Here is a 71,654-nt window from a genome sequence, read left to right on the forward strand (position 1 = left end):
GCAGGTAAGTTTTATAGCTCACACTGCGTGGTCTACTAGGCACGGACGATGCATACGAGGGCGTCTACAGGGCACAGTCAGGAACAAGCCAACCTTCCTCGTAAACCTGGAAGCGGTAGACGTTGGAGCCTTCAAACTTTGAAGTTCAAAGTCAAATTTTGCAAGACTTCGGTTCAAAGTGTGGTCCACATTTGGCTGTACACTTGCGATCTTTGCGTCTTGAAGTTCATTCCTACAGTGTTCGCTATGATTTCCATGTTGTCTCTTCACCGCTTGATACTCTCCTACGTCATTGCAATCTCCATTGGCCTTTGCATCCGCAGTGCGAACGCCTCCATTGCGCCTCGATCGTATTTCTCCAGTGTTCGCACCCCTCAGTCACCAAACGACCGCGTTATCGCAGACGCCGCCCATGTATCAATTGTTTACGACGATTAGCAAAACTGATAGTGTATTCATGGACCTTAATAATTTCTGTATGACAGTTTGCGGTGGATCAGCTTCGCGCACTGTCGGACTCTGGTATCTACACGACGCTGTCGCTGTCCAAGATCCACGCAGCAGCGACGGAGGTGTGTTCTTGGTATCCTTACGGACATATGCAGCGCCCTTTAACTGTCTGTATGCAGCTAGGAGACTTCCATTACGTGATCCACCTACAGGTAGCGCTATCGTCGCCCTATTTCCGCAGTAAACGACAGGAAGAGGACTTTGAGATGATGGTACTTGAGAGCAAGCCTCGTATAGACGAACGTGCAAGCGGCAAGTTTAACGTCACTCGCAGTATTGCAATCGACGAATTTCCAGAAATGGACGAAGACGCTATTGAGAATTTCTGGGTTAAAATGGTGGAAGACAGACGTCAACGGCGTCGTGAGCTATTCGAGCAATGGGAGCGGGAAGACACACTAGAAAACGCAGAACAAGACGCTCCCCAAGTTAAATCAAATGAAGTGAACACGGAGCAACCAGAGAAAGTGACAAAGACGCTAACACTCGACGAGCTCCAGCAGATGCCTACCAAGCAGCTCCGTCAGCTCCTCACCACACCGGAGAGCACAGCTCCTCTCCGCGCCGCCATTTCTGCCATCCTGGACGAACGCCTAACACTCCTGGAACAGCGCGAAGAGCAGATGAATCTTCACCGCGACGAGCTGTAAGACTCCAGTACGGTAGCTGATGTAATCTGGTACCGTAACCGATGTATTCAGTGGATAGCAGTACCGTAGCTGACGTATTCAGTGCCTTATGAGAGTAGTCCATAGCTTAGATGAGGTCTGCCACGTTCATGGGCATCTCGTCGATCTGCGTGCTATAGTACTGCTCAATGTCTCGCAGGATACGGATGTCGTCGTCCTTGACAAAGTTGATGGCCACTCCCTTCCGCCCGAAGCGACCCGAGCGACCGATTCGGTGGATATACAGCTCTCGGTTGTTCGGCAGGTCGTAGCAGATCACCAGCGACACCTGCTGCACGTCCAGTCCGCGACCCCACACGTCTGTGGTGATGAGGACACGCGAGCCACCCGAGCGGAACTCCTGCATGATCGCGTCTCGCTCCTTCTGGGGCATGTCTCCGTGCATGGCCGAGACGGTAAAGTTGGCTTCGCGCATCTTGGACGTCAGCCAGTCCACTTTCCGCTTCGTGTTGCAGAAAATGACAGCCTGAGTGATGGTCAGCGTGTCGTACAGGTCGCACAGAGTGTCGAACTTCCACTCCTCCTTCTCCACGGCCACAAAGAACTGCTTGATGCCTTCCAGCGTCAGCTCGTCACGCTTGACCAGTACTTTAACCGGTTCGTTCATGAACTTACGTGTCAGGTCCAGTACTTCCTGGGGCATAGTAGCTGACACCAACAGTACTTGGGTAGACGGCGGTAAATACCGGTAAATATCGTAGATCTGCTCCTTGAAGCCTTTGTTCAGCATCTCGTCGGCCTCGTCAATCACCAGCATTTTGATGTTGCGAGTGCGCAAGTTGCGGCGGCGGATCATGTCGAATATCCGCCCTGGAGTACCGGACACAACCTGTACACCAAAGTCCAGACGACGGATGTCTTCGCCCACGCTCTTGCCGCCAATACAGGCGTGGCACTGCACGTTCATGAAGTCGCCCAAGGCCAGAACGACCTTCTGCGTCTGCTCCGCCAGCTCTCGGGTGGGGGAGACTACCAGAGCTTGCGTTTCGTTGCTAGAGGTGTCCAGAGATTGCAGGATGGAGATGGAAAACACGGCGGTTTTGCCTGTTCCCGACTGGGACTGGGCGATCAGATCGCGGCCCTGAATTGCTGGCTTGATGGCGCGTTGCTGGATGGCTGACGGCTTCTCAAAGCCTGTTTAAACGCGCAATAGTTAAGTGTTATTACCCAGGTACTTTGCACTCCAAAGGTGATGTATAGTGCACGGCAGTTAGAGAAGAGACGTACCGTATGAGTAGATGCCTCGAAGCAGGTCCTCTTTAAGCCCCATGGCCTCAAATGTGGGGAACACGGTGATGTCCTTGGACGTCGTGAACTCCACTGTCTCGCCGTCATCTTCGTCCACAAGACGCGTACCTGGAGGAGGAAATAGGGCACCAATCGATAGCGCGCAACGTCAGCTACATGATTATTCTAAGTGGAGTGACTGAGGGTGCGTGAGGAGGGAGAAAGCGGAACGTACGTCGCTTGGTATCCTCGCGTGGCATAGTTCCGGCCTAGTTTTCGAGATGTGTGACGCCAGCCACTGAAGCATTTCTAACGTTTCTAAGAAAGAAAAAGGGTGCTATCTTTATTAGGGGTTAAATACTGAATTTACTCTAACTTGTTTAATAGCTTCAAACTAAACCTGTGTCGCTCTAAATTAAAGATACTGAAGCTACGGAGCATTGGTCATTGCTCAGGTATTGAACGGACACAGGGCAAGAGAAACGCAAAATGGTCTTTCAGCTCATTTTAGAGGCCCGTCTGAGCTGCCTCTAACAATAATGCACTACATGTATTAATACCAATCTCCTTTCAAAAACCGTCCATTGAATTGCTTGTGCGGTGCGCTCACACTCTTCCAGTTAGTTTCTTGATCACAACTACACCCAACTTGCTGATTCACATGTTCAGGACAAAAGTAGTACCGACATCGCGTCAACAAGATGGCGAAACGCTGCTTGATAAAGAGCGCATCTCCAGCTTACCAGCTCGACGTAGACGTGTCCAGTACAACTCGTTGGCTCTGATGCTAGCTATAATGCTCATGACAGGTATCAGCGGTTTATGTTGGCTTCGAATTGACGGTCCCAGGTCAAGCATTGCCATCCTTGACCGGGACGCAACGACAACTCTAAATCTTAGTCAAGACAACAAGCCTACTGGTCTTCGGACCGGAAATCAAGACATTACACCTACTAGTCTTCCAATTGAACATCAAGAGAAGCCACCTACCAGTCTTCAAATCGGAGATCAAGACAATACTCCTACTGGACTTCGAAGTGAAGATCGGCTGAAGGCGCCAACCAGTCTTGAAGCCCCTACCAATCTTCAAATTCAAGACCAAGACATGGCATCTCAAATGACACAGCAAGTGGACCTGAAGCCATTCGCCTACTTTTTCTATGTAACCAGCAACACGTACGCATGTGCAGCGATGCAATTCATCCACCACCTCGTTGACGATCTCAAAATGAACTCGAGTCGCATCGATGTTGTTGTGTTGCATACCTCCCATGTCGATGCTCGGTTTCTGCATAAACTACAAGAGCGACAACACGTTCGCACTATGATCGTTGACTCTGTGCAGGCCGACGCTGCAGAACCGACCTGGAAAGAGTCGCTGACAAAGCTCCGTGCATTCCAAGACTGGGGGTATAATCGCGTCGTGTTCATTGACGCAGACGCGGTGCCCCTGGCTAACCTCGACCACCTCTTCGACTTGCCACCGGCCACTCTTTACGCTCCGACGGCGTATTGGATCGAGCAGCCATTTTTCGCGAGTACGCTGCTAGTAATTGAGCCAAGCGATGCAATCTTCAACGATATCATTCAGTGGGCACGCGCGCGTGGAGCTGCTGCCGGCTTTGACATGGATATTCTCAATACGTACTTTGCCGATTCAGTACGATACCTGCCAGGTGTGTATACCGTGCTCAATTCGGACTTTCGTCGGGCGCCAACGGAGAGATCGACTCTATTCGAAACAACAGCGGAGCTGAAGGAGAAAACTCAATTAGTGCATTTCTCGTGCAAGCCTGACGCTTCGTACGGTAAGCCGTGGAATTGGCCGTCGCACGATTTGAGTTCACTTGACGGTCAACGATTCGATCCATTATTTCGGCAATTGTTTGTGGAATACTGGCGAGGAGAACAGGAGCTATGCGCTAACTAAAAGCTGATACTATTTAATTAATAGAATCATAGTATTAATATCCATGATACGATGGTTGCCTTCTTTGTACAAAGTTGCGCCATGCTTTGAATTTGGGAAACAATGGTCTCAGTATTGTAGTGCTGTACTAAAACCATTCATCTACACATTTAAGCCAAGGTACATGTAACGACATTGATACTCTATCGCGTCAATATAGAGAGTCCTTAGAGTCCAACATTTTATCGGTAGACCTGCTTTATTGCGCTTGACCTTATAAATACTTCCTTTTAACTACCGGATGTACATGATTTATGCGCAATATCCACTACTTTGTACATCCTTAAAGGTGTCCTAAAGCCCCATTGATGGTCCGCAAATATGGCACAGCATGCGATCATGTTTAGTCACGCTTATTAATACATCAACCTTTCACAGGTAGTATATTCAGCGTGACGTGCGTTTCATAAATCGTGCTAACTACATTATGTGGCTATTAATAACTCGATTGTGGACTCCGCAGTAGATCAGGACATGCGCACATTGCCGAAACCGCTCCAGATACATGTACTGTTAATCAGCACATTGCTGAATTTTACATGCTAATACAGGAGGTGAAAACTTGTTCAACGCTAAGCTAATTTTGTAGCCGTTTAGTCTGAACACGCCCTTTCTGTTCGGCTCCATACATCTGCTTTGTATTTAAAAGCGTACAATAGCATGAGTTTTGTAAACATGTACCCTGCTATGTCTGATCAAATTGTGTAAAAAAGGCATGTAATCAATGCATGTGCTTCGCAATCAGTGGATTTATTTCATATAATAGTGGGTGCCTTATTACATGTAATACAAGTACATGTACCTGTTATCTGAATTCAGGACTAAGTGCTAGCCAGAACGCTTCTCCAATAAGTTCGCCGCTTCAAGTTCGAGAGCTACTTTTTGCTGACCCCTATCATATTTTCTAGTAATAGCTGAGTCAAACACAACAATATGGCCGGTCCTCGCCTACTGACACTTTTTCGTGAATGAACCGCTCCCTGTTTCGAGGTGTTTGATAGTGACTGTGGAGCCCAAAACAGCTGCTTGTAGGCATAATTTACAAATTCAGTGAACACCGATGCAACAGAGCCAATTTGGAAAGAGTCAGTGACCAAGCTCCGAACTCTCCAGATCGGAAATACGACGATTTGTCTATCTGGAGGCAGTCATCTGTCGCTCCGACTGCTTCATCCCGCCTTGTTTTGCATGTACACAGCTGGTTATCGAGGCAGGCTAAAACATCTTCTACCATGCCATTCAGTGTACGCGCAAACGCGTCTCAACACGTGTTTTCGCAGATTCAGTACAGGTGTTCAAACATGTACCGCCCTATTAATAACTCGGAGTTTCATTGGGCCCCTCGAAAAAAATTTGGGGACAACGGAGCTAATGAAGAAAGCTGAAGTGTTGCATTTTTCTACGATTTTTAGGGGTTTACCGTGAACAACTCAATATTTCTTGGGGGCTATTGGCGCCAGAGAGAATTGGTAAATGAAACAAAATCCAGTTCGGTCTGTTCATCTACAAAAAATGTAGCAATTTTACAGTGGTCTTTATTTCTTAGATTAAATGTTATTTTACTTATCTTTTCCTGAAATTAAGTATGTGAAATTCCCGCTTAGACACTTGCCAATAAAATAATGGTATCCGGTGCTGTCAGAATGAATGTACGTTTGTGTTGCTTATATGCGTCCCTTTGGTGGGACCGGCAGTTAAGTTCATCAACCTCTTTATTATAGAATAGCACAGTGTTTTGCCATGATTGATAGATCGAGCCTTAAAATCACCATGACGCAGATTGAATGAACTCCGAGCTATTAATACGGTAGTAGAAAGCTGATCATGTTAAAAAGGCTTTACAACGTAGTTCTATTATTAAAAACGACATAAGCTCCACTGATTACTGTGGTTAGGACACTTTCCATGGCCTTGCTTCATGCAAAAACAACCTGTTGTACGTCGTCAACGCGCATGCTCATCTCAGATAAGTTATCCGATTCATTGGCGCAAGAAAACTTGAGGTACAGGCTCACCTAAACATCAACCATCTGCAAAAACAAAGATATTATTGGTGATTAAAAAATAGCCCGTTCTCACTCCCCCACGTGATCGCCCAGGATCACATCACAAGTAACGATAGAAAAGTCATGACTTCGTCGGCAAGTGTGTCAGACACGGTGAATACTGAAACTTCAGCTCAGATTCAGGACTGGGCCGCCTCAACAACTGAGGCATGGGCGAGAGAGGTCAAGGCGGAAATGAGGTTGGAACGCCGTCGGGCCTGTATCGCGCGCTGTCGTGAGAACACGAAGAACAAGCTACAGCAAATGCGTAACGAACGGGATCGTCTGGAACAAGAAGTCAAGCAATACATCACAGCGTTAAACGCCAGCACCAGCAGAAACGACGACGCACAGGCCGACGCTCATAACGTGTCGAGGGGCTTGTGCCAGCTCGCACACGAAAGTGATTCCCTCCGAGAAGAAGCTACTTCTCTCCGTGAGAGACTGCAACAGCTCCATCGTTTCTTTTCCCTCGTCCAAGAAGCTTCGACCAGCCTTGGGCAATCGACTGAGGATCTTTCGAGCTCACTTTCGGTTCGAAACGCTAGCAAGGTCTCCAAGTGGGTCGTTAGCCCCAACCATGACGAGTCCGGCTGGCAGGTGAGTTTCCCGAGTGGAGAGCCATCATTCAAGTTCCATCCGTTCACCCGGGTAGAATACGAAGGCATCCTCAAGCTCTGCGACGATACTCTAGCAGCGGACCCACCCTGTATCGAAGTCGCCGGGTCACTTTTTGGCTGGACAGTTCATAGGGCACCGCTCACGCACAGAATTGAGGATGATACGGTAATCTCCCATGCGAGATTTACCATGCGTGTTACCTGTTCATTGGACGATCTGGATGCGATAACAGTCTCCTTAACGGGCGGACGTGTCGCCGACAAGGGCGTAGGATACCATTTTAAATGGAGCGGCAAGACAACAACAAAACACGAGAGGTGTTAATTATTGTTGGTTAAATAGACCCCATAAAGAAACGTTAATAAACGTGGACGTCCAATAATCCTGGAATCATCGTTGAATTATCAAACAGAAAACAATTCCGTCAACAGCAACAGCAGCAAGGCGTCTTGCGACACAATATGCAAATGCTTCAATCATAACTGGCACAGATTCGAGTGCTTATTCTGAATCAGCACAAAATGAACGCTATAAACATTAAAAATGGTACAATTTGAATATTTTTTAGCTTTCATTGAGTTTGATAAGTGAACAATCTTTTGTTACTTACAAGCAGTACAACGAGGTAAGTAGTGCAAGCTAGACAGGCCATTACTATCTTTTGCGCTGATGTGAGCTAAATTTCATAGCGGCTCAGAAATGGCCCGTGATATCGAGCACGACGCTAAACTAAACATATTGTGTAGCGTTTGTTTAAATAGTTTGTTAAGTGCTGGTGGTTTTGGATGGAAGATGAAAATACAGTTATAGCCAGCAATACAAAAGAGATTGCATCAAGAATCTTGATTCAAGATCATAAGAATAATTATTTCTTAAATCAGATAAGCATGATGCTGACCCAAATTAATGAAATAAAAAATAGATTTACGTTCACATGGGCTCAGCGGTTTTTTCAATAGTTATCCCGCCGAAGCGTAGCGAAGGCGGGAAGGCCAAAGCAAGTTGAACTAAATCTAAACTACCGCCGCGTAGCGGGCGCTCGGCTAGCTACTGTAAGTACTGTAGCAAGAACCTTTTCACACTTATCGTAGAGCTCAGCAATGGATACCATCTGTTTACCCTTGTAGAAACGGTATTTTGGTTCGGACTTGTAGTCGGAAGAAATGGGCTTCTTCAACTTATCTACGTATTGCTTAGCTACTAGCTGTTGGTTGCTTGAGCGGGATAGATTGCTAACATTTAACACCCTCCCAGTTTTCTAGCGCACCTTAACTCGGTAGCTGCAGCCCCATTTAACAGCTTGTATTTTTAATCGCTGTAGTCCTTCAAGCTCGTATGCGACCATGCCTGCAATATATGTGGCAATAATAATCAGGTGGATTCGACTTTATAGTGGCTCGATCTTGTGTCAAAATTGACTTTACATTTCCGAAATTAATTAATTTAGAGATGCACAAGCCTAATCGAGACGCTGGAGCCAACATAGGTCATTTCTGTCGTTAGTCTTGACCCACTCGAGCGTGTTATCACGGTACTTTCCAAAGCAAATAGACGTTCTTGGTAGCCAATAATGGGCTAAATCTATCTTTAAGGGATCAGATACAAAGGAGTACTCGAAAAGGAACTGAATTCATGAGTCATTAACACCGCAAAGAGTTTTAGGCTTTCTACTCTTGTATTTACCGAAACTTAGCTTAAACGATGTCAAGCCGAGCTCGCGACAGTCCTTGCAGTACTTTTAGCTACCTCGGTACCAGCTTTAACATTCGAGGCAGACTTTGTAGTGCCCACCAAAGAGTTTGGCACACTCAGAGCCAACGAAATGGTGATTCTGATCCTTATCGATCGATTAAGGAGTGTCTCTTGATGGGAGTGTTGCAATAGCAACGTCCTACAACGTTCGGATAGTTCGCGGGGCACGGATAGACCTGGGTCTAGCATACTTGGGCCCATCGCCTCCTAATCGCATCCCAGTACCACATCAAAGTGTGGTACAAGAGCGTCGATCAAAATCTTTAGCGTGGCGTTGTCGGCCATTGGGTGCCTTCCAAAACCTACATAAAATATCGCGCATTAAAGTTTAATAACGATGAATTGTTTGGTGATACCACTTTTTGGTCTCATCAAACAATTCTAATACTACCAAAATGGTTAAACACATGCTTAAACGTCACTATGCCCGAAGGTCGCATTCCAGCAAGTGCATTAAGACGATCTGTAATCTATTTTCTTAAATGGTGTGCATTAACCGATCTGTAATCTATTTTAGAAAATAGATTACAGATCGGTTTAATGCACGCCAAAAAAGAACCGAACCAGAACCACGGTTCTGACAATTTTTTAGAACCCCTAAGAATCAGGAACCGGGTTCTGACAATTTTTGGGGTTGAAGTTTCACATTTTGGGCTCAGTAAAAACTTCGACAGGACACGTGAGCCTAATATATCCGTAATACTGTACTGGCTCATACCGAATCCTTGAGCTGAATTAAAGGCGGTACCGGTAATTGGTCCTACCCGGTAAGTTCATTCAAGGCGTAAAATATTTTAGATTGCCGATTAAACTGATTAAGCCGTTTAATATGGGTTTTGGAAGGCACCCATTGGCTATATAAAGGCTTCCTTTTTATAAAGTACGCGAAAAAAAATTAAAATTTAAATTCGGTTTCTGTGTTATGTTCACTTTTGCTAACGTCGTCTTTTGGCTTTTGCTTACGCTTACGGGCACGAATGTGATCCCTGTCCTTCTCGTCGTACCCTTTCTGGTACGCTAAGCGTCTTAAGATAGCAGCGCTTCTGAGCAGTTTTGTTGTGCTCCTTATGTCGCTGATAATAAATCACCTTACCAATAAGATTACAGACTGCTTAAACGCCATACCCTTGTAAAAGCGTTTAGGCAGTGTAGCATGAAGCTAAACTGATTCCCGCGGTACCCCGTCTAACGCGATATGCTCCCCACAAAACTGTTGGCTGTTTGAATCTCCCGCTCATAATGGGCACCATTTGCACTTCGCAAGATCAGCCGGGACATTCTACAGCTAAGGGTGGAATGCATGAGGACAGGTAAATCAGCAAGGGCATCGCTTTCACTATTAATGATCCTAATCGTGTGTCGTGACAGACGTTGGTGTGCGCTGGACTGCCTGCTGAAGGAAGGCAACGTAAGCTGCTTAATTCCTTGCAACGGCCCCCGATTTTTGCATGCGATAGTGAAGGTATGGACACCTAACATGTCCAGTTGGATGATGCCGGTCAAGGCCTGTGTATCGAGCGGATGAATGCGACGAAGTCTTCACGCGTGTTAGACAGTTTAATAAAACAGTGGAATAAAAAGTTCGTTCATGAACAAGACCCGCAAGATCATACATAGCATGGCTCCACTTTTTTTCTTCAGTTCAACTATTTACCATGCTTACACATGCTGCGGTCGACAAATAGCACCTACTAACCTCGAATTGTGTCCTGAGCCCTTAGCTTGGACCTGGGGCTCCGCTGCTACCCCGTATTAAATAATGTGAGCCGTACGTAGCATCTTGCCATTGTTCCACTGCCACGTGCTCCACTGCATACGCGGTCCTCCAAACCAGGATTGTCATTGGCCGCGTTCCACGATTACGTCCAAAGAAGCTACAAACTGGTTGACCTTGGCAGCAGCTCCTGGTCGCTTCGAGTCTGAATCGGAACCCGTTCGGATCGATTGCTTCTTAAATTCGCTTTCTAAGTGGCTTGAAACCACGAACGTTAAATACAGGCGATCTGTCGCAATACCAACGCCCTTTAGCCACTTTATAAAAGCATTCAATGGTGCAGCCTTGATTCCATGATCCCGATTCAGTGTCATCTGCAAGCCGTAGCATGCGTTGCCGACAAATACGAATGCACCCAGAGCACCAAACGTGTTTGATGTCGGCCAATAGTAGACTCCGCTTTCAACAGCTTTGATGTCGGCCAAACGGAAGAAGCGTACCGTTTTCAGTTCCCTAGGTATGGAAACGTCAACGGAGGCGTGTCCATCACCTAGCGGACGCAGCACCAGCTTGTGTTGCTTAGGCAAGCTAAACCATTTATGACACAGCAACTCGTAAATCTTGCTCCGAAGCACGGAGGTACTTCCCGAGTCATCACCATCGTGCGCAACCGCGAATTCTGCCACTTTCTGGAAACTTTCTTGGTCCACTTGGTCAATGATCGTCTCGGCGATTTGGTTGGACAAAAAATCCAAATAGAAATCCACTCGTAGATCCTTTGCGCTGGGCACCATCTGAAGGATACGGTGGCTGCAGTTATTTTCTCGCACAACTGACTTGCTTCTGGCTAGTGCTATAACCTGCAGAGCACTGAATGAAGCGACTGCACGTTGCAACTCTGCAGTTTCCTCAGGCTCGTTTTGGGTGAAGACGAATCTGGGAATCCCACCAAACGTATGGAATCTCGAAATCAAAACATCGTCACTCAGTTTCAAGTCATCTTGGAGAAGTGAGTTATACTCACGAAGCTCTGCCAGGGTCCATACAGGCATGATGTACCTGAATGTGTCGACCTTTGAAAAATTCTGGATGCCTTTGACTCCTGGCGGAGCAAATAGAATCGAAATTCCATGCCAACCCGCGAGCTCCGACGAAGTCCCCTCGATGAGCCGAATCACACGTTTCTCTCTCTGAAGACCAGATATATCAGTGTCGTTCACTTTGATAAACTTATGGCTTTCAGCATCGAATTTGTGGTATATCTTGCCATAATTCAGCACCAAATCGAAAGAAGGAAGCTCCTTAACCTCCACCTTAGTGCGAAATATAAGGTGAAAGATGCAATACAGGTAGAAGCGACTCTTTCCTATGCCTGGATTACCCGTCACCACCATGCTGCAATCTCCACCCGTGTCTTTGTCTAAATACAACTTGGCCTTGTTCATTAACTCTGTGAAAATCACAACATACGCGTCCCTCTCCATAATCTTCGTGAATCTCGTTTTCGGATGCGCCAACGGCGGAAACCCAGCCATTTCGAAATACGTCGTGACGCGATATGGCTCGTCATCATCCACCCTCACTCGGTTTGTCTTCGTTCGAATCTGGTCGATAAACCATTCATCAGATCGAGTGCGTTTGCCCAAAATTTGCGTCCGTGCTACCACCACCACGTTCACAGGGCCTCTCCCTTCTGCTGCTTCTTTTTCATCCACTCCACCAACATCCCTATCCGACAACCCCACAAGCCGTAGCCTCGCTTGCGCCGCTCCCAGCAGCTTCAAATCACTCGTGTCGCTAACACCTTCCTTTACGTCTTTTTCCGTCAGCCACGCCCCGTTGCCTTTCTCCGTCTTCGCCAGGAAGAGCTGCAGCTTGTATGCATCGACATCTTTGAAGTCGTTCGGCTTCTTCGCCTTGATCGCCTCCTTCAAGTCATCCACCGAGTCGCTCTCGTCCACTCGCACTGAGAACACGCTACCCGCCACACCAACAATCGCACAGAAAAGCTTCATCTTTTCTCCGACCGGCGAATTCTGGAATGAGGAAGAAGAAGGGAGAGAATTTCTATTCGTATTTAAGCGGAAGTGAAGGCGTGTCACATAGACTTCCAGCCAATGGTGAAAGGCCACTTTGTCGCGGCACCTGGCGTTAAGAAAAAATGCCGGCGTAATGTGCTCAACGAGGTTATTAATAGCATGATTTTCGCTTCGAAACAATCCTCCTTTGCATGTAATCCCGATGTTGCTATGTGCGGTGCTTGAAGGTGCGAAGGAGACCACCTTCGCACCACCCCTGCCAGGGGCCCTGGTCCAGAGGGCGCGTCATTAAAAACCGCAGCTGCTGTTGAAGAAGCTTTAAACCTACCCTCGCTAATAATTTACGCGAAGAAAAACAATGACGTCGTAATGTTCTAAACATTACTGCTGACATGCGTACGGCTTCGTTCGACGTGAAATTTGCCGACAGCTCGATTGCCACGATGCGCACGGGCTTCTACAGCTTCGTGGATGTCTTCGGGCGGTGGGCCCGGAGGATTCAGGACCTACCGTGACGAGAAGTGGACGGTGCCGGAGATGGCCGAATACCTGTACGGTGTTGGTAACTTCAAGAAACTGCAGCAGATCAAGACGGAGGTCGACCCGAACGAAATGTTCAACACGGACCCTCAGGCCCCGCTTGGCTTAGACGATCGTGTACATCGATTAAATTGGTGCTTCTATTCAAAAGATTTGTCTTCGTGCGACAGAAGTAGAAGAACACTGTGAATGTAACCACCTTTGAGGCTTTTGAGGCTCCGAAGGGCATAAAAATGGACTTGTTTGTTAACTATAGCCTTTCGCGAGAAGCAACTCTAGGCTCGTCGGGACTCAAATCAAGGTAAAAGGGCACCCTTTTAGCTCTATTAACCCCCCAACGCCCAACGGTTGTACGTACAGCAGGAATCATGTTGTACGTACAACATGTTAAAAGTTGGGCTATTTTGTTGCAAAATATGGGCAAACTTGAGAATGCACAGGGCTGGGGTTGTTGAGATCAGTCTCTTTGGCAATAAACAATACAGATTCTCCCCTGGGTTGGTGGCTGAGAGCTCATTTCGAGAAAAGACCTGAAGGAGAGACACGTGTGCACGATGGCCCCGCCTCGAGAAACACGCCGCGAACGCCAGCAGTTCCTGCAACGTCTGGATGGCCGAACTGCGCACGACCGAGAGCGCATCAGGAAGGAGCATGCGGCGTACCTGGCTGGCGAACGAGAGGAGGATGCTGACTTCGGAGAAGATCCAGCACCTACACGCAGCGCGACAGCTCGTCCTCTGCTTCCGGTTCCGATCGGCAAAGATGCCTGTTACGTGCGTGCGCAGCGACGTTTGATCTCGCAACAGCAACGTGCTGTCGCCGCAAAGACGTTGGCAGGCTCCGGCAAGAAACGGTTGGCTGCTAGTAGGGACTTGAGCGACGATGATGAGGACTATGATCCCGCTCTGTTCGACGAGGAAGCGGATGCTGATGCAGACGATGAGCGACTGGATGCAGCAGACTCCCCATCCAAGACACGGCTGCCAAAGAAGAAGAAGAAGAAGACGGGCCGCGGCGACTCCGACCAAGAAGGCGACCCCGACCAAGAAGGCGACCCCGACCAAGAAGGCGACCCCGACGAGGAAGGCGACCCCGACGAAGAAGGCGACCCCGACCAAGAAGCCACGAAAACCCACCGCGTCGCAAGTTGCTGAGGCAGCGGCAAAAGTAGCGAGGACAGCAGCTGCCGAATCGCGCTGTGAAGATTCGGCGAATGCCGAGGAACAAGGGAGCATCGCTTTGGCCGAGGCCAGGAAGAGATTGGAGGCGATTGCTGAAGCGAACAAGAAGAGGAGCCGCCAACCAAGTGGGACACCTGAGAGGTACACCATGTTTTATGCTGTCAGATACTACATGTTCTTACGAAGTGTTGTTGTACGTTGCGCAGGTACATACAACATTTGGGACATACAACATGGATACAGCGTCGCTATGCTTTCCCTACAACGTTGTTATCGACAACATGTATACAACATGTACAGCAGCTAACATATATTGTCTATCGACAGGGGTTCCACCGATCCTCAAGATACGTCAGAAGCACCGTCGCCTCGAACGTTGTCTGCAGCGCCTGCGCCACCCCCGCATCCTGAAAGTCCAGCTCCTGAATGTCCAGTTGCAGCACCAGAAGACGATCGGTACGTGGCAAAGTCTTTGATGCTGATTATGTATACTAACGTTGTGCGTATCATAGTGAAAGCTCAGCATCCATTTCCCAGACTCCTGTCCCCGACGCGGCAACCTCTACCCCTGTTTCGCCGACTTCTGCTCCAGCCTCGCTGTGTTCCGCTCCAATTTCGCCTGAAAGAACGTCGGTCTCAGCCTCTCCTATCGCTGCCCCCGCTTTTGCTGACGAGTTTGATGCGTTGAACTCTGATTGCGAGGAAACAGAGACCGAAATTACGTTTTACGATGATGATGACGAGTGGAGTCGAGCGAGAAGTGAAGGTGAGGGCTTTGCGTCGGGTGAAGACTACAGTGATGAGGACGATAGTGAGGCTGGATCAGATACTATGAGTGCTGATGAAGAAGCAGCTGGTTCGACACAGCAGTAGAGCGTCTTGGAGAAGCCGGAAATGGTTGATTTTGTGATGGACGATGACAACATGGCTGCCATGCGAGCTAACGGGTGGAGCTTAGGTTCGTGACAATGAGGGGTGTAACCTACAACATATTCTAACATGATATATGATGTATATACAACATGTAGACCCAGACAATTTCCCGCCTGACCAACATTACCCAGGATTATATTCTGGGGAGTATGGGCCAACCGACGAGGTACTGGCCCTAACACACTCACCGCTCAAGCTATTCTTCTTTTTGATGCCGAAGAGTTTGTGGAGACAAGTTGCAAAGGAAACCAATCGCTACTTTGTGCAGAACCTCACTTCACGAGTGGAGCGTATGTTCAGCTCGCAGAAGACACCTGCCAAGAAGTCCAAAGAGTGGTTTTTGCATCGTGAGGCCAAGAAGCGGGACGTCAAGCCGCACAAGATACTGCAAGCGCTTGGATTACTGATGGCAAGAATGCTGAACCCTCACCGCCGCAGGTTACGTGATCATTGGGGCACTAATGCAGTGGGAGCTATCCCACGGGGGACGTTCAACGATTTTTTGCCGCGAAACCGCTTTGAACACATCATGGGAAATCTTCACTTCACCAACAACGCAGACACGAGAGCAGCAACTGACCGCGCCTGGAAAGTCAGGTCTATCGTTGAAACGCTGCAAGAAACGTTTCCGTTGGGTTACAAAACGCCGCCGATCATATCATTTGATGAGGGCGTTCTACCTCTGAAGAACCGGAACAATCCTACGCGTCAATATCTCAAGGCGAAGCCTCACAAGTGGGGCACAAAGCTTTTTCTGACGTGTTGTACAGATACTTCCTACTGTATGAGGTGAGATGACTGCGAGTCCTTGCGGACTCGCGTTTTTTTTTTTGACCAAGTCTATCATGTTGTATCTAATGTTGTATGCTTGTATGCTGTATCCTACAACAAGAAGACTTGAGGTGTATTGTGGCAAAGCGCAGCAGGTCCATGAAGTAGGCAACGTTCCAGACAGTCAGCGATCTGCAGATCCAAACACCGGGCCGTCAGCAGTTATCCGAAACTTGGAAGCTGTCCTGCCACCACCCGAAGATGACGTCTATCACATTGTAGTGACGGATCGATTTTATACGTCAGTTCAACTGGCGTTTCAACTACTACATAGGAATGTCTACAGTATCGGCACGATAATGGGTGACAAAGTGGGCTATCCTCAGCAAATTGTTGAAAAAAATCGAGACCGACCCAAAAGCATACCGCACGGTACAACAAGAATGGCAGTGGCAAAAGCTTGCCCCCTAATGACGGCTTTAGTGTGGTGGGATAGAAAACCCGTGCAATTCTTGGGGACTGGATCGAGCCGTGCGATGGAGGAGTGTCGTACGTATATGCAAGAGGAGTGCTGTTTCCTATTCATCTAATCAATGTTGTGCTTGTTATCAGAGAGGCGTACACGTGGAACACACGGCAGACGGACTGATGTCCCTTGTCCTGCTATGATTCGAGACTATCACAAATGGATGGGGGGCGTGGATGTCCATGACCAGCTGCGCCTCCAGCGTTACTAGTTGCAGTTGCAGACTTGGTGCAAGAAATACTACAAGTCCATATTCTTGGGGCTTGTGGATGTGGCGATTGTGAATGCGTATATCATCTTTCGTGAGGCACATAAGCGAAATGGTGGGTCTCCAATGTCGCACGCAGAATTCCTAGTGGAGCTTCATGCCCAGCTGCTTGCTCTGACCAAGTACGACTTCGATGAAAGTGTAAGTCCTGATGTTGTATCTGTATCATGTTGGATAATGCTGACATATTGTATGACCCACATGCTGTATGTTGACAGCCAAGACCACAAGAGACCGCAGCTGGCGACGAGCTTCCACCCTTGCCACCTGGCCACGAACCTCGGGAATGTCCTGAGTACCAGATCGTGAAAGGCGTGCGCAAGCGCCGGCAGCGCCAATGCAAAGTGTGCGCAATTCTGAAGCGCCGGGTGGGAGAGCGTCGAGCCACCAAATACTATTGCGATGCCTGCAGCACTTCTGATAAAGCTCGGTACATACGAATTCGATATGGCTGAAACGACTACTAACTGTTGCTCGTTATGTACAGCATGTATCTGTGTACTCGTATTTGGCCGCACCACTATCCTGGCAACGCTCTGAGCTGCCACCAGATCTGGCATCACAAGTGGGCAAATGGAGCCAAATGCCCCAGGGCGCGATGTGGACGAGGATTCCAGAATCGCGAGGCTGGAGGAAAGGGTAAGCGCCGCCGCCGAAGTAGTGATGGAGAGGAGGAGGAAGGTATTAGCGAGGGGAGCGACAGCGACAGCGTAGCGCACGACGACGACAGGGAAGGTAGCGAGACTGAGTGAGCCGATAACTGGTGGTGGATGAACGTAGTGCTGCAATATGTGCTTTTTCTTACTGTATTCAATTGATGTGTGTTTGGTTTCGCTTTTCGTCGTCTTCAAACCTCCCGGCTTTGCACCGGATTGATAGGCTTCGTACAGTCTCTTGATAAAAGATACATCGACACCTTTTTTTGAAACCTCCATCATGCTGGATGTACGCCATATTCAAGCAGTCTGCCGGTGTATATACAACTTTGATCTGGTGTACATACAACATGGTGACGGGATTTGCAGAAATTGTCTTGTTGTGCATGTACAAGAAAGGTGCTCGGAATTATACGAGACTATAGTAAAGTCAAGTGTTGCACGGTTTTACATGTTGGATGAGTACTATGTTGGATGATTTGAAATAACGTAAAAAAACGGCTTGGGCGTTGGGGGGTTAAGGCCGGTTCCTAACGGGATCACGACGGAGCATGATCCAGTTAGGGTTAAGTGTACGTGCAGATCATGATTAATTCACTCTTAACGGGATCGTGACCCTTCGGGTCACGAAGCACAGACGTTTTGCTTCAGCAACACAAACCGGTGTGCTCGAGGTCTCTCGTTTAGCATGGAGTCCGCCGTCTCGACGGTCGCAGATGCCTCCACTAGTAGTGGAGCTTGTGTGAGCACACACTGGACTGCTGTACAGAAGGCAGGCAGCAAGCGCACAGTTCCTCCGCCCTCGTCGGACGACTACAGCACTTGGACGGTAGATCAACTAAAGTTAGAGTGTACCGCGCGTAAGCTTTCTGTGGCGAAGAATACTAACAAGGCCGATCGAGTTACTATCCTTCAGGGGTACGATGAGTCCCAGAATGCCATGGCGCTGCTACTGGACCGTCAGCGGCAGGCCAAACGTGGTAGGGGGCCTTCTGCAGAGACCACTCAACGCAGAAGCAAGCACTGTTTGTATCGCCTGCTCAACGTACTCTTCTCTGAAGATTTCTTCGAGAAATTTATCACATCTGGTGACGCACTTACACGGCGTGAGCTAGATGAGGGTGGTCGGGAGTTCTGGGAGCAGGTGGCCGAAGCTTTCAGTACATTTAACGATGACTTCGACCGTCTTGTGTCTCCAGACTCGTTGTTTGAGGGTATTGAACCGCAGTTAATTACGGCTCATTCCGGTGCAAAACTTAAGTCTATGTGGAAGGAATGTAATTCGCGTTTCGCCGCAGCCGAAGGAAGATGCAAATTATCAGGTTCACATGACGAATTTTGGCAATTTTGCCAAGGAGATAAAGTAGCCATGTACGTTCACCTGTGGTGTGAAGAACGCGGTTCAGGTCGGGAATTTTGTGCTACTTGTATTTACGAGGATAACGAAGATGACGAATCAAAAGAGCGGGGGCCAAGTGAAAAGAAGCAGAAAGTGAATAGGAAGCGGCAAAAACAAGATGATCAACGAAAGAGTCTCGATTCCGTTTCCATTCTCACTGAAGCTGTTAACAAACTCGTCGAGATTGAAGTATCGAGTGCAAAAGGAGCATTAATTGAGGAGAAAACCGCTGTTGCACGTCTTCAACGCGAGAAGATGGAGAGAGATGTATTGGTGGAGAAAATAGCCGCTGTGGATGGAATTTTAGCTCGTCGCCGTCAAGCATTGCACGATCTCGACATACGCATCTATGAGAACGGACTTAAAGGGATGGACGTCGCTGATCTAGAGCGTGAACGTGAGTCTGTATTTAGGCGCGTTCAGACTGCGCAGGAGAAATCGGACGAGCTTCAAGATCACATAATGAGGGACTAACGGATCAATGAATATTTGTTTTTACCTTAATATCCCGATTGGTTTTTATTTACTTAAAGGCCTTGCTAAATTGTATCTCTGAATGTGCTCTAAAACCACTTTGCGAAAGATATGACCGTTTACAACCTGCATATTATCTTTACCCGTGTCGTCAGCTACTGTGGGCAAATAGCTGCAGTTTTCCATTGCGTTAAATTCTCTTGACGCGGCATTGCTTGGTCCTCCACTTTCCGGCTGAGAAATGCGCTCGTTAATGCAGTAATTATGTAATTTCATACAAGTTTTGATAACGAGCCCTGCATGTACATAGTCCACTGCCAGTGGCCTCTTAAATATTTGCCACTTATTAACCAGGAGACCGAAGGACATTTCAATTCGACTGCGTAGTTGGGATACATAAAAATTGTAGTCGGAATAATCTCTGGTTTTGATCTCCGGTTTCGTAAAGGGCACCAGCACGGATGATGACAATGGGTACGCGTTGTCACCGATGACATAATACCCAAAGGGTAAATTGGAGATAGCAGTGTGCAATGGCCACTTTTTAAAAGCAACACTATCCGAAACCTTTCCTGGTGAGTTAAAACAATAACCGGTAAATCTGCACGCTGCGTCACACATGGCCTGCACATTTATACCGTAGCACAAGTAGTGACCCGAAAAGAAAGCTGATACGTCGGGGACTTCATTTGCACTTGGAGCTTTTATAGTGCACAACCACCCATCCACACAACCAACACAACCCGTAAGAATGTTGTATGTACTGATATCTGCAAATTGTGATGCTGCTCGAGTAATAGATTCCATGTCGTAAACAGGAGCCGTAATTTGATATCTAGGGTCATCACATATTGCATTCATCACTTCAATAACAGCAGAATAAAATTCAGAGGTGCTAACACCGGCCAGAGCTCGAATTGCATGATAAGAACCTCCAGCGAGCCATGATATAGTCATTTGTACCTTGTTTACTGGCGTTACAGGTCCGATACCAGTTCTGTTCCGTGACTTCAATTGATCGCGTTCTAAGACAGGCTTTAGAGATTCAACGAGCCGCTCGAATGCTATAACATTCATTCTATAGTAACGATCGAATTGTCCTTCTTGCACTAGTCGATCTCGATGCGGCTCCCACTCCAAACGTTTGCGTGAAACAACGTTCGATCTACGTCGACGACGTAATTCGCTCACAGCAACTACAACGGCGAGACAGACCACAACGCGAGATACTTTCATTGTCTTTCTCTTGAATGGTGCCCGTGACCCTGATCCCAAAGCGAGTGATGATCCCAATTTGGGATCATCGATTGTAACTAAAAATAAACATATGTATTTTCTAGCCAATCAGGTATCGAGTTTGTAGATCATGATCCAATGATGATCCCGTTAGGAACCGGCCTAAGGCCGGTTCCTAACGGGTTAGGCCGGTTCCTAACGGGATCGAGTAGAGTAGAGACGGGGGGATGAGCATATGCAGTTGGAATTGTGATAAAAGGTTGAAAAAATCACCATTTAAGGTTTTAATTTGATTGGCTAATAAGCGAACATTAGGAGCGATTGAGGCTTAGCTATCGTGACTGGACAAAACAAAAGGGTACAGCGTACCTTCCTGGTAATATAACGCCGAAAAATACGAAGATGTTTACCCCAGCGACCAATTTCTAGATGATGACGCGTTGGCGTTGATCAGTAAATGATGCTCGCCGCCGCGTGTTGGCGCCAGCATCAAATAAGCGGTGGGAACAACAAGACTACGGAGCTAATACAGCCTTATTTAGCCTACAGACAGCCGCGATCAGACGGAGGCATATAAGGACTGCTACATGATGCTCAAGATGCATCTTTATCAATTACTTAGTTAGCTGGGATCGAAACAGAGCCTTGACGCTGTTTTTTGTAAGGCTCCGTGGGTTGCAGTCAACTGGTGCATATATCTTACGGTATTTATGAACAAGTGAAACTTTGAAATGAGCTTTGGCGCCTTATTCTTTCTGCCCAACTTTCGCGATCACATTACAAGTTGATACCTCGACCTTCTGAATGCATCATATTTGACGGGGCGGGACTATATCTGTTTTTTGGAAATCCTTTATGTTTTGACGAATATACGATGCATGTCAGCCGTCCAGCATTTTCCGTCCTCATTTTGAAATTTGGCTGGAATGGCGGACACGAAGGCCGGGCGAAAACGTAAGCACGAGCCATCCGGCGCCAGGAAGCGCCGCCGTGGAAGAGCTAGCGTCGACGGAGCACGTGAGAAGACGGCGACGAGTCTTGGAGGCGTTGCGGCGTTTAAGGACATGTGGGCGGCGCTGACGAAAGCTGGCTGGACATCAAAGAAACCGACAGCTAAGTCTCTCGATACGCACTTCAAGTATATCCTACCTGGACGGCGACACGATGGTGAAGATGGGGTAGATTACCTCCTCGGTGGGCTGGCTGCCCTAAGGCTCATAGAAGACGTCTGCGCTTCTGAAGTCGCTACAGACGAAGCTACTCACGACACAGGCTGTGATGGAGATGCCGCTGAGACCGTGACGAGGAATCCTCTCTCCTAATAGCTTAGCTAGCTATGTGCTTGTTTTGGTGCAGAAGCTATCCTCGATGGAAGTGGCACTGGTGGGACGGCCGGCCAGATAGGCAGTGGCAGACATGGCAGAGCTACAGCTCGTCAGTCCGCAAGCGCGGCGGGTGCGCCTCGTGTCTGGTGTCGGGCATGGTCCTATGCTGACTAACAGTGTGTTTGTTGTAATGTAGCGGATGACATCGACGGTATTAAGACTAGTGGCGATGTTGATGTGGGCGTCGATGAAGCTGCCAGCCTGGAAACAGTAGCTGGGCATGGCACGCGAGGAGGTCGACGGAAGGGGGAGGGGGTCGGCAGGTTCCAAGCACGTGTACTGGAAGAGATAAGACTTGATCTCGACTCGCTACTGGCTGTGGGGTATCTGACTATGGTGGTGGCCTAGGCAATCAAGTTGCAGGCCGCGAGGTTTGCGATGATGTCGACACCGGTGGCGCTGCCGGTCATACTGACGTCGCTGGTCGTGTACCACGAGGACGCGGGGCAGGAGGAAGACCTGGAGGCCGTACAGCTCGGCGAGTGGTAAGATCTTTAAGCCCGTCAAATTCAAAAAGTGCGCGCTCGAATTCAAAAGTCTGTCAGATGTATTCCTCATTAGATGTTATATACCTGCAGAATCCGTCCATGGCATTAAGTGCCAACTTGCATGTCCTCGAAACGAAGAGTCCGCTGATGGCGGGGAAGTGTATGGCAGAATACCCGATTGCACAGCTCCGGCGTCACAACTTCAGCGAACAGGGGACCTGCAGCGAGCTCCAAGAATCCTGTGCGATGTTCGGTGATGGTCGCTCCGTCGGGGACGCAAAGAATAGCTCGACGCTGTCGAGCGAGGAAGCGTTTGACGGCGCTCTTGTAGGCGGAAAACGCATTCTCTATAAAATTGATCATGGGATAATAGGGGCCAAGCTCCGCATTTCTGCCGCTGCGAGCTCATCCTTTTCAAACAGAGGTGTGGCAGGGAGCGTTGACCAGGACCAGGACAATATCGTCGAGCAAAGTCGACAAACGGATATGGCGCAAGAAACTCCTCCTCTCTGAACACGTCCTTGGTAGAGGTGTGGAAGGAACCGTTGTCCAGGACCAGGACAATCTCGTCGGGCGGCGTCGACAAACGGATATGGCGCAAGAAACACCGGATGAACTTGTTCGCTAGATCGGATGTAAACGAGCAAAACAAGGACTCCTGATAGGCTAGCCCCGTGCTCGCGGTAACTGCAATAGCATGGATATTCGTGCCTTTTCTTGCCACACTTGTTTGCACTGCTCACCGCCCTTTGGCGCTCCATCCTCTTCCGCTCGAGCACCACAAGTTGAAGTTGGTCTCGTCCAGATAGAAGACCTTTTTGTTGTTTGCGAGAGCGGCGTAAAACTTGACAGCGTAGTCGTACCGCGTCTGCCTGCTGACTGGACTGTTGCGGCTGACGACGTTACTGTGCAGCTTCTTGAGGGTGATGATGTGCACGTCGAGAGCGCGTCGTACGGCTTCACGGCTGACTCGTACATCAAATTTCTGTTCGACAAGCTCAGCCATATGAACGAGAGTTATCTCTGGTGTGCTGCCGAGCTCGTCGAGCAGATACTCGACATGGGCTTCGACAACTTTCTTGGTTGAGCCACCACGCTGCTGCTAGGTGCCGCTCCAATCGCCGCTGTCCATCGCGGTCTTGATCCAGCCCCATGCCGTCCGCTCATAGCCATCGTGGAGCTCAGCGACAACCTTCCAATTTTTTGGTCTCTCGGGCGGCGCGCAGGACACAGGCTCGCACTGCTTGCGATTGTTTCTTATAGGTTGGTAGTGGCATGATGCCAAATCAGAACTGAGGTCGTTGGCTGTCGACCGCAATGTTCGTGCCAAGCCTCCCGCCATTTTCAAAGGCAGTCGGGTCCAACCGTCGGTGTCCTACAATACAGAATATAGTGTCGCTTAATGATATTGCGCAGGGCATTTGAATTTGAGTGCGCACTTTTTAAATTTGACTGTGAATAACGCCGTGCAATGGTGTATAGCATTTCGTGGAAAATTGACATCCTGGCGAAAGATTGTCAAATTTCAAATTTTCACCACGAACTTTAACTTTGCGACCAGGTGGCTGATTTGGTCCAAACGTCGACCAAAACAATCACCGTAATCTAAACAGTGTTTTGGACCAATCAGTTGCTCGTTTAAATGTTTAAAAGTAATTTTGCCCCCCATCATGCTTATATTTTTGGACGGAGGAAGTACAAAAAAATCCCGACCGACCGGCCGAAGAGCATAGTAGCCATTCTAATACTAATCCATGTTCGTATGGATCATCTGGCTTGACGCAGTCTCATCTCACCATGGCAGCAATCATGGGTACCCCCATTTTCTATGATGTCAAATCTAATTTAATTGTAGTATTTCTAACTACTCTTATCATGTTTGGAGGTTTATGTGTCCGACTTTAAACTGAAAAAGAAGCAGGGGTCGCGGACCAAGCACTAAAAACCCTCAAGAGAAAATGCTGGAAACCGCATTCGGGTTGAAGCAGAATGAGTTCTTTAAATCGTCTTTTGGAACTAGCTAGCAGAGTGATGGTCAGAAAGGCAGCCCAGTGCGGAATCGCCGCACTGCTGCCAGTCCGAATATTTCCTTTAACCCAACAAGTTGTGTGTGAGTGCGTTAGATCTGCGCTCTGTTAGGGTTATGAGCCCAAATACAAGCATTCTACAGCGCTACGCGTTAGTAAACAGCACTCAAGCAACAAGATGTCATCCTCAAGCGACTCCGAAGACGACCGACAAAGCAGAAAGAAGGACAAGAAGTTCCACATCAACTCATCCGGAAACCCAGTGAACTGGGGGGGGGGAACTGGCCTTTCTACAAGAAGACCATGGTGGTGGCGTTCCAGAAGAGACTGCTGGAGCAGGTTGCTGTCGGCAACGTGACAGAAGACGCTTCGTGGAGTCAAGACCAGAAGGATGAGCACACGAAAAAGTAAGCGAAGATCCAGAGGCTGATCTTAGGCTCGCTGACAACGAGGCTCGCTGAACAGCTGATGGACCAGGAGACTGGGACCGATATGTGGGCGGAACTGTGCAAGATCTACGAAGGGAAGAACAATGACGCCACCAAGGCGCAGAAGGTGTATCGCCTGCAGGGCGAGCTGCACAGGACTCACCTGCGCGCGAATGGTGACGTGCGAGGGCATTTGTATGCGATGTTTCGCATTAGGAACGAACTCGCAGAGCTCGGATCACCATTGAGCGACCTTCAGATGGTCGACATGTTGCTGCGAAGCCTGCCAGCACAGGTTTGCTACAACGAGCTCCGTAGAAAAGTGCTATTTAGCTCGAAAATGAGCAAGTACACACCCGATCTTGTACGAGAATTGATTCTCACCGCTGAGACTCGCAGTAAGGACTGGGAGAAAAGTGCATTTGGCAATAACCAAGGCAAGAAGAAGCAAGGCAATGCTTCTAGTGGACAGAAGAGCAGTCAGAACAAGACTACTGGCGATGCAAACAAGAAGAGAACGGCAAAGGCAGACGTCGAGTGCTTCAACTGCGGTGGTAAGGGCCACTACAAGCATCAGTGTCCGGGCCTGGAGGACAAACCCAGGGAGAAGAAGAGTGCAAAGGCAAAGATGGCACGGTCTGATGTCAAGCCCGCGGCTCAAGTTACAGCGGATGCGACCGTTGAAGATACACGTATGCACAAGCGGGACGTGGTGTTGGAGAAGTAGTGAAGCGAGTGGCGAAGGACTACGATTTCAGTCGTTGGTATTTCGACAGTGGGACCAACGCCCATATTGTGGCGAGCAAGGAGTACTTTACGGTACTGAATAACATGGAAGACAGCGACTGGAACCCGACAATTTCGGGCTTCGCGGACGGTGTCGACGCCCAAGCAGAAGGCTTTGGGACGATTTTGCTCGCGACCATGATAGACGAAAAGATGGTATTTGCTTTTGCCGAAGACGTGTTATACGTGCCGAAAGCTGGTTGTAACCTGTTCTCACCTGGACAAGCACTGGAGCAAGGCTTCAAGATGTCGTGGGATCAGACGACACTGCTGTTTGGTATGTCGAAGGACAACACGGAGGTAATTCGAGCAAAGCATGAACATCGACTGTGGACATTTGACGCGCACAACATCGGTGGCGTTCAAGTCAACAAGAAGTCTACTGCTGTTTGGAAGCAGGTAGTGGCAAATTTTGCGGTGACGGATGGAGTCGAGGACATCGACGTCTGGCATGCGCGTCTGGGGCACACATGCCCGGAGTACATTCGCCTTATGGTCGACCGTGGAATGGCCAAGGGCATCATGCTGAAGAAGCGCTGGGAAGATGGATTGCGCTGACTGCCATTTCGGCAAGCAGAGATGCAAAACCTTCCGGAAGAAGTTGGAGCGGAGCATCGAGAAAGTGAACGACTTAGTGATTGCCGATTTACATATACCTGGACTTCACAATGGCACACAGTACAGTGCAGTGTTAGTCATAATGGATGGTCTCTCTCGTTTCATTACAACGTACCTGCTGAAGTCGAAGACTGAAGGCGAGGTGAATGGATACATGAAGCAATACATTGCTTGGGCTGAGCGGCAACACGGACGTCGTGTTGATACAGTGATCACTCGACGATGGGATGCTGCAGCTCGTGACGAGAACGATGCCAACATTGGGCCAGTGAAGCAAGTTCTCACGGACAAAGGCAAGGAATTCTGCAACAACTCAATGGAGAGCTGGTATACGGAGAGCAATTGTCCACACGAAGGTTGGTCCAAAATCTTCACAGTTGAATTTGGTGGAGAGGACACATCAGACACTGATTAACATGGTCAAGACAATGATGCACGATTCGGGGCTTCCGAGGTCGTTTTGGACGCATGCTCTACAGACTGCGGTCTATCTAAGGAATCGAGTCTTCTGTAAAGGAGCAGGGCGAACCCCGTACGAGATGATGTACGGCACAGAGCCAGATCTACATCACATCCGCGCGTTTGGATCTCTGGTGCACTGTCATACATCGGCCGCAATGCGCAAGAAACTAAGTGCGAACTGCAAAGTGGGGTTTTTGATCGGCTATCAGGAAGATGTTGTTGGCTGCCAAGTGTACTTCCCTACCGAGCATCAGAAAGGCTTCGTTGCAGATGTGAAGATAAATGAAAACATCAAGTACAAGGACCGCTATGGGAGTGCCTTCAAGTCGAAGGTGAACAAGTGGCTGCAGACTTTCGATGAGTTTGTGCAGGATGGTACTTTTGATGATGCAGAAAGTGATAGTGATGAAGCGTCTCAACAAGCTGAGTGTGACCCCGTGCGAGCTGATAGTAATGTAGACATGGAGAGTGTGGCCACATGCGACGGCCTTGATGTTGCTCAAGAGGCTTTGTGGGACAATAGCGTGGAGAGCAGTGTACTTCCCAAGTACGACCAGCCATCGAGCAACACGCCGATCAGCACACTAGATGAACGTGACGAGCGATTATGGGGGGACATCCTAAAGAACAACTCGCTTCCAGACTACGATGATGCGCTCGAAGATACGCAGGAGGGCGAAAATACAACCATATTGAGCATTGTGCTGATGGAGGTTATGACGAAGATGATTTTCAAGTTGGTGAGGATTCTCAAGTTGATGACGACAACGATAATCACACGGCTGATGTTTCTCAGATGGAAGATGGAGATTCTTTAAGTGACAATGACGCAGAGTCGGTGACTGAATTTGATGAACATGATGGGCATGAGTTTGATACAGATGATGGATTAGACGTTAGTCATGTGTCGGATTTATTCCAGTAAATGATAGCGAGGAGAGCGAATGCAACGGCTACGACTGCTTGTTCGACCCGAGTGACGAAATAGAAGCCGCCTATCAAGGCATGAGTGATGCAATGAATGATCCACCAGGACCCGGAGGTGGCGCTCTCGCGTTTCCTCAGCAGTTACTAGTGGGAAAGGTGCATCTGAGATAAGAAGAAGTTCGCCGTGCGCAAGACCGGAAGCGTACCAAGATCGGAGCGAAGCGTGCAACAGCAGCACGACGACCAGGACTGCGCGAAGTTCCAAATACTCGCAAACCTGAACGATACGAAGACTTTGCGGTGTACTCAGCTTTCAAGGCACTCCATGTAGATCGCCGTGACAAAGGTGGACTGCGCGCAAGTGACATCAAGATACCACGAAACTACAGAGAGGCAATGAGATCAAAGCTATCAAGTTTCTGGAAGGATGCTATGTACAAGGAGATGGCTTCACTGAAGTCCAAGGACGTGCTGTTGCAGATTCCAAGAACGGAGATGCCAGCAGGACAGCATGCTATCAAGACTATGTGGGTTTTTGACGTGAAGACCGATCATTTAGGATACATTGTGACCTTCAAAGCACATGTCGTGGCCCGAGGAGATAAGCAACGTTTCGGAATTGACTTCACGGAAACATTCTCACCGGTTGCACGCATGGCGACATTCAGAATGTTTGTTGCGGTATGCATCATTCTAAATCTAGTGATCTACCAGGGCGACGTAAACACATTGTACCTCAATGCTGCGCTTGGAATAAAGCAGTATTTGGAGGAAGTCCAGGGCTACCCGTGCGAGGATGGCGGGATGATTTACATCATCAACAAGGCACTGTACGGACTACGCCAGTCCGGAAGAGAGTGGAATTCAGAGGTGAATAGTTGGTTCGTGACCTATGGGTTCAAGCAGTGCGAGACTGAGCCATGCCTCTACTTTTACGACGAAGATGGCGAGTTTGCCATGGTTCTCCTCTATGTCGACGACATCTTGTGCGCGACCAAGAGTGAAGAATTTAAGAAAAAGATGTTGAGAAGCTGGACAAGGATTATGGTTTGAAGGACCAAGGTCTACTCAACACATATTTGGGCGTGCAGGTGGAACAGAGTGAAGACTCCATCAAAATACACCAGACCAAGTATTGTGACGATATTATTGAGCACTTCCACTTCAGTGGTGCGCATCCCAGTAGGATTCTGATGGAGACGACTTTGCGTCTTACCGTGAAGGACACTGACACAAACCAGCGCAAGCAGGTGGCTGCGAACGGCAATAACTTTCCGTATCGTGAACTGGTGGGGTCGCTAATGTACCTGACGACCTGCACTCGCCCAGACCTAGCGTTTGCTGTTGGACAACTCAGTCGCTACGTTCAAAATCCTACGCAGCAGCACATTGGCGCTGCCAAGAGAGTGCTGCGGTACCTAATCGGAACCAAAACCCAAGGAATTGTATACACCCGTGCCAAAGCAGCAGAGCAAGACAAGAAACTAATTGTCGACGGCTACTGTGACTCGGATTGGGGGAACGACCCCGATACACGCAAAAGCATAACAGGTTTTGTCCACTGTATGGCTGGTGGAGTGATATCCTGGGCGTCGAGGCGCCAGAGCATTGTTGTCAATCTACCGCAGAGGCGGAGTACGTAGCTGCGTGCGAGGCTTGTATGGAAGGCCAAGGATTACGCAACGTACGGATCCAAGTTTTCCCAAACTTGAAGACCAATTTTCGCATGGGAATTGACAACCTGGCCGCTTACGTCATGGCGACGAACCCGACCTACAGTCGCAGAACGCGACACATCGAGCTACGCTGGCACTACATCAGAGACCAAGTAGCTAAACGAACCGTGGATTTGTGGAAGGTCAAAACTGAGGTGAACCCTTCCGACATTATGACAAAGGCACTGGCTGGCGAGCGACTCGAGGCATTGTGCGCCATGATCGGTTTGTCGAAGCAGCATCTACCTCAGTGACCGATTCACTTCGGAGGAGGGCGTGTTGGAAACCGCATTGAGGTTGAAGCAGAATGAGTTCTTTAAATCGTCTTTTGGAACTAGCTAGCTGAGTGATGGTCAGAAAGGCAGCCCAGTGCGGAATCGCCGCACTGCCGCCAGTCCGAAAGTTTCCTTTAACCCAACAAGTTGTGTGTGAGTGCGTTAGATCTGCGTTCTGTTAGAAAATAACAGTGAGAGTTTCGTTCAGCACTTACGTCCTGTTAATCTGGCAGTCGTATAGGTTAATACACGTATAGGTACTAGTTACCTGGGCCACGAGCTTCTATCTCCCAAACATGTTCAACGAGATCTCCGCGGTATCCAACGAGATAGTCGTAAATGTTTGTAGTGGGATCACAATGGCCCGGAACAAGCAGCACTTTGCTGCCCAGAGCGGGAAGTTCGACTCTCTTCGCAGCTGCGACGTTCTGCGCTGGCTTTAGAATTCCATGCTCATCGTCTCCTCCGTGATACTCTAACGGAGTCGGCACTTTCTCCCCATCGACCATCGTGTGTACTGCTGGCGACCCCGAGTCTAGTGACACTGCCTTTGTGCCTGCATCCACCACTACACGCGGCACGGCAGCATTCCCATTCTTGCTCATTACCGTCGTCAATACATGCAAACTCTGTTCCCAGTCTCTGACAACCTCTCCGTCTTCTCCCAAGTTCCTGGCATAGTCGGCGTCATTGAACAAGTACGAGCCAGGCTGCAACTCTGTGAAAACCCCGCTCGAAGCTTCTAGTAAATACGTCCCAGTCCCTCCTCCAGTAACCACGTTACACTTCACTCCTTCCGTCACTAGCGCGTCTCTCACACTCTTGGCCTTCTCCACGACGCCTGCAATCACCGTCTTCTTCTCGTCGTAGCTTCGAATATGTTGGGCAGCGCCGTGATACGCCTGAATGCCCACCATCTGCAGCCTCGGAGCATAGCTCTCTATCTGTTTGGCCAATTCCACGGCCTCTTCTACCATATCAACGCCACATCGATCCTGGCCCACCTTCACTTCCACCAAAGCTCGGAAGTGAACGCCTTGGGCCTCTGCCACTTGTGCTGCTTTCTGTACAGTCTCAATGTTGTCGAAAATGAGACTGATCATGGCTCCTACTTTGGCTAATACCGCCATGCGTTCGTATCTCTCCAGCCCGTACACTTCGTTGCTTAATAGGATGTCGCGTACCCCTCCGTGGAACATGGCTTCAGCTTTGCCAACCTTCTGGCAGCACACGCGTGGGAAAGTGGCAGTTGCAACTGTCCGAGAGCAGAAGACTTGTGGGCTTTGGCATAAGGACGAATTGCGATTTTTGGAGACGCTTTGAGGGGCTCTGGAAGACGCTTGAGGTTAATTTCAAGGGCGTCCAAGTCCACGAGTAAACACGGCGTCTCCAAGGACGAAATCGAATCACCTGCATGCCCGGGGACGCGACGAGATATATGAGAGGCTAAGAGGGCTGGTAGGCGGCGGATTGATAGCGCACCAATAGCTGTAGCAGCCGCAGCCGCAGTCTAAGGAAGCGCCGACGAGCGCCACGTATTCGTTTGTAGTCGAGATGTTTTTGGAACTTTACATTTAAGTAGTACACATAATTCAAATACAATTTTGAACGCGTCAACAACACGGGCAAGGTGCTCCATGTGAATAGTTCTATTTACAGTCAGTATAAACTACGGAAAGGGTTACATGTCTTTTGCTTTAGATGACTCTTCCTGATGGTGGCACATGAAGCTGTAGCATCAAGAGTAAAATATTTGTATGATTATATCACCTCCAAATTGCAATTGGACTGGATATGACATGCTCTCCTCTTACACCATGGGAGCACAGCGAGTAATTTTCATATTTACTGCCGCTGTATCGAGATAAACGGCATGGAAAGACCACCCAAACAATCGTTGGGTTGAACACTGATAATTATTCTTAATACCAAGACTGATTTACAATCAACACAGGCAGTTTGTGGCACAGGCAGTTAGTGGTCGTGTAGCTAACAATTGTAAGCGAAACCTTTTGTACAGCCGCGCCTTTACTTTTTACCGCATGACTACACTACTATACCAATGATGTTGAATCTACATCGGGGCAGCCAAGGAGGGGGGGGGCGACAACACCTACACCTACAATTAGATAAAATTTAAGTAGACAAAAAAAGAATCTCAGCTTGACGGTGTTTCTGAAATCATGGGCAAAACATTGGACGATTCTGTATAGTGTTCCATGATTTGGAACATGGGTCCTAAAAACAATGCGTCTTCACGCAGTGAATTAAGATCCTTTTATCAGTGCCAACCCCACTTTCGTTGAAGTATTACTTTAGAGAACTCTCAATCATTTTCCGGACAAGACATGTACCGTATATGAGATCTCAAACTACATCGATATCTCTCACCACGCTGTGAATAACGCCGTGCAATTGTGTAGAAATCTGTAGCGATGTAGCGCGCGCGATTATCTATTGAACGGTGCCACGTAGAGTGCTTAATTATCTCTAGGGTCGACCGAAAACAACAACAGCATTTGTACGGGCGTACTTTGGCAAAATACGACAGTACTATCAAATGACTTGAATGTGTAAACATACTGCTTAAATTTTCGGACACAGATTAAGCAGATGTCCCGCTTATATTTTCGGACGGAGGAAGTATCTTTTTGAAACTACTCCTGGATCGACCAATAAGACCCTATTTTACATCGCTTAAAAAGCTAAAAGGTTAAAGCTTTCCGCCAATCAGGGATCGTGGATAATTATTTAGTTACAGCTGAGAAATGTTGCAATTTTTGCTAGGAGGGATGTCAAAACAAGGCTAGGGAAGGTGGGATCCGGGACTCTTGAATAAAATATTCGTCTAGACTTAGGGAAGGTGGGATCCGGGACTCTTGAATAAAATATTCGTCTAGACTTAACTAAATAAACCAAACTCTAAAACGGAATGATGTCCTATCTTTTAGGCGGAAGTATTGGTTATCATTAGATAGTTCTTTTGGACGCTTCTACTGCCACCCCAACTTCTTCACCTTGACCCAGAGCTTGGTCCACGTAAGTGGCTTGATGTGTCTTCGTTTTGGCATGGCGATCTTCCTCTCTCGTGTCCGTCCGATTCGCGAATGGCGCGAAATTTGCGCGCCCTAAATCTCGAGATTTTGTGGCCGCGAATAATCATACCCGAGGTTAGCAACGTGACTCTAATAAATATATATTTGCACGTGTCACTTGTAATTTGTATAGAAAGACTTAGCATTTGTGTGTAGCAAATTATCTTGATATCGTATCCTGTATTATACAGGGTACTAAACTTTTTATCCTGTATAATACAGGCTGCGGGGCTAAAGGGGTTAAAAAAATGATTGCAAACGCACTCTGCGTTGTCAAGAAGAAGCACTTTGTTACAAGTTAAAATATGATCTGATCGAGCATGTGTGGTTTCGATTTAGCGAACGCAACTAGAAATGAATGGCCTTGATCCCGCAGGCTTAGTCACAATAGCTAAACTACCGCTGAGATGTGACTTGGGCGTTGTTGTTGGTTTAATTTTCCCTGGTTGGCTTCAGAAACAACCGGCATATACGCTCGATCAGTGCTTCCAGGTTTGCTTTCGTGAGCATAGACTGTATATCAGCAGCCTCTGCTTGCTGCTTTGTAGTTGGTTGAGGATAGCCTTACACTACCTCGCGAAGCGTTTATTGATTCACTGCAATGTGAATCATGCATGAAGATAGCCAATCGCATTTACGCTGTGGTGTTGGGGGACCGGCACAATATGCGAAATTGCTGGATTTAAGTTACCAACAGCCCATACACCGACTAACGGACCCCCCCCCCGCGCCCCGATATTCCGTGATCGGCTGAACTTTTCGACTCGTCGGTAGGGCGGGATGTGGCTCTATCGGTATGTTGTATTGGTGAAGCTTATGCGTCTTGGCGAGACGTGGGGAATACCTGAAGTAGTATTGGTAAGATCTTTACTCTGCGCCCGTAGTTATTCCTGGATCTTAAACGAATATGGGAGCTTGGTGTATCCCGGGCCTAGATCTGGGATCTGGCCGTAGGGCTGATTTGCGGGTGTGTTCCCTTACGTTTTCGCTCCTTTGCGTCGTACTTGTCGCTGCCTATAGCGAGATCTAGATAATAGAGAGTCGATAAGTTTACCCGGCCAAGTAGTAAATCCGACTAGCTTTATGGCGCCTATACGGAAAGCTCACTAGGTGGTAGGATCTGGCCAAAATATAATACAATTATCACTATCCACGCTAGATCAGCAATTGCCAACCTTCACTGAGCTCCTACGGCCAACATGATTCCGATTCTTGAGGACATGGAGACACTTGTGTAACACAATGCAAATTTGAGTATGATTCATAGTTAAGCGAATGGCTGCCTGGATTTCTACCTTCTATGAGTTTTACCTGCTAATTCCCTTCCAGACTCGGCTGTCTGCCCCTTCTTTCCTTGTCCCAACCCCTAAACTGTTTCAGCATCATATATACCGGATTTGTGGCGTAATCATTGTGAGGTCACCATATTATGAATATTATGCCCCGGACCCAAGCCCCAATAGCCCACCATACTACAAGTGTGCACCTCCTTATGGATCTGAGCCCTTCAATCAGCAAGCACCACAGCACAAATGATCCACAAAAGTTTGAGAACCATCGGATCTAGCACTCCTATACCATAGATCCTTAGTAACGCTGTGTGGGATCCTCGATCCATTGGATCCCAACTGGGGGAAGTGGGATCTGAGACATCTAGTGGTGGACATTGGCTTCTCATCATCCATTCATGCCGGATCTATCTTCAGCTGGTATCTGCGGCCCTTCCTCCATTAGATCTCCACTAGATCCACCCTCTGATAGTGGATCCCATATCCCCGTCGACGTACTTGAAAGGAGTGGATCCAAGCATCAGCTTCATAAACCTCAGCTTTACGACCATCAATCATGTTATTATAACCGCTGTGCAGGCCCTTAGCCACCGTTATCCTCCGGATCCATTATTTGTAAGCTCTTATTCCAGTTCCACAGTCAATCCACATAGGATACGGATCCATGAACTTTATCCTTCGATTGCTAATCAATGGTACCGTTTCACGTCACCAACGTCATTCAGAGATTTATAGTGGTAGTCGCCACCTTTGCCTCACTTCATATAGGACGGATTCACATCGAGCAGTACGAATCTACATCGAGCGGTCCAGATTCACTCTATACACCGGGTACCGTCACTAATTGGTGATAATGACGCCTCGTCGGATCCCAATACTCATGTCTAAGAAAGCGCTTCACCACACTGCTTCATCATGTTTGATACCTTTACGTGGCTGCTACGAAGTGGAGATAAGCGTCCTCACTGTTGCTGGATCTGTCGTTTGAATTTTGATGCGCTGCTTTCGCCGCTTTGCGTCCGCCAGGTCGGGTCACGACTCCGTCCGCTCCAACTTTACGTTTATTTCCGGTCCCACTGCCGCTCGTGCGCTCGCTTATCGACTGGAGCATCAACTTCATTTCTTTTCATCAATAAATTTAAACTGCTGCTTGTGGTGATCTGAGTAGATTTTCAGTGCAGCGTCAAGTTACATCTGCTCGCTCCATCGAGACCTCTTGCTGTTTTTTTAACTTTGCCATACACACCGCCAAACGTGATCACTTCCGGCTGCACATCTTCCATCGGCCATTCACAGCAGTCTCCAAGCGATCTCTGAGCGACCATTGGCATCTTCGCTCTTGTTCTCGAGTCACTATTGGTACAACCTTCTCATGAAGGACCTCTTCCACCGACGACCGCATCTTCAGATGTCTCTAACAATGACCGACAAAGCTGGCCTGTTTCGCTCCGACTCCATCCACGCCTTTTTTCCATGGCGACGAGTGCGCTATTCAGAAATCTGAATCCCCATCACTTTGCTGAACGCCTTGGGCCTCTGCCACTTGTGCTGCTTGCTGTACAGTCTCCATATTGTCGAAAATGAGACTGATCGTGGCTCCTCCTTTGGCTAATACCGCCATGCGTTCGTATCTCTCCAGCCCGTACACTTCGTTGCTTAATAGAATATCGCGTACCCCTCCGTGGAAGATGGCTTCAGCTTCGCCAACCTTTTGGCAGCAGAGTCCTACGGCGTGGGAAAGTTGCAGTTGCAACTGTCCGAGAGCAGAAGACTTGTGGGCTTTGGCATGAGGACGAATTGCGATTTTTGGAGACGCTTTGAGAGGTTCTGGAAGACGCTTGAGATTGACTTCAAGGGCGTCCAAGTCCACGAGCAAACACGGCGTCTCCAAGGTCGAAATCGAATCACTTGCATGTCCGGGGACGCGACGAGATACGCGAGAGGCTGAAAGTGCTGATAGACGGCGGATTGATAGCGCACCAATAGCTGTAGCAGCCGCAGCAGCAGTCAAAGGAAGTGCCGACGAGCGCCACATATTCGTTTGTTGTCGAGATCTTTTTGGAAGTTTACATTTAAGTGGTATACATAATTCAAATACAATACTTGAGCTTGAAGAATGGCAAGATAGCGCTTTTTTTCAAGTGAATACTTCTATTTACAGCCAGTATAAACTGCGGAAAGGGTCACATGTCTTTTGCTATCGGGAGCTCATAAAATAACTCAGTCGATCAGTATCATGAAGGCAACTTTTAGGTCACGCAATACTTCTGAGGCAGTTTCCAGTTTCTTACGAGACAACACCATTCTAAACAACGCTGCGAAGGTGATGATAGACAGTAGACAGGAAAAATCCTTCAGCAAGTTCGTTGGTTAGAGTACACAACATCACCAATGCCTCAGTCGATCTCTCTTCCTGATGGTGGCACACGAAGCTGTAGCATCAAGAGTTCATATATTAATACATGTATTAATAATTTTTAACAATCGTAATATTTTTTCAATAAAACCATCCATTTCTAAAAACTTCACCTATTATCCCGGTTCTGCCAATATATTAACTAGGATTGGAGTACGTGGCAGGCCCACAATTGCAAAAAATTCTGCAAGAAATAGAGCCTTTTTTAAACAGCCGAAACGGAGGCAAAAGCTTTCAGATACGCAAAAATAGAGTAACCTTTTTTGGACCAAAGTTTGTCAAAGGTTTGGTGGCCGGCATAATACCTAGTGAATCAGTAAAATATTTGTGTGATTATATCACCTCCGAATTGCAATTGGACTGGAAATGACATGCTCTTCTCTAACACCATGGGGGCACAGCGAGTAATTTTCATATTTACTGTTGCTGTACCGAGATGAACGGCATGGAAAGACCACCCAAACGATCGTTGGGTTGAACACTGATAATATACTACTACCAAGACTGAGTTACAATCAACACAGGCAGTTAGTGGCCGCGAGGCTAACAATTGTAAGCGAAACCTATTGTACAGCCGTGTCTTTACTTTTTACTACATGACTACACTACTATACCAATGATGTTGAATCTACATCGGGGCAGCCAAAGGAGAAGGGGGGGGTAAGATTAAGATCCTTATGTCAATGCCAACCTCACTTTCGTTGAAGCATTACTTTAGAGAGCTCTTAATTCGTTTCCGGACAAGACATGTGTCGTATTTGAGATCTCAAACTACATCGATATATTTCACCACATACTCTAAAAGAACGCTCGAAAGAAATATAGACTAGAATTTCCAAAACAAAACAAAAATAAAATAGTTTGCTTGAGTACAAAATTCGTAAAAAGGTCACTCAACACTACAGCTTCAACAATTTGGGGTATGAAGTATAAAATCTCAAATAGTACCTTTCTCGTATTGTACGAGTCGCACATTGTTATTTGGCAATAATCTTTAAAACATTGCTAGAACTCACAGCTGGGGTGTTATTTGCCGGCGAAACAGCATTAAATACAAATTAACAGGGTTGGCATCAATTAATAGCATAGAGTTGATTTTCTGCTAGCTGCTTGAGGTTTGACGCAGCGATTCATAAGCACAAACGCACGTATTCAACAATACGCTATTTTGAACCACCTTGGTATCGAACGTCGTAACTTGCGACATAGTCTATAAAATATGTCGTAAGCTACGACATACTGTGTGACGGGGTCACACAGCACCTTGCGCTAGAGGAAGTTGGCTTCCGAGAGTTTACAATCTCTCCGTGAACGGCGGTTCACAGGCCCCCTAAGCCTAAAGGGGAGCGAAGTGACCAATTTTAAGTAGGTTGTAAACTGAGTATATTTATAGGTAGGCTATGCTTAAGTTAAATATACAAACAATAAGTCACCTAGTTAAAAGCAATGTCATCAGCAAATGATTGGCCTCGGACGACTCTGGTACGGTGTACCAAATATCCCGAAGTATGACGTGTCACACTTCATGTCACTAGGGGTACACTTAGGGCTACGTACGCCGTTACCCCCCCCCTACTTAGGTTCAGCTTACTGACCAATCAGAATAAAGAAGTGTACGTCACAAACTATCATTTTCATAGTCGAAATACATCGACTCTGCTCCGCGAGCGCGGCGGAGGTTCACTTAAAGTTAGAGCCTCAAGCAGCGGCTGAGCCAGTCTCCAGTTCAATCTTTAGCATGCCCCGCGGCACTGCGAAGAGCGGTGTGAAAACACGCTCCAATGCTGCTGCCGGGAATGGGCAAGCCAAGAGCACAAAGGCTAAGTCTCTGCACTCCAGGAGGCTACTAAGGTGCAACTGGTGACGCGGCTGTGAGCATGCGTGCGATCAAATGTCGCCGTCCGTCACCCGCGGCCTCCCCAGACAACCCTCCGAACCCTCGGTTCGCTGAACGTGAGTTCGACTCGGCCAGTGAAGACGAGGCCGCGTCTGGGAGCACGCACGATGCTCCTGTGGGCTCCGTGGGAGGGCACAGCCCAGTGCCCAGCAAGCACAAGGCCGACAGCGTGCAGTCGCTCGCTAGTGATCACCGTAAGACAGGACGCCTGTGCGCTCTGAGAGGCCGGTCGTCAAGGCTAAGGGCACTCTCAAAGCTGGCGATGACGGGGAGGAGAAACCTCGCAAACATCGCTCGCTTGCCGAGGGTCTTGCGCGTGCTAAGGTCGCGGAAGCTGAAGGCGTCAAGTTGTTTTAGAAGCGTACGGCTTTGAATTCTCCACTCTACGATGCGTAGGCGACTGGGTACTCCAATCGGAACCTCTTCGGCTCCTCGGATGGAGAGGACGAGGGGAGAAGGAAGTGTGTGTCATTTCAGAGCCCCGGGAGATCACTAACGACCTTGACCACCGGCAGGAGGACACCCAAGCTGTCCAGCGTGCGCGTGGGGGGGGGGTGGGGGGGGTGGTGGTGGCATCCGTCAGCCAGGGAGCTGCCATCAACTCAAGAGGGTATTGACCTCCTAAGGAGAGATCTGGGGCTGACCTTCTTCCTGGAGATTCTAGTCGCTTCTCGTGATCTTGTTGGTGGCCACACTTCTAAGGACGTTTACGAACGTACCCTGGTCCAGAAGGAGCAGGTGGTTGTCGACAGCTTGGAGGCGGCCCGGTGCGGGCTTCTCGAGCCACACCGAATCCCTCTAAAGGACTTCACGACGTGTCGTAAGAAGCTTGATAACCGGAGTGGTCTCTACCCTCTCTGGGGCTACCCCTGGCTGAACTGTCCCAACTGGAACTCATGTGAGGACATCTTCTGGGGTTGGGTGGGGTCTCTCAAGTACGCACCCTCGGGGTTACGGGAGCTCCATGAAGATCAGCTGCTGTCCCGCATCCTGGACCTATGTGATCTTTGTGTCCGGTTCGCCCACTTGCTCAGCCAGCGCATGCTGCCAAGGAGCATTCTGAAGCGCGCGGCTGCTAGCGCTCATGGAGCGCGGGTACGGAGTGTCGTCAACGCCCGTACCTCGTTCAGGCAAGAAGCCCCGGACTTCTTATGAAGCTGCCGCCATTTCTGTTCCCAAATTACGACTGCCTTCGAACAGTCAATCCAGAGCCGTTCAATCGGCTCTCACGAGTTCTCGGAGTAGGCATACCCCTCCACCTCACGAGGAGCTACCGCTTACCGCGACGCCGTTGCTCCTGTAGAATCCGCTCCACATGATAGCTGACTTTTCCGTTCCGGTCAAGCAGGGGCAGAGGTGCCCTCGTACGAGTATGAGTACTCGGCGCCTCCCGAACGTCACTCTCGTCCGAGTGCTTCTTATGTGGGTCCGACACAGGGCCCTGAGGCTGACCGCCTCCGTCAACGTGCTCTCGTGCTTGAGATTGCACTTGGCCTTGGGACAGGCGGTGATGCTGCCGCCCAGGCCGGAAATCAGGGCGAGCTCGCTCGTCTTGCGGGCCGCCTGGACCTATTGGAGCGTGCGGTCGCGAGCCTGCATCTGCGGGTGGATCGCCGGGCCTCTTCGACCGATCTGGACGAGGCCTTCCGCATGATCCGACGGATCGAAGCTCTGGTGCCACGTCCGGAGCCGCCTTTGACGCACTCCCAAACGTACGCGTATGGTGCGTACCCGGCGTACTCAGAGTACTCGGCGTATGGCTCCGGGGTTCGTTCGTACGGGGCCCCTCCGGCGTACGGTCTTGACAGCGGCCTTGCTTTTCCAACCGAGGCTTGGGTGCCTGCTCCGACGCCCTCGACGACGTCTGTAGCCGGTCCTCGCTTCGAGGAGCTGGGTCTGCGAGTCAGCAACCCCCTGCGAATCATAGTACCGCTTAAGATGTCCAACGTAGAACGTCTGGTGCGTCGTCATTAACTTAGGCAGGTCGATGGTGTGCGGCGCACCATGCCTGGCCAGGACTGGGAATGGTCCAATGAAGTGGTGCTTCAGCTTGTTGCTGCAGACAAAGCTGACGGTTTCTAGCGGTAGGCTCCTCGTGTCTAGTAGCGCTAAGTCCCCCACCTTAAATATACCTAAGTTTCCTCTTCCACGTTTGTCAGAGTACTATTTTTGGCTGTCCTGGGCTGCTGCCATGGCATCGCGGACCCTGCTGATTACGCTCAGCTAGGTATCCACAAAGGATTCCCCGTACTCGTAGTTCGCCGGGAGGAACGCGGCTCGGAGTTGTTCGCACAGCTGAGCCCAGGATGTGAAACATCCAGGGGATGTTGCTTCCCGAGTGTACACCCAACTCTTAGCACGACCGCTAAGGTTGGAGAGTGCAAAAGCAACACGCAGTTGCTCGGTCGAGATCAGAGCCGCGTCCATCGCGAGCTCTACTTCTCGGACCCAGAAGTGAAGGTTCTCGCCTTCCTTCCCTTCATACGGCTTAACCTTCAGCCGTATTGGCTTCGGGTGAGGCGGATTTGCTTCCGCCGCCGGAGCCTGCAGGTTCTCCCGCACATGCGCGATGAGGCCCTGCTCGTACGCGTCGAATGCATTGAGCCGCTCGAGCTGCTCAGCCGGTGTTGATACCACCAGGCTCTGCAGGGCATCCATCCCGAAGATGCCTGCCATCTTCCGAACCGACTCGAACTGAGAGTCGTTCATATGGGAGAAGTCGTTCCTATCCATGGCAATGAACTTCAGAGAGGTTCACGTAGTCTACCCGCGTTGGCGTGGATTGACTACGAGTGCTACCAAGTGTGACGGGGTCACACAGCACCTTGCGCTAGAGGAAGTTAGCTTCCGAGAGTATACAAACCCTCAGTGAACGGCAGTTCGCAGGTCCCCTTCGCCTAAAGCGAAGCGAAGTGACCAATTTGAGGTAGGTTTTAAAGCCGAGTATATTTATAGGTAGGCTAAGCTTGAGTTAAATATACAAGCTAAAAGTCACCTATATAAAAGCAATGTCATCAGCCAATGGTTGGCCTCGGACGACTCTGATCCTGTGGACCAAATATCCCGAAGTATGACGTGTCACACTTCATGTAACTAGGATTACACTTAGGGCAACGTACTCCGTTACCCCGTTACACACTGCTTAATATATTAGCAAATGGCTCAAAGGCGATTCACTAACACCTTAATCAAGTATTTTGGAAGCTACAAGCTGCGAGAGGTTTTTCAGAAACGAAACAAAACCCGGGCAGGGGAAGGGGATCAGATGGAAGGTGGATACTTGTCCACTCATTCGAGAATTTGCTGGATGGTGTACAAGCGATCCAGTCGCCGGGACAAACCCGCCGCTCCGGCTTTGGCTGCAGACTTCGGGCATCTATGGCGGCAACACAAGGCAGCCGGGTCGATGTCCAAGCGGCCGACAGGACTACAGACACAGTGAGGAATCTCGTGTGTTTGTAGGCGAGAGTGAGGCCGTAGAGTACGCCTTCCAGTCAGGTTTGCAGGTTGGGGACACTACGGAGGAGGTTTTGGGCATCGGTGAGCCTGGACAAGCCCAGGAGGACGCTGGGAGTGATGAGCAGTCTCAGCGTGGAGAAGGTGTCGATGGCGACGACATTACGCCCTCCCAAATCGGCACAAGTGTTCATCTGTCGCAGAATACTATCACGCAGATGTTCGGCCCCTCCGACGAGCCCAAGATGATGCTTTCGCAGAGCGCTGTAACGAGAGCGTTCAATCTCTCACCTCGCCATCTTCTAGCCGACTTGGAGCAGCGAGATACCGTGGCTGGGTTGTACTTTCTGTCCGAGGCGTCGGGATTGGAGATTGCGGGGGACGACGATCGTGCATTACGCCCATCTGTGCCTACCGAGAACCCGCGACGAGCTCGGGTTCCACAGCGTCCTAACGACGACGTCAACGTATTGCAAGACGGGAACAACAGCAGTGAGTATGAGGATTACCATTAAGACGAGAGCGATGGTGTCGGTGTCTGCGAACGCGATTCTGATTGTGACGATATAACGAAGAGGTTGACGTACTCTCGGATGGTAATGCAGTCGAAATAGATGACATTTTTCTGGTATATCTCCCGGTTGGTAGCAGTACGTTGAGGGGGGCAGCTGAACAGACGAGCATACAAGCACTACGATCTATGGAGTGGGCTTCAGGTTAGAGTGAGTACGAGTCAGATGCAACTGTTTACCCTGGACTGGGCCAAGAGGAGGCTCAAGCGGTTGGTGATCTACTGGACGTTTGGCGATCGCCAATCTTCACCCTCTTCTACTTTATGTCGAAGTTCTTGTGGGTCCTGATCACTACGGAGACGAACCGCTACAACATTCAGCAAGTCGGCAAGCGTGTGGAAAGGATTTTTGTGCGGCAAAATGGGCGCCGCCGTGATATTGTAGCACAAATTACTCGGCGGTTGAAGGCGGTGCAGGCATACGGTGTACATGAGATTCTTCATGTCGTCGGCCTTCTTGTTGCCCGGATGCTTTACCCGCAGAAAAGGCAATTCGCAGTGCACCGGTCCATGGTGGAGGACGAAGCAATTTCTGCTGGGCTATTTGGGATGTACATGACCCTAGATCGGTGTCAGGGTATCCTACGCGGTCTTCACTTCGTAGATAAAGCCATCGATCACCGTCGCGACAAGCTGTGGAAGGTACGACCCGTGGTTGACAAGATCCAAAGCGGTTCTTGTGCTACGTCGAGGCGCAATACCATCCGTATGTTTATGTCTGACTAGCCCCACCGTTACGGCTCAAAACGTTTTATGTTGTGTGACGCTAAGACTGCGTACTGCCACATGTATTTTTTGCTGTTTATTCAATATCGCCCCTTACATGGTGTTTCAGATCATAACGGCTATGTATGTCGTAACTTCCTAGGGTTGAAGTTTACGTAGGCAAGCGGAACTGCACGGACGGATGTGAAACTGGAGTTAACTTTAAAACTGGAGCAGCTGCCGTCGTGCGGAACTTGAAATTTGCCCTCACTCCAGAGTGGCGCCACCCGTGGCATGTTGTCGTCATTGACTGGTATTACTCGTCCGTAATACTTGCTGTTGGTTTAAAGATGCAAATCTATGTTGTTGGGACTATTCAGACGAACCGCCTGGGCTTCAACAAGAAGACCCTGCCAAAACTCAAGACACGCCCTGCAACCATCCCCCGCGGCTCATTCGTGTATTCGCGTTCGGTCACCGTTCCCAGTATGGTTTCATACCTCTGGTAGGATCGCAAACCAGTATACTATCTGTGTGCTGGCTCCGTTTTGACGCCACCCCCAATTGAGAAGAAGGTCAAGCGAGTTGGCGCGATTCAGATCGGGTGGTCTTCGGCGGTGAACGACTACCAGAACTGGATGGGCGGAGTCGATCGCCACGCGCCTCCAGTCATACTCGCTTCAGAAGTCGACGCGGTTTTCTTAACCCCCCCGTTACGAGAGCAAATCGTAAGTGCACCCTCCCTAACCTCATGCTTGATATCAAGCATGTTAAAGACTAGTGATAACAAGGAGTTTGTATTTGGTAAAAAATGAACCATATCCGCCTCTCAGTACAAAGCCACCCTTTATCACTGTCCATGTGACCACACGCTTCCTATCGAGCTTGTTCTGACGTGGTCTATAGCTGCATGCTAGATAGAGCAAAACGATTTGGCCTTTTTACAAGGAGAGTCTTTCTTTAGCTAAATCGAGTGCAAAGAATACTGCGAACGTCTTGTACTGAAGTGCAAAAGTAATGCAAAACAAACACTAGCAGCTGATTGCACATCATGTGCCTACTCAGCACTGGTGCCACCATCGCTACTGCCTTCATCATCGCCAGCGATCTCACCTTCACTCGCAGCGCCACCTTCAGTCGAAGCCTCACCAGCGTTACCTGCCTTCTTCCCCGGTGGCCTCATTTGAATGCCGCGACCGCAGCGAGGCTTAGAGCGGTCGCGACCATTCCTCCAGAGGTCGTGCCAGATCGCGTAGCATGTCCGCGTGTTGCCCGGGTAATGACCCTGGCGCACTTATCGCACAAGTACAACCTGCAATAGCTATTAGTAAGTGATGAAGAATCAATGCATTTCTAGGCTTACCTCCTGTTCCCCTTACTGCACCCTGGACAAAAGAACCGCGTGACCTGGCGCTTGCTGCTCACTGTCTTGCGAATTGTACACACCTTACACTGTTGTTGGCGGCGCTTCCGAATACCGTTCACCTCCACCCACTCCTCGTCCATGGCCAAGCTGTGGCCTTCGGAGCTTGTGACGTCACCTCGACTTGGAGTCTCAGGTGACACGACAACGGGCACGAAGAGGATTGCGAGGGAAAATCCTGCTCTAGCAGCAGGGAATATTTTACGGACTTTACTGACTAGAGTGATGGAGAAGCAGTGTGACAGATGAAGACTATTATGAAGCAAGGTCTAGTGCACAACAGCAGGATAAAACATTTAATGCATTCTCAGCTTTAATACCAACTCCGCAAGTCCCTCTCAAGCAAGAACTTCCGGACCCGAGCACTTCTCTGCAAGCCACGAGTGTGTCACAGGCCCCGGTGAGTACATCTACAATAGACCAAACAGCAGGAAATTAGAATAAACCAAAAATAAATGCTTCGGTAGCCGTACCCTGTTTGCAAATTCCGTTGGGACCATGTCCAATAACCGCGCGTGGAGCTAGGAAATGCAGCCTGCGTGGTCAGCGGCGGGTTCGCCTCTCATTTTCCTTGCTTCGTGAAATATGATAAAGCTATTCACAAAAGCGATATCAAAAGGCCAAATGCCAGACTTTTGTAGTGCTTGCGGAAGCGCAAAGAGCTGCAGTGAGTAGCGTTGCAGCCGCAGCTGGTCGTGCACGTCCATCCCACCCATCCAGCGATGAAATGCCTTCATGCTGGACGGGCAGGGGACCGATTCTTTCTGACCTTGGCTGCAAGGAATCCGACGTTCTATCACAAACGATACAAAGGAAGGTTATATAAATACACACACTATTACAATACACAATACGTACCGCAAGCTGACATCGAGGTGCTAGCTCCGCAAGCCAGCATGTAGACTATTGTGTTGTCGAACCAAACTAAGGCGCTGAGCTGGGGGACCGACTTGAAGACAACCATTTGTGCGGAGCCCCGAGGCACTGACTTGGGACAGTCATGCGCAGGTGTCTATCGGTTGTAGGAGGCGGGCGGTGCTGGCAATGGGGCTCCGTCGCCGTTCCCGAAGTCTGTATCTCGGTCTCATGTTCCCGCGATGTACTCGCGGTGTTCACGCACTAGGCGATCCCTCTCCTCGCCGTCGTAGGCGCTCAGGCGGCGCATGAAAACCTCTGCGTCGGCGCGTAACGCGACGCGGTGGAGCCATTTTCGTTGCGGCTTAGTGGCTTGCGTATGACAGCGGCGAGTTCGAGAATGAGTGGATGGCAGCCACAAACACGAAGTCGTTTGGACCAGGCATGTCTCAAAGCAGTGTATCCACAGAACTTTCTATTTGACGAAATCTAGCCAAACCCTGTGCAACAATGTCGTAACAAATACAAATGGACCTTTTCCCACATTTCCCACATGCTTGATATCAAGCATGTGGGTTTTTGAGACAAGCTTCCTTATCAAGCCTTAGTAACGGGGGGGGGGTTAAGTATTACAAAAGCCCTTTTCTTGACTTTCTTGATCTCGCGCTGGTAAACGCGTATCTCTTTCACAAAGAGGCGACCAAGGTGAAGCAACGGTAGCTATGAGGCGTTCAGAGTGGATTTCGGTCCTTCAAAGTCAGCTCCAACAACTAAAGGCCGAGGCGTTTGCGGGAATAGAGGCGACACCACCTCCGTCAACTCACAAGCGAAGGCGCGCACCGGTTCGGCTTACCCATGGCGGTCTGCAGTTTGAAGATTGGGTCACCGTTAGCGGCGTTTAAAAACGCCGTCAGCGATCTTGTAAGGTCTGCGCGCTCTTGCGTACAGACAAGAGGAAGTCGTTTGCAACGTCTTACTATTGATGGCGCTGCTCTATCGACATTGCAAAGTGCTGGTTTTGCAACAGGTTTCGCCGAGACTACAAGGAAGTTGCCATAACCTGTTTTGAGATCTGGCACAACGACTTTCAGGCCGGCCAAGTGACCCCCCCCCTCCCCAACTTAGAAACGTGAGTTGTGCTGTGTCGACCGGGCCAAAGTGCTGGAAGCGCAAGAAAACGAAACGGGAACTCCAGTTCGCCGTGACCAAGGCAGCGACAGCGGAAACAGTGGCAAAAATGATAATGATGGCAACAATGAGTAGTTTAGGCTGCGTATCAATTGATGAGTGGTTAGTTTGGTGTGGTTGAATGCAACGTTTCTTGAGCTGACGTACCTTCTTCCTTGCGTTTTCTGAAATGAAAAAGCCCTGGCATTGCATCATCTTAGCCATCTGTTGAAAGGATTAGTAGATAGTTAATACATTTCTTGGCCTCTGTTGCCCCTCAAGGCCGTATGAGTTACGACATTGAATCCGAAATCTGTTGAAAGCTTATATGTCAATCTCCATAGCAAACGCATGGTCAATACAAACACCAAGTGCATATGAATGGCGTATTTTATGACGTACGCTTACATGTCTTTGGCGAATGCCGTTCGGAGCCAGTGTGTTAAGAAAAAGCAAGCGCAAGAAATTAGCGCCCATAATTCGACTAAAACCAGGGAGTCGGTTTAGCCACTTACTTTTTTCTTGTCCAGTTAACATGGTTAAGCACTTTGCACCAACCGCCTAGATGGCGTCACAATTGCTGGCACAGCGTCAGATTCCTGTGTTGCAAGAACAGGTATAAAGTACTGTGTCAGTTACGTGTACTCGACCAATTTCGTGCCAGTAATTTTAGCTAATTAGAGAATACAACTTGGTTTTAATCATCTTTTATAGTGGATGTATGCTTTGTGTCGAAGCGATTTGATTTTCACCTTTACAAACTTCTCACCGAAAAGCGGCAGGCAACTGGCAACCCCGCTAAAATGAGGACATTATTCAACGCATGGTCATTTGTGACCCAAAGTAGGCAGCGCATTTTTAGGAGTGTCTTTATCGATAAAATAGGACATTTGCTGAAAAGTATTGCAGACTCAAATTTAGGCCTGTCAAAAGTGGCACGTAACTGGGTGCCTTCCATAAATAGCATAAGCACGTGTCATATTTGCAGCAGATATGTCAAAGTTTAAGATGACATAAATTCTCGTGAGACGTATATTTGGTATCACGAGACGCACCTACCCTAGCTTTATGTCGTGTAGCCATCTTAAAATTTAATATAGAAACTTGTAAACTTTATGTCGACCATCACTCTGATAGAAGCCAGCGACTTAAACTCTGGCATAAAGGTCCGCAACTTCAAGTTGGCCACACTTTCGATTTCTGCCAGAGGCGAGAAGAGGTGGGTGACAAGCAGTGAAGTTTATGTGTTGGTATTTACCGCTCATGTATGTGTCTACAGGAGACACGGTGCATCCAAGACACCCCGGACTGCACTGGAAGGCTCGCTTGCGTGCTTGACAGCGACGACGAGAATACTTCTCCAAACGTCATGCAGGGCAGGGCATCGCCGGAGACCAAGGAAGTACCCGATAGCCGGAGCACAGAGTCCGATCTGGCGTCGTCAGGGACTGCTACGCCTCCATGGTTATCGCCCGGGCTCACGGATCGCGTGCCGAAGGACAAGGCGAACTTGCCATCATCGCAGGATCTGAGTGCTGCAACTCGCAGTCCGGTTAGTCGTCGTTTACCTGCCAGTCCTACGACATCCTCCCCGTTGCTTCTGGAGACTCCTCCACGTTCTCCTGTGTGACTTGCAGCACGTTCAAAGACATCTGCGGCTCGCCATGGGCGTCGTGAAGCCCGCCGAAGTGCATCTGGCTCATATGATCCGCTTAACCGCCGGCAACTTGTGCTCAATGAGAACGGGTCGTTGGCATCTTCGCCAGAGACCCCCCGTCCTCTGCCAAGGAGGTCTACGGCGCCTACACTCCAGCGCTTCGTGCCTACGCGGTGGCCAAATTGTGTTATACACCTCCGCAAATCCTATAACCCTTCGTACATTCGATTCCCGTACGTGCCGCACTTCGGCTGGTGTACAGGCTCATCGCCGTGCCGGGTTGGCGTCTGTCGCAACTCGCTCATGGATGTATTCTGTAACATCAACACCTGCCCATTTGAGGAAGTGCGGTAACGGCTTGGCAGAGTCTCCGAAGTTATTCTTGGGGCGCAACGTGCCTACATCATCGCTGGCGGTGGTTGCGGCGGAGGACATTGACGTCGGGGGGGGGGTTATCGGGCTGTATCCCGGCGAGCTTGAGCACCTCAGTGTCTCGCGAGCTCGGCGCCCGCGGAACAACGGATATCGATTGGTGATGAAGCAACGTCCCGAATCGCCGGCCCACCGCGTTCAAGTCGCAATAAATGCAGAGTCCATGGGGAGATTGATGCGGCTCGCGAACCACTCGTGCCGGCCGGTTGCAGAGTTCTTGGAGGTCAGCAATGGGCGCCGAACGACGGTCGTGGCTGCGACGATAGAGCGCGTTCTTCGCGGAGAGGAGGTCACAGTTGGTTATGGGGACGACTTGTGGTTCGTCTGTCGCTGTGGGCTCGAAAGATGTGTCCACAGAGACATACAAGACAAGCAAAAAAAAAGATCGTTGAGCCAAGGCTCGACGAGGCGAGGTAGCAGGCCGCCACGGAGAGCGGGTCAAGGACTCACAGGGGAGATGTAAAGGCATTGGACTTTCCGTAGGTCCGAGACTCCAGGAAGACAGCGCTCAATCAAGATTTGTTGTTCATGTTGATGTTCTCTATTCCTAGTTTCTGCAAGGTCACACTCGGTACGACCTTCTTCCGCGGTATTCGGTTGGTTTGGAGAGCAACGTGGTTGAAGATGGCATATGGCCTTCGAATCACAGATTGGACACTAACTGGGCGCAGCAAAAGCGACTGAAGCCGGTACTCGAAGTTTCTCATTCTGCTTCTTGCCAAAGCCGAGCAAGTCCACGCCGTGAGTCCCCACGCCACTAACGGTGGCTCTAACGATGGCGAAGGTGTCGGGTAGCGCAAACTACAAGATGGCAGAAATCTCCCGCTTGCTGAATCTCATTGAAGACATCCTTCCCTTTGGTAAGGACGAATGGGAGAGGCTGGCAGGCTTCTACAATGGAAGTAGGATGCGTGGATGGCCGGAGCAAGAGTTTGACAGCCTACGGCGAAAATTCAAGAGCACAAGGAAGCCGACTGGGACTTCTAAAATGCCGCCACACATCAAGTTCGCTAAAGAGCTAAATAACGCTATCGACGACAAGGCCAGCGTCGTTGTAATGGATGACGGGGCCGACAACGAGGAAGAAGACTTCAGAGAGGATTTCCCTTTCGACGTCGAGCCTGATGACGGTTTATTTGCTGTTGGCGGCAATTGTTTAGAGTCTGTGGGGCTCGGTGTTGTGGCTGAGAGCTCTGACGGTCAGGTGAATGTAGATGGGAGCTTTCAGGGCACCGAAAACGCGCCGACCTCTGGGGGATTCCAAGATATGCTTTCCTCCCATTTTACTTCAGAAGATCGGAACGAGAATATCGGCACCGTACGCACTTCAGCATCGCCGCGGACCGGACCTAAGACTCGAGCGAAGGCTCGGGGGCCCACAAAGCTCTCTAAGACGACTGAAATTCAGACGAAAACGTCTGTGGCCCAAAACCGATCTGCTGAATTCCAGACTGCCTCAAATCGACTTGGAGGAGTGGATCTAACCCCGTTCCGCAACGAAACGGGCTCCAAGACCACCATGAAAGGAGACAAGGAGATCATGGAGGCAAGTTTCGCGAAATCAAAGCGGATCCTAGCCGCTAAAGCGATTACGGCGCTTAAATCCAAGCTGGACTAACTAGAAACAGCCTCGAAAAAGAGCGGAGGGAGTATGCTAGAAACGATTTTGCTACTTCGCGAAGAGACCGAGCGGAAGGCGGAAATCCGCCGTGCGGAAGAGGATCAACGACGTCGTGACGATGCTGCAACCCAGGAGGCACGTCGCCTCGCGGACAAGACGGAAGCTGAAGAGCACCGTCGTCAAGACAAGATCGAGATGGACGAACGAGCTCGCCGTGACAAGGAAGAAGCCAGAGCTCGCACGCAGGAGCTCATCTTGCTCACCACGAGCATCAACAAGAAGCCCTAAGGGCCATCGGAAACAGAAGAAGGCGCCAAAAGACCGGCACCTTCGAAGTGACGTCGTTGTTACCTGTAGGATCTCTACAACGCATTAAAACATAATTTTGGATGTCAAATTACTAGCATGGTCACGTATCGAAACAAAATAAAATCCAAAAACCTGAGAAGGTTTACTAAGAAGCAGATTTCAGTCTAGATACCAATCATGCTCAAAGTAAAGTAAACAAATCGGCCTAACAAAGCTACCCCTTCATCCATAACACCCGAGAAAGTCGTACGTATTTGCGAGATCCCAACAGTCCGTACCCGGTAGTTGGTAAGGCGAAACAAATTGTCCAGCCTCATACCGCGAAGCTGTGGATCGTATGGGAGCGGCAAACTAAGCCGGGGGTATACCTTCTGCATACTCCCCATGCCCCATTCGGCTGCTTGACGCACCGAAGTTATAGCATTATGAAGGGTGCGTGCTTGACTGCGCAGGGCAGGGTGAATCCGCTCTAAGTCGCCGTCCTTCAGCGGCGTTAAGATGCGTCCGACCATCGCTGTAGAGCACGGAAAGGCAGAATCGAACACGACATTATTTCTCGCATCTGAGCACAACGCCGGGTCCAGGAGCTTCGACCAAAATTCCATGGAGGTGTCCGAGTCGTTCCAGGACCCGGGACAGTTGTTCTTGCACCAGATTACACAGCCATCAGCCGCGAAGCAAATGACCCCCGTAACCAATACTGTATGCAGCCACCCGCTGTACATCGCGTTCTGTAGATCAGCGTTGGATGGCTGCTGCATCTACTTTGATAGCATTGGTAAAATATTCGAATTAATACACTTTCTAAATGCAAACATGTACGCACTCGTAGGTTTTTACCGTCGATAAACCCGAACGTGTGATGAAGAAGGGTTTAACGGGCTTCTACCAGCCTCGACAGCTTGACTTGATGGCCTGGTGACGGCCAGGATATGCGCGCAGGAGCGAAATCATGTAGCGCCTTGCTCAACGACTCCTCCACTTTCCGTAGTGTCCTCGATAGCGTGCTGGGAGGTGCTCCAAAGAGCATACAGAGCGTCGTTCGCTCCATCGAGCTAGTGTAGAGCACTAATACTAAGCCCAACACCTGTTGGAGGTTACGGAACTTTGGCGGGCGTCCACGTACTCTTGGCCCCGGTAAACTGTAGAATTGTGAAAAACGCTGTAAGAGCTGAGAGAAAGCAGACCTGTTGGTACATGGCCTGTCAGCATCCAAGTCAAGAACAGCATCCAGACGAGCAATAATAGGCGACCTCGTTAAACTGGTGGCGTTAAGAAAGTTTAGATCACTCCCGTTCTCGTATAGAGCCATCCAGGACGCGTTGCTCGGGGAATCCAAACAATACCCGGTCAAATAGTGGCGGCTGCGCATGGCGGCTCGCCAGGCCTCCTCGATTAGGAGGCCGAAGACCTCTCGGCGCACTTCGTGCAGCTCCTGCCTCTCCCGGTCGATGGCCTCGGCCACAACAAGCATTGCTTCCGTGTCTTCGCTCTCCATGCTTTCCCGGACGTGCGTAAATTGCGAAGTGACGTACAAGAAGAGCTTCCCCTGCCTGTGTCCCATTCGAAGTGTCGGGTACGCTTCCATTTAATGAGTTCGGTCTGTGTAAGATCTAGGTAGAGACATATAAACAGGACAGAGGTCTTTGAGATATGCCTCATTTATGGTATTTGTGGTGGACGTTTTGATACTTAAGCTCAGCATACATGTAAAGTATGACAGGCTTATCTGCTGCAAATATGACACGTGCTTATGCTATTTATGGAAGGCACCCACTACTGGCACAATACCTGATACGAAACTTTAAGGACAAGAAGAACTAGTAATTAATTTGATGTCAGTAAACAGCAACCAGCAGCGTTTATATAATTCTTCCTGCATTGAGAGCACATGCGATTTGTATGTGTTCTCGATGCAGTCGAAGTCGGCGCTGAAATATTATGTACCAAAACTGTTACTAGTCTAGTTAAGATTTAGTCGGTCACAGGTCCATCAACAAGTTGGTTGCCGAAAATACAAAACGACAGTAATCCATCTAAACGCTATCATGGTATCTGAAAATAATCAATATTATACGTGTTTTGGAGAATGCGATGCTCCATTGCATTTTCACAAGTATTCCTGACATAGAGTCGAAGTTAGTGGAGGTCTACACGTGTATACATGTAATTGAGGCTGCACGTAGGTGAAGAAGCGTTGAATGACCTGGTGTTTCTCAGTTTAGCAAATGATTACTTATCCTGGAGTCCAGGAGAAACTTTCTTACTTAAATCCATATAGACGGTTTCAGTATGATAGGCCTGTGTGGCTCCACATTAGACCTGAAAACGCACAGCAAAGTACATCTGCATGTTATGCTTCTGTAAGCCGGCATGCTTCCTCACCTGGCGCATTATACAGACTTTCTAACTCAACCAACGACTAAAGACGACCTGGGTAAGACGATGTGCTTATGCCTGATAGAGAAGTCGTCCACGGGTTAAATCAGGTGTGAAAGGTCTTACTCAATTATGCATTTCGGTGTCTCGCAAGCCGTTCTCAGCAGTGTTTTTGCATATTATGTCCTGTTATTGGAGGAACCAATGTATTTCTGAAAAACGGTTTGTACTTTCCACCGTCGAGACTACGTGGGGACTCTTACGCCGACTGCTTTCAAGTAGTCAGTGTACATTTCCAATGTCTTAGCCGTCAGGGCATCGTCGACATCTGGCATTTCTTTCAGTATCTTGGCCAGTTCGTCGGGACTCTTGTTCGCATCGTCAGCCTGCTTGAACAGATTATTCAGCTTGTCATCTATAATAGTCGAAATCCTCTTGAGCTCCCCAAAGTCGTCAATTTTCTCGAGATCCGAAAACGAGCTCTTCTTCATCAGCTTGTTAACAAAGTTGTTAGTCATCGCTTGCTTAACAAGCTCCAGAAAGTTTATCTCTTCGTTGTCATCTTCGTCGATGCTGCCGCCTCTGAGAAACCGGGACTGGTCGCTTACACTTTGGTCAGCGCCAACGAAGTGAATGAAGCCCAGTGACAGTACACCGGTTAGCGCAACATCGTTAGCGAAGTAGGGGGTAGAGGTGACGTGGCGGGCGAATAGGGTCGACGCAGCGGCCAGCAAGACGTAAGTTAGGCGCATTGCTGGTGTCTGGATGCTTTAGGTGTCGAAAGCGAGTCAAATTGCGAAGTGAGAATTGGTATCCAAACCACACAAGAAACGCGTGGCCAGAATTCCTATAACAAAGTGGTTTGGGATGTGTATTATCTGTCGATGGTGAGAAATAGAGCAATTCGGAAAGAGGTATGTTGTTTATAAAGAATGTTGTATGGTGGTCGTATTGTACAGAACGCGAACAATTATACATCCGGGTAATTAGGATTCCCTCTCTTCAGTCAAAAGGGACCGTTTTGAAAATACCGTCTGCGGGCATGCCTGCAAATTAAGCTAGAATTACGAAATCCAAATGGTTATACTTAATTCTTGTAAGGGCATCAAGATTAAAGGTAATCTCTTATAACAACATATTAATACATCCGCTTTGATAGGGCATAATTTCCTTCATTTAAGAAGGAGTACCTTTGAGCGCTTCAAAAGGTATTTGTCTCTTTTCTGAACGCAGTTCCCTGCGGGCATGCCTGCTGATCCAAAACGTTTTCTGCGACCCGTAGTAATCACAAATAGTTCAGGAAAGATTACCAGGATATTAGAAATATGTAGTTTTAACCGTACCGGGCGACGTCCAACCACCTCATTTCTCATTCCACAATTTATCCACCAGTCCACAAGAAAAATTCCGGCCATGCGTCTTTTCAACTTCACTGTTGCGGCTCTCGCGGCTGTCCTCATTGCAAGTGGCGCAGCAGTGTCAAAGACTGATCAGACCTCACGTGTTCTCGCCCGGAATGACAAGCGGTTTCTCCGAATCTACCAAGCGATGGATGGCAAAAACAAAATTACGTAATACGACAATGAAGAGAGAAATATTAACTTATTCAGCGCATTGAAACTGTCTGATATGCAGCACGATGGAATTTTTCGATTCCTCATGTTTGGAAAATGGAAAAGCCAAGTATACTCCGCGGATGACATCGCAGAGCACATTCCGGCGAGCCTCCTCGAGAAATACCAAGCGTACAGGAGTATCCATGGCTAAGAGGCGGTTTCAAGCTACCAGAGAATAGAGCTCGGCCACAACGACACTCGAATGAGGTCGCGATACTGGCACCCGCCTTGATGCTATCGAAAATATGTCTCGGGCGCGGTATTGCAGAGGAAAGACTTTACTCAAATAAAACTCGTGTATGGTTCGTTAGACTTTCTCAAACGACCACTGCATTTCTTGTCCGACTCCAACGGAGGCCCACCCACTCTTAAAATCGGTAATTTGTACGTAGTAATACGTTAGCCTGGACGCTCGGACGCTCATCTGGAGAGTGTGGCCGTTTGACAGAGCTCCAATTAGTAGAGTGTTTTTGCGCTAGGTTTGAGAGAAACTAGTAGACCAGAGGTTCCAAGAAAATAATACTACTAGAAATATTTTATAATATTTCCGTGAAACAACATATTACGAATCGGTGAAACTTAAATTTTATAGGCAATATTTCCAAATTTCGTAGAAATATTGGGAAGACTGTACAGTTCACGACTCACATTAATAGTACTAGCTGCCCTCATACGTACCAGATACCTTCTACTGACATTCATTCCTCCTACGTCAAACTGCGTGGAGAGAATATTCTCTCAGGCTTTCTCATCATCCCACTCGGATTAAATTAAGATGCTGCTCTTTTTTAAGACAACAGGCGCTTTTGGTCGGCGAAAACGGTAAGTAAAGTTGTGATTCGTCGATCCCCGTAGTGCTTTTTGCCGAATATAATATTGATATTTTATTGTGGAAGTTTTTTTTTATAATTGACTGCTCGACGACCTTGAATCCCAAACAATTATCTGTTTGCGTTGATCTCTTAATAACATGATAGTTGAACAAACTGGACCCCTGCTTATGTAGCCCTAACGCAGGCGTACACATCCAAGGCTCTATTTAAGAGCTTGAAAGTATCAAGGGAGACTGGGTGATGGATTCATCTTCTGGGCTCCCGATTATATCATGGCGCTATTAATAATTTCTTACGAAATCATTCATGTATTTATTTTGACTTCATTTATGAAATTAATAGCTTTTTTGCTAATAGCGATCTCTTATAATTTAAGAAAATCATTATGTACGAGCCACATTGCATCTTAACTTACATACATCGAGAGTTCCCAAACCAACTACGCGCACAAGCCGGTGAAACGATCACTTTTCATTTTGGACAAACTACAAACGATAAGCACGAAAGCAGTTCAGACTGTCGATGAAAATGGTGTTACTTACCTCTGATTGTGCTCTTATTTATCACTTGATCACTGTAGATCCCATAATTTACGGTTTGTCGCAAGCTGCCTCATGCGAGGGACAAACGTGCGAGGATTTCTGATATAACAATGACATAATCAGGCAGACTCTCTTCCGGTTAGCTCTCAGTCTTACATTTCCCACCTTCTACTCAAGTGGAAGCCAAGTCAATAAAGAAACTTATCATCACTTTAAGTGCTCTTGTCTACCGTTCCGGCCACTGAACGAGACCGTACTCTCGAGCGATGAAGATCGACGTTGGAAACACCACCATAATTTTCCATGTACTACTTTGCGCTGTGGGGGGACGATGCAATGCCATAATCGGGCCCGCTGCAGGTTATAACGTCGAGGTGGCATTGACCAGGATCCAGGGGCAGCATCATAAGCAAAGTCAACGTGTAAGCGTCTCGCTATTGCAGTGACAACGGAGATCAGGATAATTTTGTAACAAGTCTCATGACGCCTGATTGCCGGCGGGTCGTAGCGCTTGACAGTGCTGCGGTGCTCTGTCACGGGCAGAGTTCGACTAGATACAATACACAACACCTGTAGGCCACCGCTAAGTAGCCGGAACGGACTCGTTCCTATTTATTGACTCGTTCTTACATACTTATTTTCGTCCAAATCATCCTTCGTCTCATAGTCCTTCTTCTAGTACTCGTCCTTTCGGTTGTTGTCATCGAGCTCGTACCCGTCCAACTTGCTCTTCGTACCGTACATCGTACTCGTCCAGCTTGCGCTAACCACCAAACTCGTGTTGACTCAACTCATAACTCGTCACTTTCACTACAAAGACTTCTCGTTCTTGTTCGCTCCGCTATAGGGCAGCGACGTCTCATCACGGGTACATGTCGATTCACCACGCGTCCGTCATTCCCCAACAGCTCATCTCATTTGGTGCGTCTTACTGCTCAGTCCCTCTCAAAGGCTGTGCCTCACTGCACAGACTTCTCAACATCATATGCTTCGTCACTCACGACAAAGACTTCTCGGCCGTCATAACTAAGTCACGCAGCTCCCCATAATTCAGCTAGTACTCCACCGAATCCGTACGAGGTCTTCTCTCAGTAGAGCTGTCGACGTCAGTTATATTTGAAGATTTACACCTCGACGTCCATAAATGCAAACGACGTAAAACAATACACCCCTTCGACACCCACTTATGGATTAAGGTGCTGCGGCTCACCAAATATGGCGTTGTTGTTCATCCTTTATGACCGTTTGAAACTTGAAATTCTTCTTTTGGTACAAGCCCGCAGAGGAACGCCCGATGCGCACGTCGCACAACAGTAAATAGGGATTGGCAGAATCTGTAGTGCCCAGACATCAATTATTGCTCCGCACTGGTTCCGTGCATACGAGTGCTTTCTGTCATTAGGTCGATGTTCGGATGACCGCGCAGTGCTGGCAGTGGAAAGATACGACGTCTTTACAGCGGACATGTTTAAAAGTGTCTAAAGTGTCCATTGGATTTTGAAGGAACAAACAGACGTCTGTTCAAAAGGTACAGTGTACTTTTGACTACTGCCAGCGACCAAATAGTGGACTCTGCGTGCAGACGCAAGTAAAAAAGCAGGATGGCTCATCGTGAGCAATATGCCGATTAGTGGACTGTCCCCGATTAAACATGATAATCAATTCAAGTCAAAACCGCACCCATAATTACCCGTAGGTGTCTTTTGAGTGTCTGTAAAAAGGGGAGTAAATGTCCGGTAAAACATTGCTCAAACAAACAGACGTCTGATACGTTCTTTGAACAGACGTCTCTACCAGCACTGGACGGCGTGGTAGATGCTGGCTTAGCATCTACCACGCGGCCATCGGAACAGGTGCACAAAATTTGACGTCAAATCAGTATGGCTGTACTGAATTGGCGCTGAATGGGTGCAAAATGAACGGTACGCTGGGCGCGGAATAATCTTTGTGGCTTGCAAAGATCCATGGGGTTCGCTTTTGAAGTGGGAGTCATGAGCATTTAAAATATGGCAGCAAGCATGCTGAAAAATGACAGGTTATTACTGGGCTCTCTCAGATCGTTTCGATCAATAACACTACGAGAATCCTATCGATGTCGGCGTGGTACAACACGACTTCGAGTGCAAAAGATCAGACGTCCGGCGTCGTCAACGTTGAATCGGTTGTCAAGGGTCGCGACGTCGACAGCTCTATCTCTCGGTAGTGATACCGGGATTCCGCGTCCGACACCACTACCTCCAGACACCGTACCGCCGGCGACCCCTCTTGCTGATCAGCACACTCGTCCGCTCGTTAGCTTTTCCGTAACCCCGTCAGTCGTCGCCTCAGCAGTACATCCCGTAGCCCAACAGGTAGTCCACAGAACCGAGGCCTTTTCTCAGTAGCAGTACCGGGATTCCCCGTCTGACACTACTACCACCAGACCTGCGACCCACTCACATCCACGTTCTCACGCGCTCGCTCGTTGATGCTTCAGGCGTCCATGGTTGCACGACCGTTCACCATGCCGCACCCTCACTCATCACCGTCCGGTGACTCGAGCGCTACCGTTCACTTCTCACCCACCCCGCTAAATCGGTAGTGAGCGATCCTTTTTTCATTCTCCGTCGATCTTCGGATCGCATGTCACCCAGAACATCCAGCAACCAATCATCGCCATAGGTATACACTGTAACCACCCCTCACAGCCGCTCTGACCGGCCACGGCAACCGCTGCGCCGAGTATCTCTGCTCTCTCTGTACCGTGGTACCTGCTTGTCTCACGTTGCCCCAATGGCGTTAGCATCTGCCATACGACGCCATCTTCTATCTTCAACGTGATGCCCTTCGCGAATGCGTCCTTCTCGTCCATCCTTGAATACGCATCGTCGTTGTGTATATTGCGTACCAAGGTCACTATACATGTACACGGAGCTCGTATCCAATTTTTTCTACTAAAGTTCTCTTATCATTTATCATACATTCTAACTTCAATTGTATGTTGTATCTTACAGTTTTGAAGTATACTTCGGTAATAAAGGAGCGTGCTGGTAGCACCAGCTCCACGAACGTTTAGTCCGGCCCAGCAGCAGTCGTTTGCAATCTCAAAGAAGTATTTGGTCCGACGGCACCGGAAAATGGCGACATGCGACTCGTAGTGACCGATATATTCTACACAGCGGTGCCACTTTCTATGCAATTGCTCACTATGAGATTTTACTCAATAAGGACTGTCCATATCGATAGCTAGGGGATGAGTGCGTCGTTGATCCCTAAGAAGAAGAAAAGTGACCCTACAAGTACCATAAAATCGCTCTGCTAGTGTTGAACGTGGAACGTTCGTCGTCACAAAAGCCACTTGTGTTCCTGACATGCGTCTGGTGTGCTGGTAGGACACCCATGTTGTCTATATGCTAAATGCCGGTGGCAGCGTGGAAATGGATCGTATTGTGCATCGCAATAAGCTCACTGGCGACCAGCAAGAGATAGCATGCCGTCGGATAGTGAAATAATTTCAAACATACATGGGAGGGGTGGACGTACACGACCAGCTACGCATACAACGGTAAGTACTCAAGTCACGTATTATACAAGATAGGGGGACTTCTAAACCTGTATACTACAAGCTGTAGGTACTCGCTGCAGCTGTGTATCAAGTACAAGCAATATTGCAAGTCATTATTTCTAGGTCTTGTTGCCCTCGCTGTGATCAACGCATACATAGTTTACACCGCTGGGCGTGTTGACGCAAACCTGACCAAGCTTAGTCACGTCAAGTTTGTGAAGCAGTTGCATCTTGAGCGGTGTCAACTGCGTGAAATTCACTGGGAGAACTTATGTATCAATGAGAACTTTCAAGCGACACCCTCGAAACAAGTCCGGCGCCGACAATCCGCCCACCAACCCGACGAATAGCGGCCAGGAAACAATCAATCCGGAAGGAAACGGCGAACAAGGGTGTGTAAGGTTTGCTCGATCCTCAAGAGAACTGGCAATGCCCGTGGTGGTGTCTCGTCTACCTACCGCAGCGTATGCAAGCTACCGACCGCATCGAAGAGACCCCACGCGTGGCGTGTCTTCCTGCGTTGCAAAATACGACACACCCATACCGGCGCCGTCTTTTTACATTTGGCACAAGGCCTGATGTAATGGAAGCATGCTACCTACGAAAGGCGGTAAGAAGCGCCAGATTCGCGCGCGACGGTCTGAAGCCCGAATGGAGGTCGACACTAACACAGAGAGCAAGGTCGATGGCGGAGATACCAATAAGCACACCGAGAACGTCCAAGTTAGTGATGAGTCTGCAGATGCTGCTCGAAAGCGGGCCCGTCTGGCAACCGAAACTGAGGTTGCTGACTAATCATGTGCTTCCGTCCGCAGATTTCTACTTAGCTTCACTATGGGATTTTGGTGCGTCATGGATTTTTTACATCTGATTTTTTGCATTCATTATGACCTTCCGTTTCTCATTTTTGTTCAGCCTGCACACGACGTTTTCACACCCCCGCACCAGTTTTACTGACAATCATACAGCTTAGTAGTGATAACATGTATTTCTGCAGCTCTTGTACTAAAGATATAGTGGAGGTCCAATATAAGTTGAGGGCCTCTCGTCTAAAAGTAGGGTTAGCCTGAGGCTGTCCCCTATACAAGTTACCAAACATGTTGATTTTTATAAGCAGACCGTATCCTCACATACACGTTAGAGTATATAGGGTTTAGTGATATGGTGGGGCCGAAAACGGCTCGGTTTCAAGGGGTTAATACATTTTAAGTGCAATACAAACGGTGCTTTTTACACGAAGATATTTATTACTGAAATTTGGCTTCTTAATGTATTTTATCAAGCGAAATTTTCTGCAGCTGCAATGTTCAAGGACGGTATGTTCAGATACTTCACCGGGCACATGCATGCATTTTTAGAAGACCGTTGTTCTCTGGCGTGGTTCGGTGTGAAATCAAAGGGTTGCAGGGGGGGGGGGCACCAGAAGACCAGCTTCGGGTCGCCCAAAGAACAAAACTTATCATAAACGATTTAAAGCACTGGTATCAACAATTTGCCCACCTAAACGACAAATCGATCCTAGAGATGGATATCTAAAGTAATGTGAAAGGGCTGAAACTAGCATGTTCTTGCGTGCTCAACGACAAGTGCGAGGTGTGTGCATTAAGCAAGGCATTGGCCCGCTCAGCGCCCAAGCAAACAAATGTTCTCCGTACGCTAAAGACGAGGTGTGCCACGAGGATCCCACAGGCCCGATGCAGAGAAGTTCTCATGGAAATCTTTGTTTTCTCACAATAAGGTGGATCGCATTAACGCATTTTTTCTTTATACGGGAGAGACTGACGCAGCAGCAGCGTTTAAGTATTATCTTACTATCGTCTATCACCGGTCCGACAAGCAACCATCACCAACTTAAGCTCCTAAGATCAGGCAATGGAGGACAGTTTGATAATGCAGCAATTCGACGTCAATGCGCAGCGACCGATATAGAGTGCGAATACTCAGAGCCTCACGCGCACTACCAGTGCCTGGCGGTAAACGAGCAAACTGAACCATTTAAAAGACGGCAAGAACGCTTTGGATGCAATTCGGGATGGCCCACCACATCTGAGTGTACGCTCCCCGCCCAAGCTGTATACATCCGGAACGGAGTCTTATGGCGCTGCTTCTTAGAAGCGATACCGAATGAGAGCTACCCCTTTTACGCTTTTGAAGTCAACCGGCTCCATGGTTTCGGGGAGAGCGTCGTGGTGAGCCCGCTCGCCTAAAGGTTAATACCCGATACATGCTAAGCGAACAAGGAAAGCTAAGCGGCATCAAGCAAGCTGCCATGAGTGGTATGACGAGATTAATGTCATTTCACTGACTACGGATTCAGTGCTACTCGCGAGGGTGCATCTGTTTACGACCTCCGAGACAACTCGGCGGTGGTCCTCCAATATATGTAGGACATCATTACTGGAAAATTAGACCTAGTCGCCATGACGACGCTAACCGAAGCTCTGCTCGCCATGCTCGAGGTGCTTTGTGTAGGAGACATCACTTGGCTTCTTAGAATGCGTATCCGGATTGGAGCCGAGGCCAAAACCACAACAATCGACCTGTTCCAATTCGTAACAGAGAGGCTACAACGGTTTGCGATGGAGAGCGGAAATCCATATGTTATTTCCAAAACCATCGGACTGCTTCTTAGCTTTGGGTGGCGCGAAGAGCGAATTGGCCGACCATATTCCCTACAGCGTTGCCGCCTGCGCTCCGCTGTAATGGATTAGCGTTTTGATCGGCAGGGTATGTATTATGCAGTAAATCAAGTGGCTGCGCACGTGAACCGACCAACGGTATCGCATTGGATCACCGCCAAGAAGACTTTGCGGTACGTTGCAGAAACCCCGCAAATGACGTTGGTCTACAAGTAAGACAAAGTAGACGCGGCAGTTTAGCTGTTCACCGGCGCGAGTTGGTTAATAACACCGAAGACCGATAATTCATTTGGGGGTTATCGTGTAATTGTACGGGTGCGCTGTCGCTTGGGAAGCGTCAGCTGGTTGAAACCAAGACGCCACGTTTATCGCAGCCCCAATCGGAGTTGAAGAAGTGCGATGATCACGCATGCTCGTGAACTCCCTATCTGGAAAAGGTATTACCAATATAGCAGCTTACGCTGATAACCCGTCCCCGATAGCCCCGATCGTGAACAGAACATAAACGAACGGAAGCGCAGAAGACGGTGGACGGCAAGTCTTTGATATTAATGATGCGCACAAGGCGGGCGAAGGCGTTATTGCTTACTATCCCCATGAGAGTATGGTAGAATTTTAACGGGGTCGTATACAGGTCAGGCCTGATTATTGGGTCAGGTTCCATTTCCAACAGGATCTACCTACAGAAGAAGAAGAATCGAGCAGTGAAGAAGATGACGAGGCTGTAGACGTCGACAGTGATGATGACAACGAGGGCGTCTCTGGTACTAGCAGCGAAGAGGACGCTGCTGCTACCAATTTGGGCGCAGGTGTGATCAGCAATGACAGTGATGCCGATGAAGGCGACACTGAAGCCGACCAACCTCGTGCCGCGCAGACCATCGTGGTCTAAGCATTCTAACCCAACTGCTTAGCCAGCTGGCTTCAGGCCGAAGGTGCTCAATCGGCTGCAGCTCAAGAAGACGCTCAAGCTTAATGGTCAGTAAGTTATCAAGCATTTATTCACATGCTGCGGGGGATTGTTGGCGTATACCCTGTGGCTCAACATTCTACACACTCTCCTTTTAGTGTAAATATCATAAATCCACGGTTTAATCCTCCTCAACGACACACCTCTACCCGCATGCTTATGTCGATAAATCGTCTGCAATCCCCTGAGTCGAAATCATGGTGTTGTGCGCTGCGTATTCGAAGGCTATCAATTCATCCTTTTTTGCCCTGAACGGCACAATAATAATTACGCAGCGGATGTCTAAAGGTCAGACCTACCACGCATAAGCAACACACTGACTTGGTGTGAATTTGTAGCTGTCATGTTCCAGTACCAATCACGTTTGTATACGATGCCGTCGGATTCCTACGTGCCCCATTGATCTCTTTACAAAGGGATATTTGTCTTTCGCGAATGCACAATGTTGATGGTCTTCCATAAAAATAGCAGAGCTGATTTGGCCCTCTTCAAGCACGCTTTAGCTCTGACATGGAGCTGGGGACTCGATCGTTACAGAGAACCTGACCTGACTGCAAAGACGGTTTCATTTGAACACATTGTCTTGCCTTTTGGGTATTGGGCTGATAGTCGTGAGGAATTGTTTCAGATCATTCAGATCACCGGGAGCACGACGCGTGAGGATATACACCACCGGTGGGATAGAAGACCGACTGAAGGCGTTCTTTACCGGTCTATCGAGCGCAAACCGTAGACGGGATGACGGCGACTAACCAAATGTTAACGTACTGTTGATGACCAACACGCCCAGTTTTAGGCGCGGTCAAACTGGTCAATTAGACCTGGAAGAGTGCTGTTGACACCTTTGGAGTGGAAACGAAACTCGGAGTAGCTGACAGCGAGAAAAAGTGTCACCCCCTCACAAGCGTGTTGTACTATCTTGATAATAGGAAAAACTCAGGTATTTCGGAGGTAGTGACGATGCCACCCAGCACATATCCAGACACTTAGGAGGGATGATGCATGAGCTTTTCCGCAAATACCAAACGCCATATACGACGGAACCAGCTCCATTTGTGAATTTGGAGATGAAAGCCGCAAGATCTGTTACCGCCGTCGTCACGGAGAATGAAGCAAGATCACCGTGTTTGATTTGCACGTCTTTGACGCATGCAGGCACTTCCGGCGGGCCAATCGCTCTACCCCAAAGAGATCCTGTGGTGGTAGCTTAAACCAACCAATTAAGCAGGTCGCTGCGACCCGTGCCGCAATTATCGATTGTGTAAAAGGTAACTGTACTATCCACATAATTTGGGATTTCGAGCTCAGGCATAAGTTTACAAGAACGTGGCCGGTCCGGAAACGAAACACCAATTCACAGGGCAGTACCTAGCTACAACGATATTTGCTTTATTGAAGCCGTAGAAATCAATCAAAGGCTATTACTTAGGACCTTCCTACCGTGTGTTTCCTCAACTGTTAACTACACGCTAAAAAAACATTTTAAAATCGCTCTTATGCAGGCGATGTTTAAGCACCTAACGCGTTTTTTATGACAGCGTCGACATTTAAAAATGCAAGGAGGGAATAAAGGCATCTTTGTGACGAGATAAAACCCAAATTTCGTTTCAATCATCCAGCTTCACGGAATTGTGCACCGGGCGTCTCTAATTAGCATTCCAACAGTAGCCGTTTTCCCTTGTTAACCCTTTTGTGCGTCTCCTCCCAAAACTATAGTATGCAAGACCAAGTGATTTCGCTCTAAAAAGCGCTCTGAGCGCTTTTTAAGAGAGCTGACTCATCTGCAGCAAATATGTCGGGATTGAAATGGGTATAAATCCGGAAAATGCAATCGTTGAAAATATTTTAAACGCTACATGGACAACTCTGTCCCAAACCCATTGCACGTATGCTTAAATGCGCGCTTCATGGGTCAAAAATGTATAAAATTGAAGCGGAAAGAAGCAGAAAAATTATTTTGTGTTCAAAATGACTCATAACGTATAACTTTCAAAACAACGAGGGTAACCTTCATTGGGTATTGCGCAGACCCCGAGGAATATAGTTCGAGCGAATTCCATTTTTTTTACCATGAAACATCGGTTTAAGCGTTGCCTGAGAAGACATTCATGGCTATAAACGAACTAAATAAATTGGTGTGCGTGTGGGCGGGCAAGTGTTGCTGTGCATCTTGTCGAGCAGCCGTGAAGGTTCCATAGTGTGGTCATCCCGTATAGTTTAGCGTCAAGTTGGGGGCAGTTGCAAGAAATGGAGATCGTGTACAGTATCAGCTGTGATCCAGATTAGTCGAGCTTTGATTCGAATTGATTCGCGCAGGACTGGGTTGCTTACGTCGTTGTGTGTGATGGGCTCCCGCAGACCTGTTTGTCATTATTGAAATCGTTTTTAGTACTAGTATCCCTGTTGCATCCCAATGATAACGATTTCCCGTCGGTCGTGACGATGATCTTGCGCACATGGCGCCGCATCGTCTTCTTGAGCTTATTCAATGGCGACTGATAGCTCGTCACAGCAGGCAGTTGATCACTGATTGACGCAGCTCTTGTGTACACGGCCAAATGATCCATCGGTGAGACGACAGCGTCATTCACCACTTGCTTGTTCGTCGAGTCTTTCTCGCGTCGCTATGGAGGCATCGTTCTGCAAAGGTGGAGCACTGACAGAGAAAACGTAAAGAATACGGGGAGGCTCGCGAACACTCGCAGCGAAAACTGCAAATGATGTCCGTTGTGAACAAGTTTGTAGGTGTTGCAAGGAACGAGGTCATCGCAGCGAACAACGATCAGCATTCAAGCGGAATTAGCAGTCCCGTTACACTACAAAACCTTGTGTTGTCTGCGACAAGAACATTGAACTCGACATTATTCAAAGACATGTTATCGAAGTCTGATCGCTCTCAACCCATGCATAGTGTCGTGTCGCTTTGCCGAGCATTCTCGACAAAAGGAACATGCTGTCAGCTTTGCTGTGTGCCGCTTCAGTGCTAGCCATATTCACGACGTGATCTGCTGGCTACTGTTCGTGTCCATGGCTCTTAGCATTGACGAACAGCACGAGCGCAATCGAATGGCTGTGCGTCGACATCGATCCCTTGAGACTGGCGACGCACGGAAGGAACGACAGAAACTCGATCGAGAAAGACATCAACGTGTGTATTCGACTGTGAGTACTGATGAAGAGATCCACGAGCCAGCTCGTAAAAACCAGGCATGGTTGGCTAGACAGTGAGATTCCATTTTTCCAACCCATGTCCAGGGATACCAAAAACAGTGTGTTGCATGAATTGAGGTTGAGGCTTGGGCCCTTCGAGCCGGACGAGGCGACTTGCGCTGTGTGTGACCGCAACAAACGGCGCAAATCAATACACATGATTAAAATTGTGGACTCTGATCGCATTCACCGGATGCGCTCTATGCTATCAAGTGCCAGCGATAGTTTGGCGATAACACTACTTGCTGAGTGCGACGGCTCTGGGCCATTGGAGGAGCGGAGCGGTATCCTTCTTTCCAGGCGCGGAGCTCACCCATCCGGGTGCATTCAAGTCTGTGGGCAATTTGCCATAAAAACGTTTTTTTATCGGCTTGTTACCTGATCGATTTGCGAATATTATTCTTCCCGAGCGGCTAATGACGTAGACAGTATCAATTGTCCCCTTTACGAGAGTCATGCGTGGTGGGGCAAAGATCGTAGTATAAAATAGAGCTCCATTTCATCAACAACAAAACAGCAACAGCAACAACACAGTAACAAACTTGCGATGAGTATCTTACATAAAGTTTGATTCTATGTAGAAAAAACAGAATACATTTATACTTAGTTAGTTACTTAATTATGTCGTAGCTGCTGATCATCACATTTGACCAGAATAACAATGGTTCGTAATAGTGTTGCAAACAAAATGGTGGTGGCTCAGTATTTTGTAGAAACATTGCTCAAATTACTTGGAGCTCAGTATTTCCGTAATAGTGTTGCAAACAAGATCAGAATTTCGAGCGAATATTGCGCAACATACTTGAACCTCAGTTTTAAAAAAAATACGTTTTTTCAACATGGCTGGAAATTAATTTTACTAACGAAATTCTCTGATTTAAATTGTAGATACTGTTAAACAACGTGCTTGGTAGTCTAAATTGTGATCCGACTACATGTAATAAAAATGAAAAATCCGTTTAGGCCTTTTTATTAGTACATGTACCGGTAAACTGGGCCCGTCGAAGCGAAGCGGGGGGCGCAAAATACCTTACCAAGTAGGACGTAGCCAAAACTACCGCCGGTAGTTGTAAAGCTATGTCATCAGCCAATGACTGGCCTCTAACGACCGTGGTACCATGTACTCGACATCCCGAAGTGTGACACGTCACACTTCATGTAACAAGGGTTTACTTGAGGTTACGTAACCCGTTACATCCTCCCCTATTTAGGTTCGGTTTACCGACCAATCCTAATGTGGAAGTGTACGTCACAAATCCTCATTCTCAAAGTCGAAATACATCGTCTTGGTTGCGCGAACGCGGCGGAGGCTCACTTTACGGCTAGAGCCTTGAGCAGCACTTGGGCGCTCTTCGCCCCGGCCTTTACATTGACATTTATCATGCCCCCGTGGCACTGCGAAGAGCGGTGCGAAAACACGCTCGAAGGCTGCTGCCGGAAAGGCGCACGCCAAGAGCACTAAGCCTCGCAGCAAGGCTCTGCACTCCAGGGGGCTACTAATGTGGCCTCGGAGGCGATCAGCTCATATGGTGACGCGGCTTCGAGCAAGCGGGCATGCAAGCGTCGCAGTTTGTCACCTTCGGTCTCTGCAGACAGCCGGCCGAACCCACGGTTCGCTGAACGTGAGTTCGATTCGGGCAGTGAGTACGAGGCCGAGATCGGGAGCACTCACGATGCTCCTATGGGCTCCGTGCAGTGCCTAGCAAGCACGACGACGACAGCGTGCACTCGCTCGCTAGTGATCACGGTGACCACAGTCCGAGGGCGTCTGTACGCTCTGCGAGTCCTGCCGTGAAGGCTAAGGTCTATCCTAAAGCTGGCGACGACTAGCAGGAAAAACCTCTCAAACATCTCTCTCTCGCTGAGGGTCTTGTGCGTGCTAAGGCCGCCAAAGCCGAAGCCGCCAAGCTCTCTAAGAAGCGCACAGCTTCGAAGTCTCAGCTCCGCGAGAAGAAGGAGTCTGGGTACTCCTATCGGAACCTCTTCAGTTCCTCGGACGAGAGGAAGAGGAGGGTGCTATTCACGAGCCCGAGAGAACTGGAACGACCTCGAGCAGCAATAGGAGGGCTTCAACGCCGGCCAGCGCATATGTGAGAGTCTGGTGGTGACACCCGCCAACCAGGGAGCTGTTATCAAATCAAGCGGTTATTGGCCTCCCTTGGATGGCTGTGAGGCTGACCTCGTTTTGGAGATCCTCGGCGCTCCTCGTGGCGACGTCGGTAGCCACACTTCTAAGGGCGTTTACGAACGGGCCCTAGTCCAGAAGGAGCAGCTGTTCGCCGACAACTTGGAATCGCCACCAGCATTCTGTGGCGATGAAAACCAGCTCTATCAGTACCCTTGGCGCCTGTTTGGAGACATCATCACTTCATGCCGCAAGGATTACGGATCGAGGTGATGCAATCGGCATGTATTCTGCTGCCTAGCGTGACGTACTCCCTTCGATCACAAGGACAGCCAGAAGTACTCCGTATAGAAGACGAGTAAAGTGGATTGAGCTATCAACAGACAGCAGATCGATAAGACACAATTTAATTTGCCATAAAAGCATCAGCAGCATCCAGCAATTGCCCTACTTGGAAAGTATTGCGCTTCCTCATTGCTAAAATTGTCCTCCAAGTCTTACTTAATACTGGGAATACCTATAGGTATGGATAGTCCTCACCAGATTATTTTATCGGTAATACGTAACTCACTTTTCGTTATCTCGCTCTTCACGCGGCTTAACGTTTGTTATAAGCTGATTGTTGACAAAATGCTGCATCCTGGTTCACCACGATGCTAGATTTTGTGGTTCATGAGTTGCGAAGCATTTGCATGAAGGAATTGCTCGCTCACGGTGGCGACGAATCGATCATAAAGCCGATCGGATAAAACCCCGTCACCAGTGTATGGTTGGTCACAACCTACAATATTCAGAAATACATCAGAACGGGAGAGATCGACCCTGACAAATACCACGCTTAGTCCATGGATCGGCTAAATGCTTAAGAAACTCGGTGTGCGCTAGGTGAACATATTATTGACTATCTGGAACGACGACAGTAACATTGTTTGTGGCGGAAGTGTTCGCCTTAAACTTCATTGGAATCTAAATGGGTTCCGTTATTAAGAAAGTCGTGCCTTGTACGAAGAGTTTCGGAATTGCAATTGAAAGAAGCAACCTTTTATACTTCAATATGTGTGCTTTATAACAAGCCGCACTAACTCGACGAGTATAACCAACATTCTTTATTCACAACAGCTTCCAGTTACCTTTCTCACGCAGAGTGGCATTGTAACTCAAATCCAAGAAGAAACGATCCTTCTGGGCAAGTACACGAACATTAAGCTGTATGTACATGTGGTGCGTGAGAGCTTAAGTTTACAACATAATACTTTATTATATGACCGTGTTTTACCTGCCATTTAATGTATGTCCTTAGTACGGAGTGCGTCTCTAATTTGCAGCCACAGCATCTGCACACTATTTACCCACCCCCCCCCAACTTTAATTAAAGTGTTCTTAAATATCACCCTGCTGAATGCGGGATAACCAAATTACCGTATAATGCGGAATAATATGCCATCTACTATTATTATACATGTAGAGCGCGGTCTATGAGATTTACGGCGCTGTACTCGATGGCATTGTATTTTTTGGCAGCTCAGGTGATTAGGAACCACCACCGATGATGCGACAGCGAGATGAAGCTTCGGCGCGAATTTGCTCTCGGTCCTACCCCCTCTCCAGGAGCATGGTGCGCTTATACGCCAATCCAGCTGACGGAAGTTCTTTTCGGCACGTGATGGAATACCATCACCTTCAGTCTATATCCAGACTGATCTCGAATCTTTTGCCTTGTGACGGGATGACAGAAAACATTAAAATGTTTATAGTTTAATGATAGCGAGTTATTAGCCGAACTCATATTCAGAAAAACTAGAAATTTAGGGTACTATTCAATACGACGGGCTTAAAAAATGAGCTGAAAAGATACCGTAGATCTTTTAGAATTAAATAATGTCTAAGACAGCGCGTTGTATTCAATGCCGTTCTATTTTTATAAAACGTTCTCAAACAGGGCACTCAATTAGGAGGCGTTTTATTCGCTAGGGGGCACTATTCGCAAAAATACGTTATTTTTGTAAGCGTACACTATTTAATAGTACCGGTACCCGCAGTAGAGAGCGATCCCATTCCCTTATATTACGTTCCGTCCGCACAGAATGTCCTTTTGCTTATAGGATTCAAGATGACCCCCCCCAAATTTCATCAAACCTAGTTATTTCTGTCCCTACTGTAACGTTCTATAATAAATTAAGTTCGGTCTACACAGATGACTCCTATTTATTTAGTGAAGGTAAACTTATTAAAGTATAATAAAAGTAGAAATGCCCGCGTACTTAATATGTCTTGAATCTATGAAGACTATGGAGCAAACACCATACAAAAAGAGGTCAATACACATATAATATTAAATCTATTAGTACGAACAACTTTCTCCACTAAAGTGAAAGCCTTTTGAGCACAACAGCGTGCTTATAGAAACTTAGTTGGATGTTAAAACAAATCACGAGGGTTAAACTTCTGTTGGTGTACATTCATCACGCCAATACAATAACAACTGGTACTTTATTACTCCGTTGTTAATGCCAGCTATACTAGGATCTATATATGGCTCTTCCGAATAAAAGAAATGATACGATAATATCGTCTGCCAGGATAGAGATATAATACGGCATGACAGCAGACAAATATTGAGTACGATCACGCTCGGGTTACCAGTGAGGCACCTTTCAACTGCAAAGCTACGTGATGAGGAAATTTTTGTTCGGGTAGAGGTTTTTAATCAGGATAATACGTTATTTACCACAGATTGTTTTTTTTACATCGACATCACTATAGTAACGATAGCGGTACGCAGTTTAAAACTCGACAGCTACATGTATAATATACCCTTTTTCGCATGGTCGGCCAAATAGGTATAAGAGCGCGAAAATGGGTTTAGGATCCTATTATGAAGAAAAGAGCCTCGTGATCACTGAAAGGACGCACTCTGGTTTATATCCTGCGTAAAACATCACACTTCCACGGGTTGGAAATGATCACGCAAAAGGAGCAAAGACCCTAATAACTTTTGTTAATATTAACGTATGTTGATGTGGATTACAAGAGCCTAGCTATTTTTTTAGCTAGCCAATTGCATTGTTTTATGACACAGTAACACGTTTACACTGTCATACGATTGAAGGTATTAAAATACACCAGCCCCCAGATTCAAGGCCGACCTGCCACGATTTTACATGATCCGTTTAAAGCGGGAAAGAGACCTTACCTCCAAGTAGGTATGTAGCGACAGTATTACCTGGCCTCTCGATACGAGA

At 48.4% G+C, this 71,654-nt stretch overlaps 8 protein-coding genes across 8 annotated transcripts; 4 read left to right on the forward strand and 4 right to left on the reverse strand.

Moving 5' to 3' along the window:
* Positions 1 to 255: 255 nt before the first annotated feature.
* On the forward strand, positions 256 to 1,160 carry PITG_06047 (uncharacterized protein; the record flags this gene model as incomplete). Its single annotated transcript, XM_002998206.1, has 3 exons — positions 256 to 414; positions 486 to 572; positions 630 to 1,160. The coding sequence occupies 3 exons, from the start codon at positions 256 to 258 to the stop codon at positions 1,158 to 1,160; spliced, it is 777 nt and encodes a 258-aa protein (XP_002998252.1).
* A 106-nt stretch (positions 1,161 to 1,266) lies between these two features.
* Positions 1,267 to 2,686, reverse strand: PITG_06048 (eukaryotic initiation factor 4A-III, putative; the record flags this gene model as incomplete). The annotated part of the gene is made up of 3 exons (XM_002998207.1): positions 1,267 to 2,333; positions 2,427 to 2,555; positions 2,662 to 2,686. The coding sequence occupies 3 exons, from the start codon at positions 2,684 to 2,686 to the stop codon at positions 1,267 to 1,269; spliced, it is 1,221 nt and encodes a 406-aa protein (XP_002998253.1).
* Positions 2,687 to 3,071: 385 nt separating this feature from the next.
* Positions 3,072 to 4,388, forward strand: PITG_06049 (cleavage induced conserved hypothetical protein; the record flags this gene model as incomplete). The annotated part of the gene is made up of 1 exon (XM_002998208.1): positions 3,072 to 4,388. One exon carries the CDS (start codon positions 3,088 to 3,090, stop codon positions 4,354 to 4,356), a length of 1,269 nt encoding a protein of 422 aa, XP_002998254.1.
* Positions 4,389 to 10,652: 6,264 nt separating this feature from the next.
* On the reverse strand, positions 10,653 to 12,542 carry PITG_06050 (Crinkler (CRN) family protein; the record flags this gene model as incomplete). Its single annotated transcript, XM_002998209.1, has 1 exon — positions 10,653 to 12,542. One exon carries the CDS (start codon positions 12,540 to 12,542, stop codon positions 10,653 to 10,655), a length of 1,890 nt encoding a protein of 629 aa, XP_002998255.1.
* A 495-nt stretch (positions 12,543 to 13,037) lies between these two features.
* PITG_06051 (uncharacterized protein) lies at positions 13,038 to 14,260 on the forward strand (the record flags this gene model as incomplete). The annotated part of the gene is made up of 3 exons (XM_002998210.1): positions 13,038 to 13,240; positions 13,386 to 13,407; positions 13,643 to 14,260. The coding sequence occupies 3 exons, from the start codon at positions 13,038 to 13,040 to the stop codon at positions 14,258 to 14,260; spliced, it is 843 nt and encodes a 280-aa protein (XP_002998256.1).
* Positions 14,261 to 21,476: 7,216 nt separating this feature from the next.
* PITG_06056 (uncharacterized protein) lies at positions 21,477 to 23,510 on the forward strand (the record flags this gene model as incomplete). The annotated part of the gene is made up of 5 exons (XM_002998211.1): positions 21,477 to 21,717; positions 22,072 to 22,253; positions 22,284 to 22,420; positions 22,871 to 23,042; positions 23,337 to 23,510. The coding sequence occupies 5 exons, from the start codon at positions 21,477 to 21,479 to the stop codon at positions 23,508 to 23,510; spliced, it is 906 nt and encodes a 301-aa protein (XP_002998257.1).
* Positions 23,511 to 29,857: 6,347 nt separating this feature from the next.
* Positions 29,858 to 31,300, reverse strand: PITG_06057 (threonine aldolase; the record flags this gene model as incomplete). Its single annotated transcript, XM_002998212.1, has 2 exons — positions 29,858 to 30,990; positions 31,197 to 31,300. 2 exons carry the CDS (start codon positions 31,298 to 31,300, stop codon positions 29,922 to 29,924), a joined length of 1,173 nt encoding a protein of 390 aa, XP_002998258.1.
* A 21,878-nt stretch (positions 31,301 to 53,178) lies between these two features.
* Positions 53,179 to 53,685, reverse strand: PITG_06059 (secreted RxLR effector peptide protein, putative; the record flags this gene model as incomplete). The annotated part of the gene is made up of 1 exon (XM_002998213.1): positions 53,179 to 53,685. The coding sequence occupies one exon, from the start codon at positions 53,683 to 53,685 to the stop codon at positions 53,179 to 53,181; it is 507 nt and encodes a 168-aa protein (XP_002998259.1).
* Positions 53,686 to 71,654: the final 17,969 nt, after the last annotated feature.

Source organism: Phytophthora infestans, genomic scaffold, assembly GCF_000142945.1.
Source record: "Phytophthora infestans T30-4 supercont1.9 genomic scaffold, whole genome shotgun sequence".
Lineage (NCBI taxonomy): Eukaryota > Oomycota > Peronosporomycetes > Peronosporales > Peronosporaceae > Phytophthora > Phytophthora infestans.